This window comes from Alnus glutinosa, chromosome 4 (assembly GCF_958979055.1).
Source record: "Alnus glutinosa chromosome 4, dhAlnGlut1.1, whole genome shotgun sequence".
In the NCBI taxonomy this organism is placed as follows: domain Eukaryota; kingdom Viridiplantae; phylum Streptophyta; class Magnoliopsida; order Fagales; family Betulaceae; genus Alnus; species Alnus glutinosa.
In genome coordinates, this window is record NC_084889.1 from 11743851 (window position 1) to 11815939 (window position 72089).

The following is a 72089-nucleotide window of genomic DNA, read 5'->3' on the forward strand; positions in this document are numbered from 1 at the left end:
TGATTTTCAGCCCTTACCGACGACTGTCGGTAGGAGGTTTTGCTAACCCGCCAACCAACGAAGGGGGTCGGCCTCCGAGCTGAATCGACCCCCTTCACTCCGATTTCTCAGTCATTTAGTAGGCAACCAGCCGGATGAATAGATTGCGGAGGGCAAAGGCGTGGCGGCAAGGGCAGGGTAATATTGAGGAGAGGTGTGGCGAGGGCGTGAGATTAGGATCTCTTACTATTTTAAAAAAATTGTATGATTCTCAAAATAAGCAATTGAAGTCATTTTTAGATATCCAAATGCTTGAACAAATAAAAAGATGGCATGTTATTGAGGCAATCAGAAAGAATTTTCTTTCGAAAAAGCTTATTCTTAACTTTTACAGAGACGTTTCTTCTTCGTAAAATCAAAAGATAATTTTTTGTTCAAAACTTTTTTACAACATAGAAAGTAAGAACGTGATGAAAATATATTTAATTCTCAATTATAACATGCAACATTTTTAATATATAGCATTTTTCAAGCGTTTCGATGCCTAAAAATGACCAAAATTATATAATTTGAGAATTTACAATTTATTTAAAATTTTAGAGGATCCTAATCCGAGTGCGTATGATATGGGTAAAAAATTTGACAAAAATTAGCTACAAATTGGTTTGTAGCCAATTCCTACAAACTCTGATAAAGTAACATGTGTTCTTAAAGTATGTGAGAAGCACATGCTTTCTTATTAATGTTATTAAAAAAATATATGTTTCTCACATGCTATGAGACACATATGATTCTCACATGCTATGAGACACATGTCACTTTATCAGACTGATTTGTAAGAATTGGCTACAAACTAGTTTGTAACTAATTTATGTCCATAAAAAAGAGAAAAAAAAGTATAAATTTTTTTAAAAAAAACGTAATATATATTAGGGTGTTGATCTGGTCGGGTATGTCGGGTTTACCAACATCCTAAACCCGACCCCTGACCTAATGCTTTCAGAATTCCAAAATATTTATCGCCCGACCAACGAATGGGTCATTTAGTTTAGGTCAACTCGTTTGTAATACTCTATTCTAAACTAGGATTAATAACGGTATGCCCAGGATGCCACATAAAATAAAGGGGAAACCCTAGCTTTCAAACGATATGGAGACTACTTGATCGGTATGGTAGGAAGCCACATGGGACTAAAGGGAAACACTACCATTCAAATAGTATAAAGTACCCATTCGAACGGCATGGTGGAAAGCCACATAGGATAAGTTGAAAAACCCTAGTGTTCAAAAGGCACAAGGACTGTTCTAACGATAACAGACTGCATGTGATTTAGATAAGTTCAAAACTTGCAGATGCAGAGGGGGACTTATTTATGATCTGTTTGGGAACCGAGTGGAATAATTATTCCACTCGGATTTTTACTAAAACCCGCCCACCCGCCCGAATACCCGAATTTGACCCGGATTTTCGTTTGAATTTTAAGCTGATATTTTGTGTAAGAGCTGGGCCCCACGCGCAGGGGAAATTGTCTCCCAAAAAGCGCGTGGGTCCCACATATAAATAATAAAATAAAAGAAATTAATTAAAAACAATAGGGGTGGCTGCCAAGACCGCGCGGCCACCCCCGACCTCACATATAAATAATAAAATAAAAGAAATTAATTAAAAACAATAGGGGTGGCCGCGCGGCCACCCCCGACCCGGGCGGGGGTGGCCGCGCGGGCCTCCCCCGGCCAGCGGGGGTGGCCCCGCGGTCACCCCCGACCAGCGGGGGTGGCCGCGCGGCCTCCCCCGGTCACCTCCGGGGGTGGCGCGCGGCCACCCCCAAAGGGGTGGCTGCCAACCGGCAGCCACCCCTGCATCAGTTTTTTTTTAAAATATATATATATATATATATATATATATATATATATATATATATATATATATATATATATATATATATATATATATATATTTTAATTAAATAATCAATATATAATAAATTATTATTTTACACAACTTTTCAAAATACCAATCATTATACACAACTTTTTAAACTTCCAATCATTTTTTATCATTAAAATATAATATTTTTCAATCTCAAAATTCAACATCCAAACACAATTTTTTACCTCGATATTTGTAACTAGAATTAGAATTCAATTCTAATTCTCAAAATTCAATACCCAAACGCACCATTAAAGCCCCTTAATTGAACCTTCAAAGCCATTTAGTCATCCAAAGCCACTAGAAAGAGGGAGAGAGGAGTTCTTAGAGCTTTTTTACTTTAGAGCTACAATGAAGTAACTCTCATCCTTTACTTTATTCCATTACATTATAAGCATGCTTTAGTTACGAGTTTGGCAATGTTTATAGTTTATGTGTGTGTGAATGTATTGAGATGAGAAAAAGTGAAGGCCCTTTCAAAGAAAAGCCCTAGCTTTTGGTAGATGATGTTCCACTGGAGTCAAACAAGACCAAAATCAAACCTTAGACTCTATGATGAGTAGATCTAGTCTACCTTGATATACTTTTGGTGAAAGAGAAATTGTAGGAAATGAAAGTTAGGAACTCTTTAGTTTGGTTGTAAAAAGGTTTTGATTTTAGACCTTTAATAATGTTAAGTGGAGAAAATTAAATGCCTTTTAAGGTTTTATAGCCACTGGAGACTCTTTAGGAAGTAAAAATAGAAATTTTCGGAGGTAGGGGATGATGAACAATATACCATTCTAATATTATGCGAGTTGTTAGAACAAGACTGTTCGGACGATGGTCCAATACTATCTAACAATGTTGACCATTCGAACACTAGTCAAGGATTGTCCTAACGGTGTCTACCATTCGAACAATGCTCAAAGACCTTTCTAACAGTGCCTAACATAATGCATAAAAACTAGAGGTTTAGGTATTATACTAGGGTTTACGATTTAGAAACCCAACTAATGATAAAATACACAGTAGACGAGGGAAATAAGTACTTCGATTGAGACCTTGTTGAGGACTACTTCACACAAGGTAAGTAAACTCATGTGAAACCCTAAACAATGATTTTGACCATGCCTATTTTGATGTAAAATTTGCATCTTTGTACTATCATGAAATGCTTTGTATTGTTAAGGGTATATGAGTCTCGTAAGACTTTTGGTATAACCCTACAGCCAAGGGGCGATGCACATAGCTAGCAAACCCCTAATTGCTTGACTATGTCAATACCCCTGGCTAGGCCTGTAATCGCTAACTTCATAATCGCTTTTGAAGGTGGTTATAAATAACCGCTAACCGCCTAAAGCAGAGCGGTTAGTAGTTTTAGGGGTAGGGGTAGGCGTAGGCGGTTAATAACCGCTAACCACCTACCCTTATATATAAAATAATATAGATATTTATATTATATATATATAAAATAACTTCGATACACAAAGTGATGTATTTAATTTTATTTAAAAATAAATAAAATCTTTCATCCGCTCTAAAATTTTTATTCTCTTTGATAACAAGCAAAGATTATACTTGGGATTACAATTTATTATCAATATCTTAAAATCTGCAAAAAGTTCAAATCACTACCTTCGAGCCTTTAAATCTAAGATTCTGGTGCCTTATTCAATTTTTCCCAAGGTCCTTTACTTCATCTTTAAGGTAATAAATTAAGGGGGTTTGATGGAAATCTCATAGGCCAAATGGGTATTTGAATTGGTAAGCTTGTTATGCAACTTATACCATTTTCTTTTTTCAAGTTCATTTATGTATATGGATATATAATTCTTTACAATTTTCTTAGTATATACTATTTAATTTTACAGGGTGTGGAGGATTATAGTACCTTTGTCAATAGATACGACATGGATTTTTTCAATTACTTATTTAATAAGTCCTTTTCTTTTTAAATAATTAATTAATTAATTAAAATAAGCCCAAAAGTCCATATATAAAAAGCGGTTATCAATTGCCGATTATAGAAACTATTAGGATTTGTGTTGGCATATTCATTGTCAAAACTAGGCTGATTGTAATTCTAGGGTTAGTAATTGAGTCGATCTTAAAGTCTTGAGTTGATTATTTGAAAATTTTGAAATAGAGTGCAAGATAGAATAATTCATTCACAACAACCTTCGAAGGACATTCTAATGTGGCAGCTCTACAAACTTCAAAATTCTAGGTAGTATCCTAGCACTGGTTGGATTCTTTTCAAGCATTTCATGAACGACTCAATATTTTCCTTCACTCTCACTCTTTCTCTATCTACGTTCTCGTCGCTATCTGTTGTGAAGCTATAATGTGACACACTACGGCTACCTCATTCACTTACCACGTTGTATGCTTGCCACGTCACCTGACACGTGTCTTTGCCATGTCCATCGTCCTCTTCCTTTAACAGCATTTCCATAAATTGCTTGTTGCTTTGGATGCTGGGAGAGATCTACAAGAACGACGCACTGTTCCTCACAGAGAGGATCCCATTTTATAGGTGCGCGCAAGGTAGTTGCTGGAGCAGACAGTGGTGCGTTTGGATTGATGGAGAAGAAAAGATTCACCGGAAAGCAGGAGGTTCGGCGAACTGGCAAAGGCTGGTTCAGCTAGCTGCATTTGAGGTTTTCTTCTACGAAAGTTAAACTACCATAAATGGGTTTTTGAGAAATGCGTCTATTCTGCCCAGCGCTTGCCATGAGCCTTTTGGCTAGGTGTAAGAAGGATGTGGCAGTGATCCAGTTGCTTGGTTCATAAATTGGCCGGTCTAGTTTGTAAGGTGACTGCGGTCGCTGGAACTGGAAGTGTATATATGTGTACTGTACTGTGTATGTGGGGCTGTGATGGGAGACGTGGGTGCTACATGTGCCATGTGGTGCGCCAGTTGCTAAAGGTTTGGGGGTGAACCCCACGGTTTCTGAGGTCGATGAGAAGGACGAGGCTGCCGTGACCAAGGAATTGTTGAGAATGATCGGTCTCGACGAAGGACATCTCCATGACGGTCGGGTGCAGTTTCCGACAGTTTTCGTTGGCGACAAGTTGTTCGGCGGGTTGGAGAGAGTCATGGGCACCCATATTTCTGGTGAATTGGTCAGAATCATGTGAGGAAGATGATGACACATGAAAGATGGAAGTGGATGGGTTTTTCTTTTCTTGACACGTGTAAGATGAAAGTGGGATGGGTTTTTCTTTACTTTTGGTTTGAATGGGGGAGGGGTAAAATTGGAAAGTTGGGCTTTAAGAGGTCACGTGCAACTCTTTTCCATCACTTTTGACGGACTAAGTAGACGGAATGTCCAAATTGACACAAGTGGTAAACGTGAGGGGAGTCATCTACCAAAAATTGAACATTGGGCGCCAGATCACCAATAGGTGGATATATTAGGGGGGGTAAAGTGTAATTTCCCCCCGAGAAATTTGACAAGAAGAGTGGAAAGTGGAGTATTAAATTTCATGTTTTTGTGTTTGTTGACTCACATTAAGTGAAAAGTTTGGCTCAAAGTTAATGAAGATATGTCTTAAGCATAGTTAAACGTAAAGGGTTGGGAGAACCCAAAATTCGAACCATAAAGAAAAATCAGAAACAGCTAAAATGTGCTTATTCTTCACTGGCTTCATGTTGAAAATTGATGATCCCATGTGATGTACTATGAGAGGTGCGTATATATGTGTGTGTGAAAGTTTGTTTTGGATTTTTTGAGCTATAGACGTGGGAGTAGAGAGGTTGCATGGAAGGTCACAATGAAACATGGCTGTGGGATTGAGCTATAAAGTAAGGTCAAACGGCGCCACGTTTCGTCCATGTACGTAATCCGGTATTTTTTGAACCAATTAATATCATATTCATTTCATCGTATCAAAACGAGTTTAAACAATACATAAGACATCAGTTTGATAAAAAAAGGTCATCAAAGCGAACATAGAGGCAAGGAGAATGCCGGGACTAGGCATAGAGGGGATGCCTGTATTCATCAAAGTACTGGTCGCGAGCAAGTAGATGAAGAACTCAATGCTACAGCAACCGTGGCAAAAACAGACGCCCACGAGAGGGAGGAGGATGGCAAGGAGTATCTTGCAGTGGATTTCGCAGCGAAAGTCGACATTTTCAGTTGGTGCTCGTGATCTAGAATACAGATTCGTAGACCACAGTGGCGAGGGAGCTCTTCACGTAATCCGATATTGAATCTAGAAGAAAGCGATGTTTAGACTAGCGTATGTTTAAAAAATAAAAAATAAAAAAATACTGGCGGTGCAAAGGACCTAATCCGGAATATCTCATGTAAAAATATCTTCCAGTGTAAGCAAACTTTAGACCTTGTAAAGTAGAGTTTCAGGTTGATCTACCATGAAAACTTTAGACCTTAGGGTAATCAAGCTCTAATGTTTATTTTGCTCTTGGGAATACTACCCATGTTCAAAATAATTGGCAACAGAAAACGCTCTGTTATCCTCTGTTTATCGAGCCTAAAATAGAGGAGGATAACAACTCACTCCTCTTCCATGTTTGATGCCAGGATTATGTCATGCTTGGAGTATTTGGAAGCTGTACCACAGTTTGAGGATGAAGAAGAAAACATTAATGAACCTAAGGTCATGGCAAGAATAAAAACCAAACCTCTTTTGCTTTTGAGCAAGACTTTTTTACTAACAGTTTTTCCTCTAATTTCAAAAAACAAGCTCTCTTGATATTTAAAATTTTAAATAAAATACAAAATAATCGTCAAACCGCCATAATCCAACCTATTCACCCAAGAGTTGAAAAAAGAATTTCACGATGCCTCTTCAACGGGCGAACCATACGGCGTCGTTACGAAGGCAAGCACCCACTATTTTCAGTAGTTTATTTTCTTTTCCTTAATCGGCCACCTTTTTACTGAGCTCACAACATCGCCTTTGCAATCAGCGACATCAAGAAACGGAAGCTCACAAGATTTTAAGGAACAAGCTCTTCTAGTTTTAGCTAGCCTAGGACTAAGGTAAAGATTCACTTCCGATCTAGTCTCTCTTGGGTGCTTAGTACTGAAAATTTTGACTTTTTGGTTTGATATTTGTTCAAGTTGATAGCAGGAAGCTTCAAATACAACGAGAGAGAGAGAGAGAGAGAGAGAGAGAGAGAGAGAGAGAGAGAGAGAGAGAGAGAGAGAGGAAGGTTGATGAATATTTTCAGGTAGATTTGACTTTTTCTTAGAAGATGACGATGTGGCCATCGTCAACAAGGAATTTTTTTTTTTTTTAAGAATCGTTTAACAATAGAAGGGCAAAAGTAGAAGAAATAAGTGTTAAACAGCACGTGGTGGTCACGTGATGGGTTGACCGTCACAATTAACCCCTCTGACTGACGGAATGAGGAAAAACCTGTAACTTTAATAGTTGAATGCTCTATTTTGGTCGAGTTGGCAGTTCGTAGGGGCTTCGCGCAAAAGTTGGTAGTTCATGGGGGAAAACATAATTACCCAAAAAAAATAATTATGAGCATCTTTGTCTTTTCGTAAGAAGCAAAAATTACTTAGCAAATCTTGTATAGGATATATAGTTATATCATTTCTCGTTTGGTTGAGATCTCAATTTCGACGAGTTCTTGTTAAGATCTCAGTGGGGGATTTAACTTGTGTACGTAGGTCATAGACTGAACCACATAATTCTTTGTCTATTTCTATTTATAAATTCACTGGTCAAATTTTGCCACAAAACACCAAGGGAAGGTCAGATCTTGCCGTAAAATAGCAAGAGGCAGTGGGCTCTCATTGCAAACACCAAGGGACGGTCGTATCACATTGTAAATACCAAATGACGGTTGAATCTCACCGCAATACACTAAGGGATGATCGAATTTCATCGTAAAATACAAAAGTCGACATAAAAAAATCCACTGGATCGAAATCTGGCATTAGCCTATAAGTCTAATACCATGAAACATAATACAGTTGAAGATTGTGACCTTTCGAACATCACTCAAAGAAATAAGAGAAAAATGGAGACCTTTGGACTTTATCTTGTGATAAAACTCATCGGAAGGCCTCAAGATAAAACTGGCGTTAGCCTATAGCTCTGATACCATATTGAAACTGATAATAAGATAAATAGATAAAGGAAAGAGAGGAAACACGAAAATTAAGGTGGTTCGGCCTATAGCCTACATCCATACATTAAAAGCCTTATAGTTTACATCTTTCCTTAATATTTTATTCGAGTACAAGACTCTATTTATAGAGCTTTGCATGTGATTTGAATAAGTTCAAATACAAACATATCCCTTAGATTAGGGTTAACAAATCCCTTAATATACGGTAATCAAATCATCCAAATCCCTATTTAATATGCCCTCGCAAGATGAACGGTCCATTAGTGATCGTTGATCTTGAACATCGAATGGCTGAAGAATAGTTACTGTGGCCTGAATTGGAACGTCGGTTGCTATGACCGGAACTTTGACTTCGGCAACTTAATTTTAAGTTAAGAAGTGCAATAAAAATATTACACATTCGATATAACTTAAGACCTAGTGGTAGTAACGTTGAAAAGTGGGTGAAGACTCCACCCCTTTTTCGTAAGGTGGGTGAAGGTTCCATATATGGGATTGTAAGTTTTTCATAGAAAATCATCATCAATAATAATAAATAAAAGAAAAGAAAAATCTCATGCATCCCCATCAAGAAAACAAGAAGTTTAAGCTCTACATTAATGCCATAAATTTGAAAGTCTTTCGATGGCAAGGCCAGAACAACCAGGACATAATTTATTTTCCAAGTTAGGCTGCTGCTCCACCTTTCGAATGAACTGATCATGAGGGAGTATTGACATGAGAAGCTCGTTCGCCCCTACTTAGTATTACCTAGGAAGTGGAAATTGCTATGTTGATATTTCAAGGGGGTATATATGTGATGTCTCACATTGCCTGGATATGGGAATGTGTATGTGCTTATATGTATATTCACACCCTTCTTGACACAACGCGTTTTAAAGTCGTGATGGTCATAAACCTATCAGAATTTCACAGTTAAGTGTACTTCTGTTATAGTAGTACCTGGATGGGTGACCTCCTGCGAAGTCTGGTTCAGGAGAGCTAAAAGCGGACAATATTGTGTCGTTAGAGTGGGTCGTTACAATATATGTTTTGTTAATCTATATATTTTTTCCTCCTTGTACTGATTTCTATGGGGTTTGGAGTTTTGGAAAATTTGGGAATTCTGCTTTTGCATTCATAATAATGTTCATTTCTATGCATATATTCATTTATGAGTTAGCTCTTCAGACGTTACTTTTGTGTGTGTGTTTAAAAACTTGTTTTGTTTCCAGCTAATCTCTATGTTGCAATAATAAATTGGATTAACCAGGCTTTAAAAAAAAAAAGGAAAATAGGATGCCATGGATGATTGTGTATCCTTTGGATTCTGACATACTTTATTCTAGATATTGATATATTTTATTCTGTTGTATCGGAATGCCTTCTCAGGCGGGTACGTAGGTCCTAATTAACCTCAATCTTTTGTTTTTCAAATGCAGTTTCATGTATATATCCTAGCAGATAAATTTTGCATTGACTCAATATTCGTGTTTCAAGATGAAAAAAACAAGAAAAGTTTTTGATGGTTTATTTCCCCAAGCCATGAATTGACAACTAAACGCAAAGAGAGATAGAGAGAGCTAGAGGAGTACCGGCTTGGATATACAGACTAAGTGTCATATGACTAGCTAAGCTATCAGCCTATGACTAGCTTTGTCCATATTCAATAGAAAGTTAAAAAAAAAAACAAAAAACTTCAGGATTGGCATTTAGTATAATACCTTTGTTGATTGGTAAGCAGATTTTTATGTTGATGTGACAAACTAGCTCTTGTTAGCTTTACTTAACTAGGTTCATGGGCTTTGAAACCCATATTTGTAAACTTCATGCCAAGTACTGCAGATTTAGATAAGTACTCACACACATAAGCAGAGAGATGCAATGACAATTTAGTGTTAAATTCTGGTCATCTCTATTTTTATTGGCTATTTGTATAGATTTTTATTCAAATATTCGTGCAGCATAATCATTTTAAATTTCCTTCATCCATGTAGTGGAGCCATAACTGCATTGGCCTTCAGTGAATCAGGTCTGATATCTGTATCTAAGGACTGCACCATTTGCATGTGGGATGTAGTCAACTTAGTGATCATCCGAAAATTCAACCATCGAAAAGGTTAGTATAAGTATTTTGTCTTTTATTTCTATTTTTTGGAGAGGGAGCTTGCTCTTCACTTGTGTTTTCAAATTTTGTTTTGTTGAATGAATTATCTCTATCTGTATCTATGCCTTGGCTTTAAGGATTTAATATAAGAGTGAGACGGCTTAGCCTCCCTCTTTTATACCCCAAGATTGGCAATCTATCTTCCTATGGATGGATGTGAGGGCATTCTACTTCTATTAGTTTCAACATGACTATTCTCTTACATCCTATATGGTTCCCTGTAAGACTCTCGGCGCTTATCTTTCTTCTCATTTTACGTCTTCTCATCTACATCTATCTCTTTCCCTCGTCATTTTGTTTTAGTAAGCTTACAAGGCAAGACTCCTCTTACAACTCTAAGATAGATAGATAGATAGGTAAAGTCCCTTCTCCCCTAGAACAAACTAGCTCCAAAGGGAAGAAAGACGGACTCCCAGACAAAAAGGAAAGGACATATATAAAATCAAAAGTAAGAAACTGGGAAGAAATTTGCTTACAGATTGTCTTTTTTTGGCTACGCGAGACAGCTGATCAGGAGATAAATCTTGGCTTGTGATTGATGTGTATTATATAGAAATATCTTTTGTTAATCCAATCCAGCCAAGCCAGCAACACTCTTCAACTCAAAGACTTGCAAACATTCAACCAATTGCAGATAATGATGGAAGAGGATATCAACGGATAGTAGAGAATATCAAGGGCGTTTTGAAAAATTCAGGAAGGTGGGAAGAAAGGTGGGCACGTTTTTCTGTCAATATTTCATGTTCTTCTAACCTCGTTATGCTACAAACACTGGTAAATTTCAAAGCTATATCGGCGTTTACACAACAACTGTGAGGAAAGCTCACAATTATCAGCGGTCAACCCAAAATGTTGCAGCAGAATATCTGTTGCAGTGTTTTAGGTTGTTTGCTGCTATTAAAAACGCTGGAAAATCCTCAGTTTTTTGTAGTGTTTTTTTCTTAGCATCTTTTTCTTTTCTTAAACAAAAATTATTTAGCAAATCTTTGTGCAAACCTAGAAAAAGAAGAAGAAGAAGAAAAAAAACAAATTGACTTCTTGACTTTGTTTTTAACATTCCCTTCACATAATTTATCTTCTTCTTCTTTTTTTCTTTCTTTGAAAAAAAAGAAAAAATTATGAGCATCTTTTTCTTTTTGTTAGAAGTAAAAATTACTTAGCAAATCTTGTGTAGACTATATATTTATATCATTTATCGTTTTGTTGAGATCTCAATTTTGACGAGCTCTTCTTAAGATCTCAGTGGACGTAGGTTATAGACAGAATTATGTAATTCTTTGTGTCTATTTCTATTTATAAATTCACTGGTTAGATTTTGCCGCAAAACAACAAGGGGCTGTCAGATCTTGCCTCAAAATACCAAGGGGCAGTCGGCTCTTGCTGCAAACACCAAGGGACGGTCGGATCACGCAATAAATACCAAAGGAAGGTCGAATCTCGCCGCAAAACACTAAGGGACGGTTGGATTTCACCGTAAAATACAAAAGTCGGAATTTAAAAAAAAAATCACTAGATCAAAAACTGACATTAACCTATTGTTCTGATACCATGAAAGATAATATAGTTAAAAATTTTGACCTAACTACAGTTGAAGACTATCATCTAGTCACAGTTGAAGATTGTGACTTAGCTACAATTGAGGCTTCAACTACAACTAGGTCAAAGTCTTCAACTGTGACTATGTGATAGTTTTCTACTGTAGTTAACAGTCTTCAACTGTGGGTAGGTAATGGTCTTCAACTGTAGCTTGGATTCTTGATCTCCTGATATACTCTAACATCACCTCAAACTCAAGGTGAAAATTTGTAGAATCTTGAGTTTGATTTGTATATATATATATATATATATATATATATATATATATATATATATATATTTAAAAACTTGCCGGAAGACTTCAACGAACGGTTGAATCTCGTTATAAACCATTAGGAGCAGCAGTTAGGGGTATACAAGCAGTGTGATTATTAACCGGAAATAACTGGTAACCGCTAATAACCATCAATAATTGCTAACCGTGAAAACCGGAAAAAAGAAAAAGTGAAAATACTAATTCAACATTAAACGATCATTAAGATCATATTCAAAACCAAGTAAAGAGGTATAACTAGTTAGAGATATGACCTAAACAATAAATAAGTAGAATAACAACTCCGTTAAGAGCAAATTAGGTTTGTGAAGGTTACCTCCTTAAGATGAAAATGGCTTCTTCTTTCTCTAAGAGACCACTCACACACAAAAGGAGTAAACTGAGCCAAAGAGAGTGAAAGTGAGCTGAAGGGGCGTAGGGGTGGGGTATTTATTGGCCTGGGACGTCTGAGCTGGTTATTACACAATTTTGCTAAACATTGAACGTTCAATCACTTTTGTCGAACGTTTTGGTGTATTGTATTACTCAGCGATTTTAGGTTATATCGAACGTTCAGTTTACCTTCTGACACAAAGCTGATGTCTGAACAGTGGCATACAACATATTCCTCGAACATTCGGTGTATTGTGATTTGAACGTTCGATCAGGACAGAAAAAAAAAAAAATGACCTCTTTATCTATTCTTAATCCCTCATTAACAATGATTACGGTTTACACGAACTTAATTAAGGCTCAGGGTATTACATTAAGTGAAGTTTTTCCCCTCCTTTTTTTTTTTAATGAAGGGAAATCTTTCATGGCAATGCCACTTCATGTATTCACCCATAAAGAGTACACTTCGGATTTGTGCAAGTGCCCCATCCCCACATGGATTGGGTACGAAAAGAGAAAATTGCAATCATAATAATAGATTGAGATTAAACATTGCAAAAATTAGAAATATGAAGACATTACAAATATGGCGGTAGTTAGATGAGGATAAATATGATTTCCTCTGCTATATTTGATACTTTCACTCGAAAGGTTATTGCTCTTTTATAGAAAAATGACTCAAGAAAAATAACAAACAAGAAAATATTTAATTTAATTTATTTATTTTTACAAAGCTTTTACGTAGGTAAAATAACTTGAATTATTGTTTGCCAAGACATTAGTGTTGGTTAAAGGCTTTCTAAGTTTGGTTTGTTGTTTTAGTTCAGTAATTGTTTCTCCCTTATTTAGTTTTGTTTGTGCGTACTGTTTCATCCAGATCCGGCTTCCATGCGGTAGTTTAAAACTACCGCATGGGTGCTGTAGTGGAAACGATACCGTTTTCCACTTAAAAAAATTTGCAAAATTTTTAATAAATTTAAAAATTATAAAAATAATAATAATTAAAAACCAAAAATATTAAAACAAAAAAAAACTTAAGGGGTGGCCGGTAACGCCGGCCACCCCATTATTGGCCAAGGAGGTGGCCGGACCACCCCCTTGGCCGATCTGGGGTGGACGAACCACCCCAGTCGGCTTTGGGGGTGGTCCAGCCACCCCCAAAAGGCCAAAAAACAAAACAAAAAAAAGTTAGGGCTTTGGGGTGTCCGGACCACCCAAAGGCCTTGAGCCACCCCCAAATCGGCCGTATGGGGTGGTCGAAACCAAAAACAAAAAAAAAAAGTTTGGGTTTTGGGGGTGGCTGGATCACCCCCAAAGGCCTTGGGAGTGGCTCGGCTACCCCCATATCGGCCGTATGGGGTGGTCGAAACCACCCCCAGGCCCTTGGGGGTGGTCCGGCCACCTCCTTGGCCAATAATAGGGTGGCCGACGTTGCCTAAGGAGGTGGCCGGCCACCCTTTAAGTTTTTTTTTTTTGTTTTAATATTTTTAGTTTTTAATTATTATTATTTTTATAATTTTTAAATTTATTAAAAATTTTGTAAATTTTTTTTAAGTAAAAAACAGTACCGTTTTGTGGAAAGGAGTACCGTTTTCTAATGCAGCACAAGCTACTGCATGAAAGTTGGATCCGTTGGATGATCCGTTTCATCCAAGAAAAATAGCTGATTCATCCAAGAAAAACAGAAAAGCGTACAAAACCGGCTTGTCCTCTTCATCCACCCGATCGCCTTTCCTCCCTTGTCCATAACTGCGGAATAAACTTTTGTACAAAATCAGAACAAAACCATTCTAATCCTGTGAACCTTTTTTTCTTTTTTTTCTTTTCGACGGCCCATAACAACCAATAAAAATCGGATAACTATAGCACCTTAAAAAAAATAAAATAAAAATAAAATAAATAAATAGAATAATGGGACTGCCAATTAAATGGGGTTGCGTGACAAATTTAAACTAAAAAAATAGAACAAAGCATTTAAAAGGTGAAGTCAATTCAACGACAAGTCACAAGCCCCTCGTTGCTCATTATATATAGGCACCGCATTTCTCTTTGATTTTTGCAACATTTCAGCTATTCTTCGCTACCGTCAGGTGCATGCCTAACAATGCACCCTCTTTCCCGAACCCCAATCGATTCAACTGATCATCTGTTTTACTTTAAAAAAACACGTCGTACGATCAAGCTGTGGAGATTAAATGAAGCAACGTGGATTATCCATCCGCTAACGCCTTTTTGACTTCTTTTTTTTTTTTTTTTTTAAAATTTTTTTTATTATTATGGATAAGTTAGAACAAAATACAGAGAATGATATAAAAAAAAAAAAATTAAAAAATTAAAAAAAAAATACAAGATCCAAAATAAATAAGAAAAAAATATGTAGCGCCAGGGGATCTTGGAAGGCGGAGAAAAATGGCTATTTGACTTTGAGTATTATACAGAACTGTGATTTATTTAGTTTTTATTTGCGATATTTTTAGGGGGGGTATACATTATACAGTGCATTGGAGGGAATGGGTGAGCGGTTAATTTAAGTCTTTCAAGTAGTGGTAGCTTGACGAAGAAGGGTGCGCAGGTTAAGCGAATCTGCTCTGTTCATAGTGGGCGTAGGTTAAGCTCAGTACAGACGGAGAGAGAGAGAGAGAGAGGGAGAAAAAAACCTTTATGCTTCTAGAGAGAGAGAGAGAGAGAGAGGGTTGTGCCTTAGATGATCGATGTCGAAAATGAAGCATCTACTCAGAAAGCTTCACATCGGTGGCGGACTCAATGAGCACCACAGATTCGGCGAGGCCCGACCCACAACAAACCCGAGTCCCAGTCCGAGTCCAAGCACGCCCGCTTCGTCTTCTTCGGCCTCTGGCTCCGCCACAATGGGTAGAATCGGGCCCTTCGAGTCGGCGGATGATCGGATGGCTGGGGATGGGTGCGTGGATTTCAATCTCTTGGAGGAGGAGTTTCAGATGCAGATGGCACTAGCAATAAGCGCGTCGGATCCAGACTCGCGCGAGGACCCCGAGACGGCTCAGATCAACGCTGCGAAGCGGATTAGCCTTGGGTGCGCCGCTCCCGTCCCGGACAGCCAAGCTGTCGTCAAGTTTCTGTCGCTTCGGTATTGGGTAGGCCGTGAAATCGATTCCCGAAATTCCACATTTCATCGTTCTTAATGCAATTGTGTGTGTGTGAATTGGAGCGAATTAGGTCTGTTTGTGAATTTGTGAATCTTGTTCTTCTCGTTAGGGGTGCTTTCTATTTAGGTTTGTGGTTGAATCATTTCTCTAATTATATGAAATGTGTAGGTTATATTACATCGTTTTAGGTTTTCTACTTTCGTGCGCTAGTGTTGGAATAGAGGGTTGGTTAATTGCTGATCGATTTGTTATTCTCAATTGGTATGACTTTTCTTTTATTTCATAATTTTGTTTTGCTAAGTGGTATTTGGGTGTATGTCATACGAGTTATCTACTATTTTTTTCATTTTGGATTGGGACTCTGAAGCATTGGTTGTAGAATGATGGTGCCATTCTTTAACTGTAAGTCTCATTTTCATGAGCAAGATTGATTTGCATTTTAAGTTGGATTGCCTCATCAATTTTTAGTACTAGAAGTTCCTCATCGATTGGTTTTCTTCCCCCCTGCCTTGTCGTTGCATATGTCTAGTCTGATGTATAATTCCTTTTTGTGTGGATTGTGGAGGAATTGGGATAAATAATTGAATGGCGAATCCTGTTGTTCTGTTTTTGCAGAATCTTTTATTTGCAGGTCAAGATTTAATGAATGGCGTATTTCCTTCTTTATGCTATGGATATCATTGATTTGCATTGCTGGTTTAAATTGTTTTGCAAGCTACAGTAATTTGGGTTATAATTTTTTTTTTTTTGATAAGTAGTAATTTGAGTTATATATTAATTGCTTGTTTCCTTGTATTTCATATTCAACCATGAAGCTGTTTCTTAATGTTGCTTATGGAAGTAATTATATAATTGATTACATAATGGTTGTTGGTTTTTATTTATTTATTTATTTATTATTATTGCAGTGCTATGATGCAAGAGGTGAAGCATGAGATATTGGTCCAGTTAATTTTATTTAGGTCCTATTAATTAATGGGGTTATTAATATTTAATTTTTGAGAGTCAAGGGTGTTTTTGTAATTCAATAAATAGATTTTTCCCCTTGATTATTTTGGGTAATTCAATAAATGGGCGTTGTCCTAGATTATGTTAGGTAAGTCAATGAATGGGTGTTGTCTTAAGGATTTAGTAGTGAGTCTATTTGAGTATGATTTGTACTTCAATAGAGGCAGATTCAGATGTAATAAAAAAATTTGATTCTTCTCTCCCTTTCTCCCCCCATCTCTCTTCCTCTTCTCTTACCTTCTTCTTTCTTTCTCTTCCCCCTTCCCTTTGCTTCTTCTCCCTCTCTTTGTCCTAATTTCATGGTGTATTTTTGTCATTATTGTTAAACATTGAATCGGCATCTTTTCTCCCCTTTTGTCTTCTTCTTCTTCTTCTATGGCTTCTTTGTCTCCTTCCCCCCTTCTCTTTCCTCTCTCCCCTCTATTTTCTTCTTGATTTCACTGTCTTCGGCATCAATTTTGGTATCGGAGCCTCTACGATTGTCTTCTATCAGCAGTCGCGTGATCTGATACACCCCAAGCTAGCTGCACCCCTGTACCACCTTTTTTTGTCAACCACACAAAGCGACACCATCGAAATCCAGTGTCTCCATCTCATGTTTCTATATTTGATCCATCCCCTCTTCCATCCCTGTTTTCGCCGTCCAAACACCCAACCCAAAACACCCACACAACTCACCACGCTAGAACCCACCACATCACCCCACCGTTGGCATCATCAAGAACAAAAAAAGAAAAGAAAAAGGGAGAACTTCACTTAACCCCTGATCTTTCATCATTTTTGCAACTAGGGTATCCATCTTTAAAAAGTGTCAATTTAGGGTATACTTCTTTCATTTTTTTCAATTTCAACCTTCGGTTAGAATTTTTATCAAAAAAAAAAAAAAAAAAAACCCTTCAGTTAGAATTTTCGGTTAAATTCTATCAAAATTTCCAAAATACCCATGTGTTTTTATTTTTTAAAAAATTTATAAAATTTTTCAAAGATTCAGGAATGGGTATTTTTACTAATTTCGTTAAATTCTGACAAATACCTAAATCCTTGCAATTTTTTTCTTTCTGAAAAAAATGAGGGGCATTTTGGGAGTTTTGGTAGGATTTAATGGAAAATTATAACGAAGGGTTGAAATTGAAAAAATTTGAAATATGGATACCTTAAATTGACACTTTTTAAAGATGGATACCCTAATTGCAAAAGTGATGAAAGATTGAAGTTTTCTCAAGAAATGAAAAGGATTGCCAAAACTCCATCCCCACAACATCTACCCATCAGAGCCAACCCAACCCAACCCAGAGCCACAATCCACCGCCGATAGTTTGCAATCCACCCCATTACCCACCCACCACCACTACCCATCATCTAAATCCACCACAACCCCAACGACCTAGATAGAGTCCTTTTGCACGGCCAAACACCAACATCCCACATGCTAGACCACCGAACCACCGTGCCTCACTTGTCGTTTCTTCTCCATCATCCCACAGCCCGGGTAACAGTGTTTTAGCCGCACCCACTTGTTGTCATGTCGTTACTGGTGCCGTTGATTTGCAGGACACAATGACCACGAGCGTTGTGGCCAGCGCACAACACCTTCTCCAAGCCCCGGTCCTTAATCATGTTGTCGCAGTGCAAGAGAACCAAATGGACGAATGTTGTTTGTGAAGTCTTGGTCTCAACACATAAAGAAGACATTTTCTGACCATATGTTTTCAACCTTTCAGCATTTCAAAACGCGAGTGTCGAGTTTTCTCCAACCAGGGGAGAATGATGCAAGGGGCGAAGCATGAAATATTGGTCCACTTGATTTTATTTAGGTCTTATTAATTAATGGGGTTATTAGTATTTGATTTTCTAGAGTCATGGGTGTTTTTGTAATTCAATAAATAGACGTTGCCCTAGATTATTTTTTGGGTAATTCAATAATTAGGCATTGCCTTGGATTATGTTAGGTAAGTCAATATATGGATGTTGCCCTAGGGTTAAGTTGTAAGTTTATTTAAGTATGATTTGAGGCAGAGTTGGATGGAAAAAAGAAGAAGTTGAAGAATTCATTCTCCTCTCTCTCTCTCTCTCTCTCTCTCTCCCCTCTCTCTTTCTCCCTTCTCTCATTTTGTATTCTCTTAGCTTCTCCTTTTCCCTCCCTTTTAGCTTCTTCTTTCTTTCTCCTCTCCCTTCCCCTAGCTTCTTCCCCTCTTTGTCCTAATTTCACCATGTATTTTTGTGATTATCGTTTGTCCTGCATCATGTTATGGTGTTATGTTTTGGGTTTGCTTTCTTGTATTTGAGGTATTGTTGCGTGGGTTTTGGGGGTATTGTTTGGGGGTTTTCTTCTTTGGGGTTTTTTTTTTGTATGAGGAGGGTTACTTTGTATTTTGGGTTTTATTGTATCATGGGAGGTTCTTTTGTATCTTGGGTGTTTGATGATGGGTTTCTTTTGAATCTTGGGTTTTATTGTTTTATGGGGAATTACTTTGTATCTTGGGGGTTGGATGGGGGGTTCTATTGGGTTTTATTTTATTATGGGGTTACTGTGTATCTTGGGTGTTTGTTGGAGGGTTTCTATTGTATCTTGGGTTTCATGTGGGTTTTGGGTGTTGTGGGTATGTAGTTTCTTATGGGTTTTTCATGTGGGCTAGCTGGGTTGCTCTTATGTATACTTCCTGTGTACTTAGGGGCGCCTTACGCTTTTTTAATGAAATTTTCTTACTTATCAAAAAAAAAATTGACGTTAACTGAAGCTTTTGATGAGATCATTGTTTTATTTTTCTAAATCCTTAACTTGATTGCTGAGAAATTGAGGAAAAGTAAACAAATAAAATTCCAGATTTTATTTTTTATTTTTTATTTTTATTGTTGTGGTTTCTTGCCAAAACTAAGCGAAATATCTTAATTACACCTATTCGAGTGGAGGTTTTGTTTTCTAGGAACGTGAATCATGAAAATCTCAGTTCCAAATTGAAAATGTCTTGAGCTGACTTCCCCATGAGATCAGATGGATCATATTCATTTGTATTTTCATTTCTTTAAGTTTTGTAACTAATTTCCAAGCTCTCCACGTGCAGATCCTTAACATTATTAACTGTGATGAGAGAGACATTTTTAATAAATTTCTATTTCTTTTGCATGCAGAGTTATAATGTTGTAAATTATCATGAAAAAGTGATGGATGGATTTTATGATGTATATGGCATTACCTCAAAGTTGGACACACAAGGGAAGATGCCTTTGTTGGTGGATCTTCAAGCAATATCCATTTCGGATAATGTTGACTATGAAGTTATTTTGGTAAACCGCTTGGCTGATCTTGAACTTCAAAAGCTTGAGAAGAAAGCATGTACCATATCCATGGAATGTCGAGTTTCTGAAGATGGTCTTATTTTAAGTGTCTTGATTCAGAAAATTGCTGATCTTGTTGTTGATAGAATGGGTGGTGTGGTACGTGATGCTGATGAAATGTTGAGAAGGTGGAGCGAGAGGAGTTATGAGTTACGGAATTCTCTGAACACTATTATTCTTCCCCTTGGATGTCTTGATATTGGACTTTCACGCCACAGGGCCTTGCTATTTAAGGTTAAACATTTTTTTACTTACCTTATATAAACTGAATTTTGAAGAAAATTATTTACCTTTTAACTTACCTATAAGGGATCTTTGTTGCTTAACTTTTATCAAAACTGCCATCGCCTTCTTTTTTTGGAAAAATGTTCCCTGTTCTGTTATTGTGATGATCACAAAATGTTTTCATCTTCTGATAAAAAATAAAAATATTGGCAAGAAGTTATTTATTTGATGCTTGTGGTGCTAGGTACTAGCTGATAGGATTAATCTTCCATGTATGCTGGTCAAAGGAAGCTACTACACTGGCACTGATGATGGAGCTGTGAACTTTATCAAAATGGATAATGGAAGGTGATAACCGCTAGCCATGTTTTTCAATGCTTCATTTTGAGGATTATGAAGTCAATTTTGTGATGTGGGCACTTTAGATTGGCATTTTACATATGTTATGCATGTTGGGTTTCTTTTTGTTGAGTTAATCCAATAACAGTGTCAAACTTGATCAAGTCATTTTACATATGTTATGCAGTTGGTTTTTTTTTTTTTTTTTTTGTTGAATTAAACTTGATCAAGTGAGTATTTCAGGATGGAAGTCCACGTTCAAAACAGAAAAAGAAGGGGTTAATGAAGCTGTACATGTATCCCTATACAATGCTAACATCTAGATTCTGGATAGCCTGTGCACCTTTTAGAATGCATCCTTCAAAATTAATATTAGTAACTAATGGGCATTATTTTTCGAGAAATTCCACGTACTGCAGTTCTCTTATATTACAAAGAATGAATAGTTATGTACATGGCATATGTACATTCATATATGAGTTGTATAAATTCACTGGAGTAATTTGTGTTCAGATTCTTAGCTCTTCTTCTGTGGTTGGATTTGAATTTTCCTTCACAGTTAAGGGCACTTGATTTCCAACGTCGTATGCTCTGTATTTTCCACTTTGCTCCTACCATTTCATGCAGATGTGCTGTCTAACTTACGAAAATGCAACAAGCTTCAAAGATTTAGGGAACAATTGACGAAGTTCATTATGTTGATTTGATGCAGTGAATATATTGTTGATCTCATGGGTGCTCCTGGCATCCTAATTCCTGCTGAAGTACCCAACAGTCAGCTCCCAAATTTTGGATTTGATATGAGGAGTTTTGTGGATGTCATTGGAACAACCACACACATGTCTTTTGCAGATGACAAAGGAACCAGAACATTGGCAGTACCACCTGATCTTGATAGAGTTCTTGAATTTGGCCGTTCAAAGTTGGACGAAGCTTCAGCTTTAGGCATCCAAACAGAAGAAAATCAAACTGAGAGATTCGAATATCAGTGGGACAAACTTCTTCCATCACTTCATAAATCTTGTGAAAGCTCATCTGGCACACATGGAAAAGCATCATCTGCACAGAAAAAGAAAGTTAAGGATGTTTCAAAGTATGTAATCAGTGCTGCAAAGAACCCAGAATTTGCTCAGAAACTACATGCTGTTTTGTTAGAGAGTGGTGCATCTCCTCCTCCAGATTTGTTTTCGGACATAAATCCACATGATCTTGGTGAACAGAAATTGCTTGAACCAAATGATATAGTAAATAGTAGAAGTATAGAAAATGAGGTTCAATGTGGTCCTGATAAGTTTTTGTCAAACCATGAGCAATCTCTTGTACCCTATTCTAGAGTAGAGCTTCTGAACAATGTTAATTGTGACAAGACACAACAACTGTCTGCAGAGTGGTTAGCCAAACAACATAAAGAATTGGAGACATGTACCATTACATCTGATGTTTCTTTTCCCTCTGAATGTACAACTCAGGGATTTGTGCTTATTGGTAGTGCAACTAATGAACCATTCCAGACTGATGCTATGGGTATGGTTACATTTAATCACCCTCAAATGGTTGCAAGACCTTTGCATGAGGGACAATTCCATGAATCTCTTTTGGACACTGCAGCTGACTCTTGCCAAAGACAACGTAATATTGCCTCAGTCAGTGATGATAAAGAGTGCTTTCAGGATAAGATTGGAAGAGTTTTTAATGACATTGAATTGAGCAAAGATTCTGCTGTAAAATTACTGGAAACGACCAACAATGGTCTCTGTGTTGTTTCTGATGCTAATAGTGAGGGTAGTAACCCAGTGCTGAGGGAGGTTGCAGAATGGGAAATTCGATGGGAGGATCTACAGATTGGTGAACGTATTGGTATTGGTAAGATTTTGTCTATCTGAATTTTTTCAGTATCATGGAAAGGAAAAAGGGTGAATGGGTAGTTTAGACGATGTATTGTCATGTTAGACCTTAAGTTTGGAAAGTCTGTTTTCTCACTTCTTCCATAAGGCCATATTACTGTTTTGTGTGTGATAAAGGTATATATGGGTTTATATATGTTCTCTTTCATTTTAGTCAGTACTGAAACTGATTGAATGTCTTAATTCTTTATCGGAGTTTTTTCTTCTTGAGTAATTATAACTCATCCTTATTCAAACATTTGATTAGAGGGCCAATTTTAGGAGAAAAGGGCAGACTTCTCTCCCTTGTCTGGATTCAAACTAAGACCATGCATATGGCTTGAGCAGATACCTTTTGCAAATTAGAGGATAGTTAATATCTGTTTAATCTAGTCTGTGATTAATATTGGCACTCATATCAAATTCAACTTTATACAATAGGTTAAGAGCAATGCATAGCTTGGATACAATTGGAACTGCTTGCGAGGGTGTTGCTTAGTTTCATGATCTTTTTCTTCTCCTGGATACTGCTCTTGTTCTGAAAGATCATCTTTTTTTTTTTTAAACCTCTCTAAGAGAATGTTAAGATCCTAGTCCTAAATACATATAGATACCTGTGTATGCTTTACACAACTTGGAATAACATGGTGGAAGTGGGTATCGTAACCTATAAGTTGTGTTAAATCAATTACTTGAGATTTGATGCCCATTTACATTGGGGCTGTGTTCAGATCTGATTGCACTAGTAATTGGTATCACATATATTCTTGTTAGCTGGTAAGTCACACGCACTGGGTGGGTATTGAACTGACAATGAAACCCTCCACCCCATATTTATAGGGGGAGAAGGTGCCATTTGAGTTGGAACTCATTAGCAAACTAAAAAACTGGATGATGATAATATTCTCAACCTTCTATAGCATATATCTCATAGTTCTTTGATAATTATACTGCTATGTTATTTTATGCATAAAAAAATGTTATCAATTTCTAGTTGGTTTAGTCCAGTGCTTCATCTAAAAGACACCAAGGTTTTTTGCAACCTTTCTTGCTGTGAGCTTGATCTCAAATTTGGCCTTGTAAAAGCTTTACAACTTAATTGAGTCTAGTGAAGCTGAGCTCAAGCTTTATTACATTTCATTGAGCCAGCTTGAGCCAGCTTGTTTGAGCCTTGAGTTGAGATTGAACTATGTTTCCATTGTCCAAGCCACATGGGGATAATGGGGACAAAGAGAATAAAAGGAAAGGGGCAAATCAATTAAGAAACTAATATTAATAGTTTCAATTCATGGCCCAACCTTTGAAGTTGAAAAAGAAAGAAAGAAGAAGAAAGTTTGGGAAGCATTTATGCTTTAATGCTACCGACCCTTCGGTGTACTAGTATGTAGCTACCCCCCATTATGAGAGGGTGTCTGATGGAGACTTTTTTTTTCTCCCACTTAAGTAGTTTTTGGGATGGTGTGATCCCCTATGGACTTGGCTTTGGTGTAGTTTACAAGAGAAAAGCATTAGCATTCAAGTATTTTTACTAATGCATAGATTCCATTTTTCTATCATGCTTTCGGGAGGACTTACTCGGACTTCTGTTTGATGTTTTTGGCAGGTTCATATGGTGAGGTTTATCGTGCAGATTGGAATGGCACTGTGAGTTATATTTTTTTAACTCGGTGATTATTTATCTTATCTTTGTCAGTAATTACTTTTAGGCAGTGCAAAGGGAAGGGAAACCTTTTTTTTTTTTTTTTTTTTTTTTTGTGGGGGTGGGGGTGTGGTTCTCTTGGCTTTTTGAATCTCTGTCTTAGAGCATTCCCAACAACTTCCCTATAGCCCATTCTCTTCCCATATATAGAAAATGTCAAAAAATTCACAAATAAACACTCACAGCAGATACTCTATCGATTCCCTAAGCATTAGGAATGCTACAGTTCTATTCAATGTGTAGGGAACCAAAAGAGCTTCCCTACTCATTATTTTAATATAAAACATTTCTCTCTTCTTTCTTATCTCTCATTTCTTTGCCATTCGTTGGGGATTGTGTTGAAATTTTGTGAAAAATGTGAGGCTGGGTAGGAACTTATATTTGTAAAAAAAGAATATTTAATTGATATAGAGAAAGATAAGGGATGCTATTGTGAAGTGTACTTGGATAGGGAAGCAAAAAGTAGTTGTGTAAACTAAATTTAGGGAAAACCGAAGGGAAAATGTTGGGAATGCTCTTAGTAGTCACGGTTTTCACCATTTTAAATTAAATATGTTTATAATTTGTTATTGAAAATATCGATGTTATTTTAATGTATTCCATCGTGATTCATATAGTGTCGTTAATATGGCTTATCTATTCGTAAACTTAAAACTATTATATCAATATGAAATTGATGTAGGACGGATTACAAGAACTGATGTAGCACGGCCCCAGGCGAGACAAAATAGCTCGGTCGCACCCCATTTGAATGGGAGAGCGACCGGAACCCTCAAGGAGAGGGGGCCGAATAGCCTGTTCGCACCCCGTTCGGACGGGAATGTGAACAAGCCTCTTGGAAGTTTAGCCCGAGGCGATCGGTTGCACTCCCATTCAAACAGGGGTGCGATCGAGACTCCTTGGAGACCTTGCCGAATCGACCGGATGCACTCCCGTCCGTTCGAACGGGAGTGCAACCGCGACAATCCTGATAGCGCCGTTTGAACAAATTTTCATTTGGTCTTTGACAATGGAAGTATACAAGGAAAGGATTCTTCAACAGACAAAAATCCTAACTCAATTTACATTTAGACCATCCACCCAAATTTTGTGCTAATTTCAAAATGATTTATTTCCTTAGATTATAGTTAAGGATTTTGGTTTATTTGTTAGCATTGACTTTCCTTATTTCCCTTAGTTTTCCAATTTTAGGAGATTTCCCCATCTTTAGGATGCTAGTATTTTTTAGGCTTTCTATAGTTGAGAAATTGCCATGTTTATATTAATTCTAGCAATTATTTACTATTACAACAAGAGTGCTGAATGTAACGGAAAAGCAGCTTTGAGAATGAATTAATGAAATATTATTGAAATTTTTGGTTTGTTGGTGTTTCTAAGATAAATTATAGCTTGTTAATTTATGGAATTGAAGTAGTCGAACTTCTTTTCCTTTATCAAACGCTTGCGCTACGTTCACTTCTCATATTCATATGTAGTGTTCATCTGTTTCTAACTTATATGACACATACATTAGGGTGGATCAGGTTGTATAGTGTGGCTTTTTACTTGATTATGAGTAATCAATTAGCATTTGTTTTGTCAATATACAGCCGTGCCTCTCTCCCAACTAAAATTTTTTCCCGTTTGGCCACTGCTTTTAGGACATATAGAAATGCTTAAAATTTAATCTTCTAATGGACTTACTTGATGACTGCAAAATGGTAATATATGCAACAGTTCCTGAAATTCTGTTAATGCTTAATATTTCATACATTTTTTCAATAGTGGTAAGCAGTTCAACAAGTCTATCAAAATCTTGTGACTGCTTCAGCATCGTTGTAAAGACATGCTTTTAATAATTTAGTATTATTAAAACTATTGTTCTGTCAATTGGTCATGGTAAAGGACTTTTTGTGGTGATTCTGGTGTATGAATTTAGTTGATCCATTTTAAGACTGTTTATTTGTCTTTGTTGATGTTATGCGAATGGTTTTCAGGAAGTTGCTGTCAAGAAGTTTCTAGACCAAGATTTATCTGGTGATGCGTTGGCTCAGGTTAAATGTGAAGTAAGTAGGAGACGTTTAACTTTAAATCACGTAGTGTTGTCTTACAATGATCCAAATATTTAATCTATTTTATTTTCTCTATATTACTGAAGAAATTCCTGCTTGTTGCCTTATGCAGGTTGAAATCATGCTAAGGCTGAGACATCCTAATGTTGTCCTTTTCATGGGAGCAGTTACTCACCCCCCACATTTTTCTATACTCACAGAGTTTCTTCCCAGGTTCATTTCTTTTATATACTCCACATCTGTCAAGTTGTTGTTAAATGGTAAATATATTTAATTGACCTACCCTTGTGATATAAATCCAATTTACCAGTAGACTTGATACAAGTAAATTCCTTGAGGGTGTGCTTCTATTGGGTTCCCTTATTTAGAGGGTTATTTGTGTTTTTTAGAGTTTATCTCAGTTTTCTTCATTTTAAATGGTAAATCACAGAAAATGTTAGTGCATCATACGCAAGTGTGATTGCATATCTATTTATGCGTTTGTGAGTCTGTACATTTTGTTTCATTAACTGAAAGTGCATGCATGTCTGTGTATAGGTGCATGCCAATATATTGCACCAACTGTAAATTAAGTTCAAAGCCCATAGATGACTTTTCCACCATGCATGCCAATTTTAAAGGCAAGATGTGATTGTCGACATGAATTGTGGTCTGCTATATACATTCTGAGCTCACATCATTGTCAGTTTTTGTTCAAGAAAGAATTTGACATAAATAGGGTTTTGTCACAAACCCCATTACTAAGTTTGTTCTACTGTTGTCTTGTCCCTAAACACTCTTTGGTATGTAGGGGGAGTTTGTATAGAATACTGCATCGTCCCAATCCTCCAATTGATGAAAAGAGGCGAATGCGGATGGCGCATGATGTGGTATAAGTTGGATTATCTCTTTTTCTTTTCATTTCCCATATTTGGTTTACTTCTGTTTTCTTGAGCAAAGCTCCCTGATTGTTTGCAGGCCAAGGGAATGAACTACTTGCACACAAGCCATCCTCCCATTGTGCATCGAGATCTGAAGTCTCCAAATCTCCTTGTTGATAAAAACTGGGTTGTTAAGGTCTGCTCAAACCAAGTTCTGGCACTCAAAGAGCAATTCCCTGACTATGCTCATTGTTTCATTCATTAAATAGAGGGACTGTCGCACTGTTTGATGAGAGAAGTCAATTGAATTTTTTGTTTTAATATCTTGTTTCTCTCTGCAGGTCTGTGATTTCGGTTTGTCACGCATGAAGCACCACACTTTTCTGTCTTCTAAGTCTACTGCTGGAACGGTAATACTTGTTAACTGTGGAACCTTCCTGTGATGTCCCTTCTGTAGCACTTTCTTTCATGGTTTTTCCTCAATCACACACCTTGGTGCTTGATAAAATCGTATGATAATAAAAGCTGCTGTCATACTGCAGCCTGAATGGATGGCACCAGAAGTTCTAAGGAATGAACGAGCCAATGAGAAGTAAGTTAATAAGTGTGTGCTAGTAATCTGTTTAATTCATGGTGGCTGGCAGGTGCAATTTTCAATCCTGTATGTATCTAACATAATCAGGGTATCTTGTTTGCAGGTGTGATGTGTATAGCTTTGGTGTGATATTATGGGAGTTATCTACTTTAGGTATCCCATGGAAAGGTTTGAACCCAATGCAGGTTGTTGGAGCTGTTGGGTTCCAGAATAAGCGTCTTGAAATTCCAGATGAGGTTGATCCAGCAGTTGCACAGATAATACATGATTGCTGGCAAACGTAAGTTTTAAACCTGCCTATCCTTATTGATACTTGGTGTGATGTATCAGATGCATCTTTTATAGGCATTGGGCACTGACAGATTCCATTTTAAGCATCCAGATCCATCCTGATCAAGTATTGAATCAAATTCTGAATTAATAATAATTTTTCATCAAAATCCTTTGAATTATTTTTAGTATGGGCTCGAAATGCTTAAATGTGACTAAATTGAAAAGAAAATGTTAAAGTTGTTTATATTCAAACTGAAAATCTTGGACATAAGGTTGATTATAAAAGTTTTACCCTACTCTTGTAATAGCAACAACTATAAATACAAGAATACATCGACCTTTATTTATCCTGCTTATAAACCTTAATCCCTTTAATATGTTTACTATTTTGTAGGGACCCACAACTACGGCCCTCTTTTTCACAGCTTATGTCTCGTCTTCGTCATCTTCAACGTCTAGTTGTTTCTACAAATTAATTGACACAGTGAGCAGATCGGCACCATTGTAATAATAGTTCATCGGCTCAAAGAGCCAGAACAGGAGTTTTTCTGTGCAAAGGAAGTTGCTGGATTGGGAAGTGTTAGTTCATTCAAAGTGGGGGCTCAGCACAACCCAGTAAGAACAATTTGGCGGTCCTCCTAACTGAATAGCTGCAAAAGTGCAGTGGAGGATACCCTTGAATTTAGAAGTGTAAGTAGTATCATTCTAAATGTAAGAAAGTCCCAGGAGAAAAGAAGGGGGAAAAAGAAAGGAAAAAGAAAAAGGAAAATAATATGTTCAAACTATGTATTCGTGGAGATCATGTTTGGTGAATTGTATACATTTGATCTCTGCAGAATATTGTGAAAAAAAAAAAAAAAAAAAAAAAAAAAACACCAAAATAGAAAAAAAAAAAAAAAATTGTTGGCATAAGATGTGTTCTTTATATTCTGCATATTTGAAGCTTGATTTTGGAATAATAAACGCATATCTCAAATGTTTCACGTGGTGTAAGAGTTGTTATGTGGCTAATCTAAGATCACAAACTATCGTTACAGCGTGGAAGAGTCAATCAAACTAATATGGAGCAAGTCAATGGGGATCTATGTGTGGAATGGTTGTCGCATCTAGTTGTGTAAGATCAATACATTGCCGGTTGAGAAATGATTCAACCTCTTTTAGTCTTTTCGGCTTTTCTTTCGTCCTCTCAGTTTTTAAAATTACCATTGATTTGTGGGGTTCATGTATAGGATTCATATGACCTCATAAGCTAATGATGATTTTGAAAAGTAGAAGGATAAGAGGACCAGAGAAAGATATATGTATAACTAATTAACGCATCGTGCAACAAGATAGGCTGGATAGCATTAAATTACCTTTGGAGTTTGTTAAGACTGTTATCTATTGATGTTGTTCTTGTATTAATCCTACAAATTAGAATTGTTAATATAATCTAGTTGTATAAGAATTATAACATGGCTTACCAAAAGGGGGGGGGGGGGGGGGGGGGGTGCACTTGTAGCTCTTATCATCAGCAGTAGAATAGGTAATTCAGATTCAAAACACTTAAAAATATTTATTAGATACAAACGGCTCTAAGAAAAAGAAAACAGGAAAAACCCAGGTTCAAAAGAAGTTGAAAGTCTAGCCGCCCAAAACATTTTCAAATGATTCTAGCCCTTCTTCTGCCTTTTTGACTTGGCGTCCTCTAATAAGAAAATATCAGTGATATTTTTGACATTTTGGCATAGATGGAAACCCATTCAACTTCGGATAGGGATTTACAGCAAATACAATTACTTGTTTTGTTAGTAATTTGAACAAACATTCTATATGAGATTTATTTGTCCAAATAAATCTCATATTTGGACAGATAGGTCTCATATTGAGTCTTTCACATTACTTACTCAAATTACTAACAAAATTCAGACAAATAATTAATGTCGAATCAATCCTTCATCTTCCCACACTTGCATATTCCCACTCTTTCATTACTCGCCTTGAATCTCACCTTCTATCACAATCCTAGAACAATCCACAACTTATGGCACATCAAGGAAAACAGACCTCAGACCCACCATGTGGTAACCTTAATTAAATTAAACAGTAAAAGAATCAATTAAAAAAATCAAACTAAAAAGGAAAGTCTTTCATTTGGATGGAGCAAGTGACCGAGTGAGCAAACAGAAACAAAAAAAACCCAAGGCTATAGGCATGGCCACAGCCCTTCACCCATCACCAAAACCACCCCAACTAGGCCTCTTCTTTCCCTCCACAACCAACTTCCTTTCACCCATCCTTCCAAGTCTCCACCACCGCCACCACCGCAGCTGCAAAAGCTCAATTCCAAAGATACCCCTCTCATCATCCTTCAGAAATGGAAGCAACACCCCATCAGAAACAGGGTGCCCTGTTCCGCAAGACCAACAGCCCATAAACGAGTACCAGAGCCTCTCGACATCCTTCCCCTTCTCATGGGCCGCCGGTGACTTCGTCGAATACGGCTCCAGATTGTTCGTCACTGGCGCTTCTTTTGCGCTCTTTATCGGCCTCCCCGTGGCCTGGTTCGGCGCCCTGGGGCCCGACCAAGAGCCATTTAAGCGGATTATCTGCTCTGTTTCAAGTGGGGTTTTTGTGGTGACTCTTGCCGTTGTGAGGATGTACCTGGGTTGGGCTTATGTGGGGAACCGACTGCTTAGTGCCACAGTTGAATGTAAATGCTCTGGTTTATTATTTGTGCTATGTTATGTTGTTTTAACTTCATTTGATTGGTTGCTACGAAAGTTGAGGAAAAGTGAAGAGCTTGAAATTCTTAATTTTGGATTTCCTTTTTTGTTTTAAACTTTTTAAGACTGACGCTCTTCAAGTTGGGAAGTTTGTTAGTTATGATGTATTGTTGAGGTGTTGAGTTTTACTTAGAATAGTCGCTAAGAGTTACAATTTTAGTTTGTCTTCTTTCTTACATTTCCTCAGTAACCAACAGGAGATTAGTACTTTGTCATTTTTCTGTGTAATTGATGGATTAGTTTTCTCCCTCTCCTTTTGCAGATGAAGAGACAGGCTGGTATGATGGCCAGGTAGGCAGAATTCTAGTTTTCTTTTGGCTTAATTCGATGCAGTTTCTGCCTCTCTTTTTTTTTTTTGGGGGGGGGGGGGGGGGGGTTGGCGGTGAGGGCTGAGAAAGAGATAATTGAAACATGTATCTTGCACATCTTATGACAACATTATTAATTGGCCAGTTTGCTTTATAAGCATGGAGTTTCGATATGGGTAGTACTAATCGAGCATGCAGCAATAATTTGAAATATACAAATTTAAATATTTGAAGTGAATGTCCATTTTTTTTCCTCACTTAATGTTACTGCAAAGAAATTTGGTATCCATTCAGCATAGCACCAACCTGTAATTCAGATATCTATGGAGAAACTATAGTGACTTCATTGTAAGCTTAGTTATTATGACCGAATTTATGAAGAAATTGGTAATAATGTGGATAATTTTCACAAATGAACATTCAGTTGAGGGAAATCCAAAGCTTGTCAAGCATCAGGTTTCATTTCAAAACCTTTCATTATTTACTGAGAATCTGATGGATATTGGCAATATATTTCAATTGATGAAATTATGCAATAAAGTTTGGTCACCTATGCAGCTATGTTCTTTGTTAGCGTTACATCCAACATGGGAGTTTGTTACAGTAAGAGTGGCAGAAAGTTGTATGGTTCATAATGCAAATCTAGTGAATATTTACTGTGTCATTTGTTTCAGATAATATTCATTGATGCCGACTTTAGGACATTTTTTATATTCTCCTAGGGCTAGGAATGAAAGTTATTTGTGTCAAGTTAACACGTTGCTTATGCATTGTGAAGCCTGAATTGACTTTCCTCAACAGATATGGGTGAAAACTGCTGAAGTTTTGGCACGCGACAGGCTCCTTGGTTCATTTTCTGTAAGTTAATCATTTCATTGAAGTTGTTTTGATATAGTAAGATGACTTCTAGTGAGCACTACATTTGTGTCTAATGGCTGAAATCAATGTATTTCTATTGGGAAATTTAAGGGAGTGACTGTTGGCGCTCTGCCAACTAGCTAATGGTGCTTGCCTTCTTAGGAGTTATAGAAGTTTCTAAACTAAAAGTGAGAGAACTTACGTTCAATGGTGAACAAATTTGTTTTGAGGTTTTCTAGTTGAAACCTTATTGGTTGATACTTTAGACTGATGGAGCACATTGGTTCATTCCAATCTTGGGTTATGTCTATGGCATGTAAAACTGTGGTGTGTTGCTCACCTTAGACATGTTGAGTTATTCTCATGAGTGAAAAGCCATCTTAAAGTTCTTGATGGAGATGGAACGTCCATGTACCATGTCAGGATTTATGTTTTCCACAAAAGAGAGAGGCTCAGGATCTGTATATTTTTGGCCTTCAAAATCCATTGATATAAGTAGGAACAAGTACAATATTTTGCAATATGGAAACCTCATTGTAAGACAACTCATAGGGACATCTCACCACCTTTTAGAATAGGGATACCTCATCCATATTCTAGAATAGGGGAGCTCATCACTCCAACACTCCTCTAACTTCTTTGAGCATATATATCATATAAGTTCAGCTTAAGACAAATGAACTCTAATTGATTACAATACAAAGCAAGTTGGTCTTCAGGATGAAAAATCACCAAACTGACCGACAAACAAACAGAACTGACTGAAATACCATGAAACCAGCTGAAAAACGAATTGAATTGGCTGAAACACCATTGAACTAGCCAAAAATGGATTGAACCAACCACAAACGTACTGAATTGGCCGAAAAACCACAAAATTGGCCGGGCCAATTGGATTGAATGCCTCTCTTTATGAGGGTTCTTCTCTTATATAGAAAATAACATGAGAATTACAATGCTGAATATCAGCAATTACATGATTCTAGGAAACTAAATAAGGCAAGTATAATAAACCTATAATTACAGAATATCTACAGCTATAATTAAGGCTAAATATGTGCTGAATCTAATCAAATATATGCCTAACTAACAGGCCGAAAGGCCGTTTGAACTAGCCACAACAATACTAAACCGGCCGAAAACACGACAAAACTGGCCGAAACTGCAATGTACCGGTTGAAAACCCATCTGAACCAGCTGAAATCAGCCTGTATTAGCGAAAACACCACTGAAACAGACTGAAAAAGAATAGAACCAGTCGAAACTGATCAAAACTCTTCAGTTGACACCGAAACCGGCCGGAATCGCGTCGGCAAACACCAAAACTAGCCGAATTCTTCACTGGAAAACACCATACCGGCCAATACTTGCCGGAATTTTTCTGGGTAACATCGACATGGACAGATCTTCACCAGAGAACATCACACTTGGTTGGAACATGTCGGAAAACTCCAACACCGGCTAAAACTCGCTAGAAAGCACCAACATGGGCGACAACTCACTGAAAAACGCCAAGATCAGCTGAGACACACCAGAAAGAGAAATGTTAAAGGTACTAAATTTTTTACCAAGAGATGAATACTAAAATGATGTGGAGCTTATTCATTAGTACCCGTAGCAATTCTTTTTAATAATTGTTTCGATCATCTCCAATGAATAAGCTCCACATCATTTTAGTATCCATCTCTTAGTAAAAGATTTAGTACTTCTAGCATTTCTACACTAAAAAACACCTACACCAACCGAAACACGATCCGGGTTGAGTCAGATTCTGATTGATCTAGTTAGAATTTGGGTTGACCTAATTTTATGAACAAACCTGGTTATGGACCAAGTCCGAGTTGATGTGATTGGATTGTGCTGGACTTAAGCCGGATCCGTTATGATGGATCGGGCCTTGCACTTAGGCAAGGCTCGAACTTGGGCTAGACATGAACTTGAGCTGGATCTGGGTTGGTCTAGACTCGACCCAAGATAAAACTGGAATAACGTTATGTTGGATAAGGGATTAAACCAAACTGGGATATTTTTATCCTAGATAGGGACAATGTTCACTCACAACCAAAAGTCAATTTCTTTTTCGACGCTAGCCAGAGATTCGCCGGTTACAACCAGACTTTGCTAATGACCAACACAAAAACGAGAACAATGACAATCAAGGACTAAAATGACGTCAACAAACCACCACCACAACAACGACCACCATCACAGACGCATTAATAGACGCTCACCTTCAGCACCACTACAGATTGGTTTGCCGCCTCTCACACTACTGCTAACCACAACCAAACAACACAACATACGCTGGCAACCAAAATGCACAACCACTAACTACTACAACCATCGAAGAAACTACTAACCATCTCTTCTTTGACATCCCAAAAAGTTAGTTCCACATTAGGATGATGAATTGCCAACATGGAGTGGGTGGATTATAAAGGTATTCATGGGTATTAAGTCCCATATCGATTCCATATTAGGTGAAATTAAGGTTTATAAGCAATTCTAGGGAGCTTCAATTATAACTTAAACTAGTCATTTTAAAGTGATTGCGTAGATGTGGCTAGCGCTTTCTCTGTATAGTTACAAATGGTATTAGAGTAAAACCTAGTAACACCATGTGGCAATAAGGCACTGCATAGCGTGGGCTTTGGCGAGGACGTTAGGGATTTGAGTGAGAGAGATTGTGACACCCCTGAATATTAGTCTCACATTGGGAAGATGAATTGTCCACATGGAGTGGGTGGATTATAAGTGCTCCTGGATGCTAAGTTTCATATTGGCTCTTTTTTAGGAGAGATTGGGTTTTATATGCGATTCTAAGGAGCTTCAATTGTAAATTCAACTAGTATTTTTGGAGTAATAGTACAGATGTAGCTAACAATTTCCTTGAATCGTTACATCTACGAACGTTGTCGACTACCACAAACAACAGTATAGACAACAAAAACAATTGAAAATTTCCGCACACAACACATGTCTACAAAGATAACTATAAGTTACCACCACAAATGCCAAAAAAAATCAACAAATCCATGATGACGCTGGACAGACATGACCACCTCGCTTATGAGGTCGATGGTGAGGGCATCTCATCTTTTACAATGATGCCGGATTGTCGCAAAATGGGAGAAAAACAAAGAAGTTAAAGCCCAAAACAGGATGGACTAAACAGTAATTTACACCTTAGAACCTTGCTCTTATACCTTGTCAAGATTAGTGTTTTTCACAAAAGAGAGAGGCTCATGATCTATGTATTTTTGGTCCTCATAATCTATTGATATATCTAGGAACAAATAGAAATATTTTAGAATATAGACACATCACTATATGATAACTCATAAGGACACCTCATCCATCTTCTAGAATAGGGGTACCTTGTACCTCATTACTCTTAACATATCCGAATTTTGCTGACTCTTTTCATCTAGTGTAGCTAATAGGCAGTGCTAAATGGAAGAGCCATTGCCATGCCCTGAAGATTTTTTGAAGTCTGCAAATGTGATTTCATATTCAAAAGTTTTTTCTTTATTTACTTTTTCAACTGTTGGTATTTTGGTATGGACTTGGTGGTGTTAGAGGATTTAGGACCTATTTTTGGGATAGGTTAGGGTAAGCAACGCAGTAAAGAGTGGTTACTCTGAGGGAGTCGTGGCCCCCTAATTTTCATACGAGATGATAATATATTTTTTGAATGAAATATTGTCTGATGATATTATTCAAGAAACCTAGGATTTTATAGAGAAACCCTTACAAAATGGTAAATGCTTACATGGAAAGTATCCCTACAAATCACCTTGCCGAAAAGGAAATAATTGAAATACTATTACTCTAAATATCTTGTAAGAGATATTATTTTATTTGTGCCTAATATAGGTTGATAACACATTTAACTCTATAAAGCTACTCAGAGGCATTAAAAAATGTCCGACCTTCAAGATGGTGGCATAAAACTTGCAAGTGTTGAAAGTTATTTTTCCTTGAAGTTGCTTCCTTTGGCACCTGAGATCTTTTTGGACGATTTAATAGGCAAAAAATTTTGGAGATATATATCAAACACAAAGCTTCATCTTTGGGTAAACTCAAACTCAGGTTTCTTATGTTCTCCAACAGGTCAAGCCTGTGCTGAGCAGATTAAAGGTTACTCTTGTGATTCTTGCTGCGTCATTATATGCATGTGTTCTTCTCCTCACTAACGTTGATGGAGGCCAAAAGGTGTCCAATTTCACATCAGAAAATGGAGTAATACCTGGAGTTTACAATGATGAGTCTGCAAGAGCATTCGAGCCAGACGCATTCTGTGGTGAACCTGGTCTTCCCTAAAAGTCAGCCATGAAGCTGTTTTCAATTACTATATAATAAATATATTATTTAGTGTATAGGCAGAAGCATGCCTTCAAATCCCATACTGTACAGTTCTTCATATTGCTATATATATATATATATATATATATATATATATATATATATATATATATATATATGCGTTCTCTTGTAATTACTGTGAAAGCAAAACTGAATAGATTATGCGTCGCCTGGAGCTATATCCAGTATAACATTTTGAGAGATTGCGATTTTAAAAGAGACATTTTGCTAGCTACATGAACCATAAAGTTCAAACAATTCAGTTTTACTCTTTAATCTCCTTTTTAGTTAGAAACGGTCCTAACTAATTGCTTTTCCGGACTTTTGTCTTGTTTTCTTTTCTAAAAAGCTTAGGGTTAAACTCTTTTTTTTTTTTTTGTTTTTTTGGAAAAAAAAGATTTTATTTTATTTAAAATTTTGTTTTACAAAAACGTCTTTTGTTTCCCTTAATTTATTTTAAAACCTCTTTTTGGACAAAAATCACTTTGGGTTTGGAAAAGAATAAATATTCTTTTCGGATTTTTTCAAAAAACCCGCCCACCCACAAAAAACCCGGATTTTGACCTGAATTCTATTCCAATTCAAAGCTGACAATCTGATTAATGACTGGGACCCACGCGCAGGACAAGTTGTCTCAAAAAAACGCATGGGTTCCACATTTAAATAATAAAATAATTCAAATTTCAATCAACAAAAAAAAATTTAAAAAAAAAACAATTGGTGGCTGCCGGTTGGCAGCCACCCCTTGGGGGTGGCCGCGCGGCCTCCCCACCCCCATTTCCAAGGGGTGGCTACCAACCAGCAGCCACCCCTTTCATCCATTTTTTTTTTCTTTTAAATTTAAATTTTAAATTTTTTTTTTAAAAAAAGTTATTTATTTATTTTTTAATTAAACAACCAATATATAATAAATTATTATTATTTAAATTATTATTTCACACAACTTTTCACAATACTAATCATTATACACAATTTTTTAAACTTCCAATCATTTCTTACCATTAAAAAATAATATTTTTCAATCTTAAAATTCAACATCCAAACACATTTTTTTACCTCAAAATTTGTAAATAGAATTAGAATTCAATTCTAATTCTAAAAATTCAATACCCAAACAAACCATTATGTTCTATTTTTTGCTTTAGGAAAATTCTAAAAATTTCTAATTAACTTCTGAATTTTTTATTTCTTGGGGAATGGTCCAGAATAGTCCAATGGGACCTTTTCTAACTAATACACTAGTGCTAAGGACCAAAAATACTTTAAATGGACCAAAAACATTAAAAGACATTCTAACTAATTTTGGGCTTAATTACCTAAAACAATTCTTAAGCCCAAGACTTAATTAAAATGGATTAAATGCACTTTTAAGCATCTTTTACACATTTTTCTAAGAATCTATCATGCCATCAAATCCTTTGAAATTCTTGTAAAAACAATGGAATTCTTTAACTAGTTTAATTGAAATTTGCATAGTTAACATAGAATATAATTTTTATAATTAAATGAGATTGTTTTCATGGAAATTTGAGCCATGTAAGGTTTTGGCTTGGCTCAATTTTCATGTTCATAACTCCCATTTTAAAATATTTTTACATAAAATCTTGTTTCTTAAAACATAGGTTATGATTAATGAACAATATTGTGAAATCTTTAATCACATGGACACACTATGGTTCGTGTCACGCCCCCGTTTTGGGATATAAGGGGATACGTGATCTTGAGAAAAATAAAATCATCCACAAAATTCTATTAATTTTATAATAAAAGAGAATAACACAAATATCACAAGATGTAGATTAATACTCATAATTTCACATATATATAATAAGTCTTAGTAACATTTCAGCTAATACAAATAGTCAGGGATCACAAAATAAAACACTGTTCATATACAAAAAAATAATCCAGTCATCGTACTATTTCTTGGAGGGAAACTACTACTATCTCCATGCTGGTCCGAACTAGCAGTGTCATTAACTATACATAAACAAAAAATAAATCCCTGACTAAACGTGATGATCACGGGCTATCAAAACAAACATAAACCCACTGATCGGCATCAATGGGCCAGAACTGTGGATCATCATAGGTAGCGACCCCTATGGGTACGCCCGCTCTGAGGATGATGATGTGAAGCGCCATCTGTAAAGAATTGTAAGGGTAAGGGGGTGAGTTCAACAACTCAGTAAGTAACACAACAAAACATAAGATATAATATAAAATTAATTTACACATTTAAAAATTTTCACATAAATAAAAATTTAGTAACAATAAGAAATGTGCATTCATAATCATCATTCATAATGTGTAAATTTTGTCTACCACTGGACCAATTCCGCATTTTTACCATGAGCGGTGCACGTTGGGCTCGTCCATAGGACCGATCCCGAAGGACCCATGGCTCATCCTGTCGTTACAGGGGAGAGCTGCCGGGTTAGGAAGCTCCCTAGGTGAGAACCCCCCGGCCGATAGCCCCACACTTTTGGTGTGGTTGCCCCGCTACCCGTCATCATAATCATTATAAGATCCGGATCACAGCATTATGGTACCGTGTGACAAAACTTTGTGTGGTGCACATAAAACAAGTATTCAATCATAATTTCATCATCATGTTCATATAGTGCGCATGTAGCACATATATCATCATCCTCATTCTCATGGTGCACATATAGCATATAATCACCAGCTTCATTCATTCATGTGATTACAAATAACATATTCATTATTTCATACTTGAGATAATAGAACAAATAATGTTAAAGTGAAAGTCTTTCAAAAATTCCCGACATTTTTCCTTTGAATAGATTTTATTTAAAAACTTGCCGGGGTTTTTAGGGTTGTGTTTCCTTACCTTGGTGGTCCTGAGTGAGGTTTTGGATACTTCTACCTAATTAGGATCACACAAAAAAAAAAGATTTCAAGGATTTATATATATATATATATATATTAGAAATAATTAAATTGGGTGCATATGACACTAAAGATTTAAAATAAAGACATGTTTCTGCAATAAAATTTTAAAATTTCTATAATCACATGGGTCATCACTTATTCAAGTAGTGATAAATAAGAATTCTAGCAACTACAATATTTCAAAGAAACTCATGTGGTTTTAAAAGGAAATTTCCTAGTTTCCATTATTGCCTCTTTGCATGACCTGAATCTTTCCAGGATGTTCCAGTTTTCATAGTGCAATACATCCATGAAAATTGTGCATATAAATCTAGCTTAGATTGTGGTAACCAAAGGATTAGTTCATGTTCCAGGGATAACAATTCAGTGTTTATATCCCAAGTTAGTAGCCAAATAAAAATTCCCTAAAACAGAAATAATGGTTCTGTACCGAATTACTCTAAAGAATTTAAAAGGATGCAATTTGGATATAAGCCTAATTCTATCAGTAATTTATTCACAGGGACTTTCAAGAAGAATTTCAATTAACACAAATACTGAAACTCAGCAAGAAATAATCTCAATTCACACACCAATAAAAATACTTTGTTTAATAACAACTCAATTTTCATATAAAAGAGGTTCAACCTATCTGATATACCAAATAAGAGATTTAGTGTAGAGTCTCAATATTTTAGCAAAAATTCCAGATTACAAATCATATATTAAATTATATAATCCATACTCATATGGCCACAACAAGAAATCAGCCCAATAATCACAGCATTCCTTTAGCATTCAGCAACACTATTTCTAAATAGTTCAACCCAATCCAAAGTGTACCTGTTTAGTTAATCAGAAGAAATACAAGAATGCCCAAAATAAATACACCAACTGGCTATCACCAAACAGCCCCCAAAATCACTCCAAACTAACTAGATAATTCATCACATCAAAACATTCCAACAACACAATCAAAACTACAATATCCCAAAACAAAACTCAGAAATTCTCAATCCAATTCGGTTCCTCTACCTGAAAAAAAACAACCCAACAATTTCATCTTCAAACTAACCCAGATTTTTTTTTTTTTTTTTTTTTTTTTTTTTCCATTACCCGAAACCCATTCTGCTCTAAGAACCAAAAAAATTTCCCACAAACAAAACTGAAATCTGAACAAAGGAACCAACAAAACCCATCAGAAAACTGAAAATCAGACCCCCCCCTGCAGCCTTGCCGACGCCGAGCCGTGGCCTACCGGCCCACCGCTCCCGTCCGCCCCAACCGGTGGCTCACCCACCGGTTCTCTCTTTCTTCTCCCTCTTTCAATCTCTCCCTCATCTCTTCCTCTCAGTTGTGCTTAAAAAGAAAGGAAATCAAGGAACTAGAAAGGAGAAGCCAAGACTCTCATAACAAGCAACCCAAACTGAAACAAGATCAAAACTCAAAAAATTTTCAAGACCCATTCAACCCATAATCTGGAAATCAAAAACCCAGAAGTTTACACTCACAGGGAGCCAGAAATCGCCGAAAAAACGCCCTCCGGTGGCGTCGCCGGCGCGGGGCCGCGATCTGCCGGCCCTGCAGTAACGTCCGCCTAGTCCGGTGGCTAGCCCACCGGCTGGGTCTTCTCCCTTCCCCACATCCCCCCTTCGGCCGGTTCCCCCCTTTCCCTACTCTGTTTCTCAAATTCTCCCCTCATCCCAACTCTCTCTCAGAAACAAGAAAAGAAAAAGAAGGGAGAAGAAAGAAACAGGGGAAGGAAAAGAAATGCTAAGGGGGGCGTCCAACCAACGAAAAAGAAAGGAAGAAGAAAGAAAAGAAAAAAAAAAAAAAAACTTCCAGCAACATAGTACTCAAAAGCCAAATAATCGCAACCCATTATCAAAAAATTAAAGCTTCAACTCAACACAGATCATTTGATTTAAAAGCAGAGAGTTCACAGAACTAAAATACTCTGAATCACCATAATTTAATCACCAAAAGCTTTACGAAAGAACAAAGAGGAAAAGAATACCTGCTGGGTTAAGTTTTGAAAATGGCCAAGGACTGAATTTTCTGCCGATGCCTTGATGCATGGCTAGGGGAGTGATTAAATAGGAGAAGAATGCAGCTATCGTGGCTTAAAGGGGCATTGCATGGGCTCAACGTGGTTTTCTTTGGACTGAAAAATGGCAAGAAGTGGCTGAAATTTTGCAAGGTGTCCATGGTTTCTGTTTTAAAGATGGGAAAGGTGGCAAGGCTCTTCTGCAATCGTGTGAGTGGTCTGCGAGAGAGAGCTGTGGGTATTTATTTATTTATTTATTTTTATTTTTTTATGGCCTTAACCAAATTGGTTTTAAAAAAAAATAAATAAAGAAAATAAATAAATAAAGACCATTATAAATTATGGGCTACACTAAATAGAGTAAAAGAGAACCCATAGAATAATTTTGTATAATAAATTGAAAGAGACAAAATTTCCTTCTTCTTTTATGAATATATATATATATATATATATATATTTATTTTTAGGTCAAAAAAAAAAAAATTATATAAAAAATTTTGGGGCGTTATAGTTCGGCTAGGTATTCTCACTCCTTGGCTAATTCATATATTCCAAAACCATGATATAGAGATACTAACATAAAATAATTAATACTTTTTAGATTTAATAAAATAAATCAAATTTTGTTATTAAATGTTCGGATGTGGGCAAGCGGCCCAAATGCCCAATTTCACTCATAAACTTCTTGAGCCGAAGGCCTGTTATGATCGAGACTCAATGTCAAGCCTTGGCCAATTGAGCTGCGGTTGCCCCACTTAGCAGATCAGTGATCGCAAGGCACAACAAACCAAGAATCAGATCTTTGTCCGATCTCCCATCTCAATCGCCAAATTATTTATCCCTATCAATTATATATCAGCAATTGGAGTCCAGTTTGAGCCCCAAAACTTCAGGAAAAGTATATGTCACATCAGCCTGAGTCAACCTTGAGCCCCCCCTATCGACATGTGGTGCCTAGTCATGTCCAAGCCCATCTAAAAAAGCTCATAAAAAGTTATTATTATTACTATTAGTTTGTAATTGGCTGCATTCTGTTGGACAAAATCACTTCTATGTAATGTTGCTTTTTAATCAAGGATGTTGTTTATATTCAGAATCTACATGTCGGTTTTGTGCTTCAAGAAGATTATGTGCGGATTTTAAGATAGTGAAGTCAGATCCCTTGCATCCGTCCTGATGTCCCTGTCAACCGTCCGGACGCTCATCAGTCAAGCAATATACGTCTGGACGACGTGGTTATTCCGTCCGGACTCCCATAAGTGTCTAGAAGCTTCGAACTATTTAAGGTTACATCCATTCGGACGTCTCAGCAACAAATCCAGACGTCATTCAGTGTTCGACAAGTAAAATGATTTCCTTCGCAGACATAGATATGAGAAAACAACTGCAGCCGTCTGAACGACAAGTCTACACCGTCCGGACACTATCCTTGATAAGGCAAGACTTAGAGAAGATTTGAAACAGTTCGAACGACTGGTCTACATCGTCCGGACACTAGTCCTTATTATGGAAATTGCGTGGAGCTAAAGTGCAACCATTCGGACGCTAGGGCAACACCGTCTGGACGCGGCCCTATTTAGGAAAGAATATTAGCGATTTTGGAAAGCCGGTTGCACAGTTAGTCATCCGGACGCTCTCAGCTATCATCCGGACGCCGCCTAGAGAAAATCGTTACTGACTCGATTTAGGTCTTCTGTAGCCTATAAATAGAGGTATCTAGACAATTAATTTGTAAGAATTCGGTATTAAATTCTTTAGAGCTTAGAGAGTATAATTTAAGAGTTATTGTGCTGATCAATTTGTTCTCAAGCTATTGCCGAAGTGTTGTTGTTGTGCTCGTGTTGAAGTCTATCTTAGGGAGGAGTTCAAAGGTAAAGGATTCTATTAAAGACCCCTTCAAGTAAGTGACTTGGTTGGGAGGTGTTTTCGTTGGATTACTCGTCAAAATTCAAGGTACAACCACTGCATTAGGGGTATGTGAGTGCTACTACTTTGTAACTAGCTTTGTCTTCTAAATAATGGAAATCTTGTGTTTGGCTGCCCCCGGAGTGATTTTTCTCTTAATTGAGTTTTCACTTCGTTAACAAAATATCTGTCTCATTTATATTCCTCATTTTGAGATTTTGTTACACGTTTCACACACACAGTTAAATTATAAGTCTTTTTTTTTTTTTTTTTCAATTGGTATCAGAGCGAGTACACTCTGTTTAAAGGATTTATTTCCTGAGTGTGATCCTTATCTTCTTGTGACTTCTATTTTTTGTTAACACATTTTGTCATGAATTTTTCTCAGTTATTTGAAGAGAATTCTGATATTGAGCTCTATAAAGTTTTTGATAAATTAAGTAAAACTTCTAAAAACTCCAATAAAGAGCTCAAAAAGGTGAAGCAAGAAAAAGAGTCTTTGATTGTTCAGTTTTCTGAATCACATGTTTTGATTAACTCTTTGAAATCTGAGAATACCATGTTGCTTAATGCTATTGATGCATTTGACAATAAATTGAAAAAAATTCTCTAGTGATAATTTGAAAAGCATGCTTTGTATTCATTCAGATATTTCTAACAAGCCTGCTTTAATTGTTAATCATTTGAGTACTTCTACTTCACATGCTTTTGATTCTGAATTAGATTCTATTGATATTAAGTATGTGATAGTAGATACAGCTTGTTTAGATAATTCTTGCTTAAATAATCATGTGATGCCAAAATCCAAGAAATTAGGAACACAACGTAAGTTTGTTCCTACTTGTCATAATTGTGGGAAGATTGGTCATATTATACCAAAATATTATTTGTTAAAATCTCACAGGTCTTGGATTAAGTAGAATGCTCTGAGGAAAGGTAAAATTGAAGAATCTTCCTCATCTAAATACGTCCCTCCCCATAGGAGACATATAAAAGGTAAAAACAATATTATTTGTAAAAATGCTAACCATAATTCTGCAGAGAAAGTCAAGAAGTATTCCACAAATGGAAACATGCCTACTTGTCATCATTGCGGCATCACTGGTCACATCCAACCCAAATGTCCTCAGCTCTAGGCTCAGAAGTTGAAGGTTCAAAGGAAGTTGCCAACAAGAGCTACATGATGCACTTTACCTTCGACGGCACTTCAAGCTCCACGGCATCAGTAGCGACAGCAGAAGTTTGTTCCTGTCAATCAGAGTGACAAACTATAGAATAACAAATTAAGGCACTACAAGAGAAAGCTGCAGAAGCCCATTACCAACCATGGCTATGAAGGATTGCTGAGCCTAACACAAGGTATGCTAAGGAGAATGGTCAACATGGACATGAGCCGCAAACCACCTCCACGGGTCAAGCAGATATGGGTCAAGAATGATGAGACTATTCACCCCTTGAGGGGGAGTGGACTCACCTAGTAGAAGTGCAGTTTCACCATGCCTACGATTTTGGTTCCTAAATCTTAGTGCATGTCAAGTATGTTTGCATTGTATTGTTTATCATGTCGTATCTTATTCATGCATTTCATTATGTTTGAGGAACCATTTATTCTATCCCCTATATTTTCTCTTGTTGTCTTGAGAAACTTCTGCAGGTACTATTTGGGGATGAAAGAAAAAGCACATTAGGATGTTGCTTTTCTGTCTTGGTAATTCTGAACCTTTCGTGTGAACATGTTTGATTTTACCACACATGCTAGGAGATGTTTGTGCATTTCTTTTCATCTAGCATGTTTTTATTGTTTTTCATAAAAATAAAATTAAAAATAATAATAAAACAACAACAACAATAACAAAAATTTTGGGGGAGAAGATGCATAAATTTTATTTTTTCTTTTCTTAGCGTTTCAGTTATTGCATGTTTTTTTGCCTGATATTTTAGTTCATTGTACATTAATTGACTATGCTTATATATGATTGAGAGTTTATGCCTAATATCTGCCAAAATTTTCTATGCATCTTAATGCTATATAGTTACTTTTCTCATGAGATGATTTTTGTGCACTATCCAAAGCTTCCCTAAGGTATATATATATATATATATATATATATATATATATATATATATATATATATATATATATATATATATATATATATATATATATATATATATATATATATATTTTCTCTTTGAATTTTTGCTTTTGAAAATTTTGATGAGAGATTTTTTTGTAAGATGGTCAAATTGACCAACTCGCTAGTTGAAACTAGAACCTAAAAATTATAGCATTCTCTCTAGGCTGCATCACCAAGTGATAAAAAACATTCAAAAATTCAGTAAATATGGATAAATAAAAAGAGTCACTGCTTATTGTGCTATAAATCTGTTCTTGAACTTGTCCCTAAAGAAACAACCAGTGACCAAATCATTGCAGAAATAGATGGTCACTAAAGGACTAAGTAAAAGAAAAGTTCTGCATCTTAAGGGGAGTGTATCATATGAGGGTTGTTAGGCCCTAGTAAAATAAGGTTTGACTTTTGACTGATCTGTTATTAATTTTCTCTCTTGTTTAGAAAATTCAGTTACTTTAAGTCATATTAGTGAACTTCATGCATTATTGAGAAAGTTTTCACATACACACGCATTGCATGAGTTGAGTAATCTATTTAAAATTTCTATCTACAGGGAATTTTGTGCTAATTGAATTCTTAACTCTCAATTATATATCTGCATATTTTTGAAATGCTATCTAACTGTTATATCAGTTGATTATACATGCATGTTTTGAAGCTAACTTTAGGGAAAATAATTTTTCTGCAAATTTTCTTTCAGTTTCTGTTTTTCAGTGTGAAGCGTCCAGACGGTCTCCTCTTGAGTCCGGATGGGTGTTGCTCAGACGGCCGGACGGTCAGGTGACACGTTCGGACGTGCGCGGTTCTGTTGAAAGCTTATGTGGCATCCCACGTCCGGACGGGTTAATGATGTGTCCGGACAGTTATCCTACAGGTTTAAGAATCGCTTTCTTTCCCTAGCCGCCGCACCTCACTTCTATTTCTCTCAATTTTTTCTGACCTTTTTGTCTTTTTGGTGCGTTTTTCTTGTGGTTTCTCACGAGTTCATGGCTTATTTTGTCATCTTGTGCATTTTATCTCATTTCCAGGTATTTTGCTTCATCTTTTGCATTATTTTCAGTTTTATTTAACTATTAATATTTTTAATATTTTGGAATGTATTTTGAGATAAATGTTGGATATTCTTGAGTAGTTTCTCTGTTGTTGTGATTGAAATATTTGCTATATCATCTATTTGGACTGTGTTGGAATATTATTGCATATCTATTTTTTTTTTTTAAAGTCTATTTTACTGCCGTTATAATGCCAAATTTTTTTGGGGACTAACAGCAACTAACTTCTTTGGTGTTATTTTTCTTGGCAAAATGGTTGAATTTACTTTTGCAGAATCATGTCTGCCGGCAGTTCACAGCACAGAGTTTGCCAGAGGACAGAGGAAGGCATTGCAGCTTTCAGAGCCAGAATAGCAAGCATGCCAGTTATTCCAAAGAGGAATATAGTTAGGACTGATGTTATGGTGGCACCCCTTGATGTTATTAATGACATCATTCAGATATATAACTGGGACTACCTCTGCAGTTGTGCCTGTATCGTGCTCACTAGGCTGGTCAGAGAGTTCAATACGCACCTGGAGGCTATGCAGGATGAGGACAATGGCATTGTCCTTCAGTCTACTGTAGAGGGGCATGTGATTCAAATTGATCCATAGGTCATTAGCAAGATTATAGGTGTACCTGTGCTTCATATTTCTGCCAGCCCATTTAATGAGGTTGTTGAGGTTCCCACTTCGGAGGATCTTAGGGAGTTCTTTCAGGCTGTTCCACAGGGCGAGAAGCAAGCTACAAATATCAGGATTGGTGCCTTTTCTCCCCCGCATCGCTTGCTAGCGAAGATTGTCCAACATAATCTCTGGCCTACTGTTCGTAGGAGTAATTTGATTCAGAAGAGGGCTCAATTCTTTTATGCTATCATCATGAGGTTGCCTTTTTGCCTGTGTAAGCATATCCTCAATATTATGCTGGAGGCCCGAGATGAGAATACTACAAGACTTCCATTCGGCTGCTTGATCACGCAAATTATTCTGCAGTCTGGGATAGACGTCTCTAGAGAGCCCAAGATGATTTTCAGGACCCCTTCGGCAATCAGACCCTAATGAAGTCCAATGCCCAACTGAGGCATGAAGGCCAAGATGAAGCTCCTCAGCCTCCTCCTATTCATGTTGAGATGCCTGTTGCTGCATCATCTTCACAAACTGCTCCTCTGCCTCCACAGTCAGATGCAGTTTTGACTCGGATTCTAGCTTCTCTCGAGTCACTTCATAGAGGTATGAATTCGATGCAGCGGGTGGTTCACTCTATTAACCTTCATGTGGAGCAATGCCAGCTGGATATCCAAGAGTGTCTCCAAGCACCATCATTTGGCTCGTGATGACGAGGATCGTCCTACCCTTGTTGAGGAGGATTGATTTTTTTTATTTTTTATTTTGGTGTTTTGTTTGACTTATTTTGAGACATTTTTTATTATTATGTTTTGGATTGTTGTAATATTTTTGCAACTATGGATTAATTTACTCTGTTTACCTTTGTCTTGTTGAGACATTAAGGGAGAGTAATTTTATTTACTAGTTTTTTTAATGCTCTATTTTACCCTTTGCCCTTTTGAAACAAAAATGATGAGTATTTTTTGATTTGGACTGGGAATGTATTTTTAAAACCGGTCAAGTGATTTTTGTCCTATAATGGAAAAATGGGGAGTTTGTTAGTTTGTAATTGGCTGCATTCTGTTGGACAAAAAATCACTTCTATATAATGTTGCTTTTTAATTAGGGATGCTATTTATATTCAGAATCTACATGTCGGTTTTGTGCTTCAAGAAGATTCTGTGCGGATTTCAAGACAGTGAAGTCAAATCCCTTGCATCCGTTCGGACGTCCCTGTCAACCTTCTGGACGCTCATCAGTTAAGCAACATCCGTCCCGACGACGTGGTTATTTCGTCCGAACTCCCGTCAGCGTCCAGAAGCTTCGAATTGTTCAAGGTTGCATCCGTTCAGACGTCTCAGCAACACGTCCGGACGCTATTCAGTGTTCGACAAGTAAAATGATTTCATTCGCAGACACAGATATGGGAAGACAGTTGCAACCGTTTGGACGCTATCATTGATAAGGCAAGATGTAGTGAAGATTTGCAACTATTCGGACGATTGGTCTACATCGTCTGGACACCGGTCCTTATTATAGAAATTGCAAGCAGCTGAAGTGCAATCGTTCGGATGCTAGGGTAACACCATCCTGACGCAGCCCTAGTTAGGAAAGAATATCAGGGATTTTGGAAAGCAAGTTGCACAGTTGGCCGTCCGGACGCTCTCAGCTACCATCCGGACGCCACCTAGAGAAAATCGTTTTAGAATCGATTTAGGTCTTCTATAGCCTATAAATAGAGGCCGCATGTAATTTGTAAGAATTTGGTATTAAATTCCTTAGAACTTAGAGAGTATAATTTAGGAGTTATTGTGCTGATCAGTTTACTCTCAAGCAGTTGCCGAAGTACTGTTGTTATGCTCATGTTGAAGTCTATCTTAAGGAGAAGCCCTAAGGTAAAGGATTCCATTGAAGACCCCTTCAAGTAGGTGACTTGGTTGGGAGGCATTCGCGTTGGGTTATGTGTCAGAGTTCAAGGTACGACCACTGCATCAGGGGTATGTGAGTGCTACTGCTTTGTAACTAGTTTTGCCTTCTGAATAGTGAAAATCTTGGGTTTGGCTGCCATGTAGTAGTTTTTCTCTTAATTGAGTTTTCACTTCGTTAACAAAATATGTCTTATTTATATTTCGTATTTTGATATTTTGTTACACGTTGCACACACACGGTTAAATTAGAAATATCTTTATTTTTTTTTTTTTTAAGTCCATATAAATTTAGTTCATATTTATAAAAAAAAAAAAAAAAAAAAAAAAAAAATCCAAAATGCAAAGTGGAGGTCACAGACGGTTAGTACAAAAATATCATCCTCATGTGTGCATTATAGGCGGATTCTACAAAGTAGAGATATGGATGCGGTCACTAAAATTTGTCTTCCGCAAAGTGCGAGTGTGAATGAGGAATAAAAGTATTATCCGCCTATATAGTGCGGTTTACAACCCTAATTTGACTAGGTTCATGATTATGAAATTAAAATTTGATTCCAACTTAGACTTGTCTTGGAGATAATTTTGGGAACAAATCAAAACACAATATGCACATATAAGACTATATACGAGGCGTCCTCAAGGGGTAGTTCAATCGGCTAGAGACCATGCCTTATGAAGTAGATGTTACTAGTTCGAATCATCCCTCTTGTGTAGACATGTAAAAAGAAAAAAGAAAAAAGACTATATACAAGGTGGTGGGTATTAATAAAAAATCATACTAAAATTTAAATTTTGCTATTATAAAGATTCGAACTCATGCCTTTTTTCTTAAAATCATACCATATTAAACATTAAACTATACATATCAATTGAAATGATATTTTAAACTGAAAAGTCTCATTTCTGCTTAATGGGCTTTATGATTCCTTTAATTTTTTATTTCTTTTTTCCAATCCAATTTTTACAGGGTTACATAGAAACAAAAAATCAAGAGGGAGTGGACTCCCCAACAACATACGCAAACGAAAATACAATGTCGAAATTAAGAACAATAACTAGAAAATGGGCTAAAAAGTCGAAGAGAATGAACGAACTCTAGTTACAAAAGTCTCTACAACAAGATAAAATCACATAAGGACAATGAGACTATAACCCACAAAATACAGCTGAAAATAAAAACAAATATCATAACATAAACTAAAATCGAGCATCGAAAGTAAGGAGTGATAGTGAAGTGACACGTGAGGCCCACTTGTAGTGGCAAAAGGATGAGTGGAGCAGCAGTGAGATCGATGAAGACAAGAATGTGGCACGATGGAGCCTTGTGGGACAGATGTAGCTAAATCCAGGTCAAATCTAGGAAGATTCGAGCCAAATCTGAGTAGATCGGGACAAGTCTAGATAGATTTGGGATAGAACGAAGGGTGTGACAGCTCCGATGGAGACTGTGTGATAGCGAGAGGCACGGTAGAGTGGGTGGAGATGGGAAAATCCATCCCTCTTCCTAAGGGTGGGCACGGGTCGAGGCAGGTCGGGTATTGGCCATTTTGGCACCTGAACTTGCACATGCAGGTTTTAAAAACCCTACCCGTGGCCCGCTACAGTGAATAGTATTGGCCGGGTCGCAGGTCGGGTCAAGTATTTTAAGCATGAATAGTGAAGAAACTTACAAACAAATTATCCTGTTTATAAGAATGGTTAGAGCAGTTAAAGAAACTTCATCTTTTTCAACTTGGCCTCCTATAGCTTTTAAGATAACAAATTGAGCTACTGCTTTCTCTATAAGCTCTCCTTCTCCTCAATCCAAAAATGACAAGGGAATCGAAGCCATGCAAACTGTTGTTCAGTAGAAGAGTAGACAATTCTTGGCAACTTCAGGCGGTGCCGGCCACTGAGGTTAGAGTTCTAGAAGAACATTGCCCCATTGCCTTCGTTTTGGAGACTATGGTTCTTCGATCTCAGCCGCTCTTCGTCAACACACATCAACGAAGATCTGGCGCAATTCTTTAGGAGGGCGTGACTTGTGAGGCTAAGTGGCGCAAAACCCAGGAGGGAGGGAATGAGGGATTTAGGAGTTTAGGGTTTTTTTTAGGAGGGGGTAGTTTAGGAATTTTTTAGGTATTTTTGTTTTAGATGGGGCGGGGTAGGTCACGTATCCAGGATTTTAAAAAAGTTATACAAGCGACCCGCCCCACCCCGCACGGATAGTCTAATTTGAAATCCAAATCCACAATTTTACACATGAAATTCGATCTCCACATGTAGGCCTGCAGGTCAATTTTTGCAGGTTTGGTAGGATTTGCCCATTCCTAACTCCTCTTTTGGAGCACTCGTTAGAAGTAGTGAATAGGCTCACAAAATTAATAATAATAATAATAAAAAGTCTAGAGAGAGAAAGAGGAGAGGTTCCACAAGAGAGAAGCGGTGTACTAACATACATGCATTTAACCGGCTCTTCGGCGACTTCACGCAGTTCACAGGCTCACAGCCACGAGGTGTATAATGTGAGTTTACACTTCACATCAACAAAAGAAAAAAAAAATAGTGTGGAGATAGGTCCCACCAGAGAAGCGAAAATCGGGAGTGTTCATGCACCTCCCCCTCTTTTCTCCTCATTCACCTCAAAATCTCACAAATTTATAATTAATATTAAAAGAAAGATTTCCTTGATATCTTGTCACAATAAATCGTTCTTGCTCTTCCACAATGAACAACAACAAGGACAATTACTGCTACAACAACGACACAGCTTCTACTTCTTCTTTACCGACCTCGAGATCTTCGTCTCTGTCTTCCCCTGCTTCCTTCACTGGAGGCATTTTCAGACTCAGCTTCTGCATCACTGCCGTCTACAGGTCAGTATTGCAGTATTTATGGTATACCCTTTTAGTCTTTAATGATTCAAATGCGTTAATATGTGGGTTCGGACCATGTTCTTCTTCAATTTGTTCCTGGATTTTCGGAAGAACCATCTGGGTTTCGTTTGGTTGCCGAGAAAATCGTGGGAAAGTCATGGTAAAATGGAATTGAAGCGTCCCATTTTGTCTTTACACATGGTTTGTTTTGCTAGCATTTTCCGTGGACAAATCGGTCCCCCCCCCCCCCCCCCCGCCCCCTTTTTTTTTTGTTTCGTTCTCTCTTAAAGCCTTTCAGATAGTTCTTTGAATTGTTGCTTAATGTTTTTTTATTACTGAAAGCCTCTAATTATTGTCTGCATAGTAGCATAAAGAAGTCTTCCTTTAGCTGTGAAACGTTCAAGTTTTATCTTAGTTTAGGTTTCTTTCTTAGTTTACTTTTTTTTTTTAATAAATAAATATATGGCAGTTTTGATGACCATTTTACTTCCCCAAAAAAAAAAAAACCAATTTTGAAAAGGAAAAAAGATCTTATCGAATTGAAATGTAGACATATCATAATTTCCTCAAACTACGCTGTAAAACAGCTATTCAGCTAAATGGAGCAATTTTTGTTATTTTGTTGAGAACTTCTAGATCAAAAAATAATGCTCAAATTCTAGGATGCGGGCAACTGTTTCAATGTTTTGTAAATGGAAAACCTTAACCCAAGGAAACCTAGATATGAGAATTTTGCAATATTATCGAGTATAGATTTTCAGCATCGTTGCTCATGATCAAATCCCATGATCCTAACTTTTTATATTAATGAGAGAGAGGATACAGAGAAGTACAATAAATCAATTTACTCCTTCTCCCTCTCTTGGGCTTCCTGTGCTATCCTTGGTGTTGATGGTCAATTGCAAGGAAAGCATAATGGCGTAATGGTTTCTCAATATATTTGGTGGAAGTTGAGGCCAAGCAGAGTGGAGGTTGTGTAAGATTAGTGAAATTTGAGTCTGTTCAATGACAAACGAGAACCATAAAGAATTTGAATCGAGGCCTTAAGTGAGATGAAGGGTGCTACATTTACAAAAGCATCGCCTTAAATATAGTTTGATGCAAGAAATGGATTCTAATGATAGAGTCATAGTGTTGGGATTAGGGTAGGTTTACATAGACATGGGATTTTGAAAGAATGACATCTTGTGCCCAAATTGAAGTGAAGTTTATCCACAATTTTTTCTCAACTAAAAGTATGATTTGGCTTGAGATTTATTTATTTTAAGGTGGGCGAGGTAGGAAGAGTGGGTTTTGGCATGCAAAACCAATTCCATCACCAATACAGGAAATGTTGGCGTTTAACCAAGTACTGCATGCTCGTTGGCATGGTAAATGGTGTGTTATTTGTTGTTCAATCTTATTTATTTTTTGGTGAGATGTCATAAAATTTTGTACACAATGGCTTACTTGGATTACTCACCTTGGTTGGTGTTTTACCCCATTGTTTTCTTTGAAACGAGTGTAATTATCAATAAAGAGAGGTATGGCAGTGTCATCAGAACAGATAATGAGTGTTGGAGTAAAAGGCAGTTTATTTTTAGCTTTTGCCCGCTTATTATAGTTAGAATAGTATTCTGGGTGCAGCAATGTGTTGAAATTGTCTAATAGATTTTGATAACATGTATACATCTTTTTGGAGCTCATGTGATGTGTAATAGATGTATTTGGAGAATTTATGCTGTGACAATTGCTTAATGAGTCCAATGAGGAGATGCTTTTCCATTTTTTATTTTTTATTTTTTATTTTTACTCTGATAGTCAATAGTTGTATATGTGTTGTTGTACCCTGAGATTTGGCAGTTTTAGTTTGCACAATATCCTGTTTAAATCCTTTTTGCCAAATACCTTCCAATTGTTGTTGTTTATTCCTGAAAGAATAACTGATTCACTAGGTCTACTTATTCAGTTTGGACAATAATACGCTTGTGGACGTCATTTGACGGATTGATGGTTCTCGATTGGAAATTGAACAAAAACCATATGTCACTCGGAAGAATTCCGAATATGGAGTTAACAATAGCTTATGATGTTGAGCATTCGAGTTCTACACAGAGGATTCGGCATGAGCTGTGGCCACTGGAGGAAATTGATCCAAAGAAGGCAAAGTTCCCATGTTGTTTAGTTTGGACTCCACTCCCAGTAGTCTCGTGGTTGGCGCCTTTCATTGGGCATGTTGGCATATGCCGGGAGGATGGAGCTATTTTAGATTTTTCAGGATCCAATTTCGTAAATGTTGATGATTTTGCATTTGGTGCTGTAGCAAGATATCTTCAGCTTGATAGAGAACAGGTACAGTCGATATTCTGCCCCATTGTGTACTATTTTGGTGCCTGCACTCACACACAGTTTAATCATCATCAACCAGATGGTTAATGTTTGAGTGCACTTTTGTGGCAAATCTTCAGCTTGATAGAGAACAGGTACAGTCCATATTCTGCTCCATTGTGTACTATTTTGGTGCCTGCACCCACACACGCTTTAATCCTCATCCACCAGATGGTTAATGTTTGAGTGCACTTTTGTGGCAAATCGGAGACGGAAAATAATTTCCATTTCCTTGTCCTTCCCATCTCTGAAATTGTGATGCCACTTTGTTGGTATGACTAAATGAAGTGATTAGAATTATGATGTCTCTCATTTATCTTATGTAAAGAGTTAATGTTGACTGTGTAGACTTTAGCCTATCTATCGACCCATTGACAATTTTGTTGTGGAATTTGAATGTTATTGTAGTGCTGCTTTCCCCCAAACCTATCTGGGCACACCTGCAAGAATGGCTACAGGCATGCAGAGTATGGAACATCAATCACATGGGATGATGCCCTACGGTCAAGTATGCACAACTTTGAGCATAAATACTACAACCTCTTTACATGCAACTGCCACTCATTTATTGCCAACTGTCTTAATCGGCTCTGTTATGGCGGGTCAATGAGTTGGAATATGATAAATGTGGCAGCTCTTATACTACACAAGGGGCATTGGGTTGATAGCATGTCAATCTTAAGATCATTCCTCCCTTTTATATTGGTGCTATGCCTCTGTGTTTTCATGGCCGGGTGGCCGTTCTTGATCGGGCTCCTATCCTTCTCTGTCCTCCTTATTGGGTGGTTTCTTATGGGTACTTATTGTGTCAAAAGCTTGTTAGAATGCTAGTTCATTTGTCATTGAGGTTGAAGAGTTGTTCAAAGGAAACTAGATATGTAGTATGGGTGTCCCTTCTTATGTTGTGTTTGTGAAACAGTTGAGGAGTTGCTGTAAGTTTTCTGGTAGTATTTGTTATCAAACAAGTCTTGCCAGCATCAAGAAATTGTTTCAAGTGTAGATTATCAATTTAAGAAAGGAAAATTGAATATTCAGCATCATTATCGGCTAAGCTTGGCCGCCAAAATTTTGAACGTGGTAGATTTGATTATTGTATTTGGACACTCGTAATGGAGTGACTTAAATTCTTTATGGGGCAGGATGCTTGCACCTGTGAGAAGATTTAGGCATGGAGATAGAAGCATGGACAAACTAATTGACATCTGAAAAAATGTTGAGTAGCTGCCTTCCAAAAATATGGCTATCGTCGTGATAATTTGGAAAGAAGTCTTTACAATTACACAAAAAAAAAATAATAATAAATAAATAAAGGCACCTCAAGGAATTGGTTAGCTACTCCAAGGGGTATGCACCTTTGGAGTGAGGGGTTGGTTAGCTACACCTTGAACTATTGGAAGTGGTGGCACGACCCATGAGGTAGCTCCTTGAACCATCGAAAGTGGTGGCACCAGCCGCCTCACCCTTGAGTACCCCTAAATTTCTTATGGTGCGTTTGGATGCAAAAATAATCGAAATTCTATTTGCTATAGCCTCGGAATTTTTTAGGCGGGCCTGGTATTTGAATAAAATCTTAATTTGTCCTGAATGAAACCCCTTTTTACTACAAATTTCAAACTTCAATTCAAATTTTAAGGATTTGCAAAACCAACGGATGATTTTTCGTCGACCAAAGAAAAGCGTCAGACAGCTTTATATTCGCATTGTACCAGGCACGTCTCATCCCCTTTTGCTTGGACCAGGGCAACAGATGCATTAACTTTTGCGTGGACTAAAGCAACAGAAGCATTTCACGCATTAACTTTGGCATTATTTTCATTTTCATTGGTTCACGCATGAGTCATTTTACGTGTGAACCATTAATAAAGGAAAAGTGGTGTACAACTTCCACACCACTTTTCCAATCCACACCGTCCATTTGAATTTAATTAGTTCATGCGATAACCAAAGTTTCATTTACGCTGTTGATTTGAAAAATCAGGTTACAAGTGCCTATACCTAACAAATTTTGGAAAATGGTGGATCATGGTTGCATGTACATAATGTATACGTCAAAGTGGCAATGACAACCATTGAATGAAACTTTTCTCTCATCCAACAGTTGTAAATGGACAAAATTATTCAAAAAACTGATCTTATGGTGAGCTTGCGTGCACAGGATAATTTCCATTCAAATTTTTTTTCTCCTTATTTCAACAGGTTCGTCGCCCAGGTAAAAACCACCCCCTTTTTTAATTTATTTATTTTTTTCCTTTCCCACCGCTACCCACATAAAACCCAAAAACAATATAATATAATAAAAAATCTTAAAAAAAAAAAAAGGCCCAAAAAGTCAGAAAATAATCGGAAAAGAAACAAACAATGGCTCAACTGCATAAAAAATAAATAATAAAAAAAAAATTATGACCAAAAAAGAAAATCCATATTTATCTTAGATTTTAAGAAACAAATTAATTTATATTAAACATTAAATTAAATATTAATAAATTAGTCATATTTGTAATTATTAAACAATTATTATTTCAATTATTATTTCACACTAATTTTCATAACTCCAATAATTTTACACAACTTTTCATAGCTCCAATTATTTCCTACCATAGTTTTTCGTAAAAAAATAATCTCATACAACTCTCCCTCAAACATGATTTCAAATACAATTTAAATTCTATCAATCAACCAAACATCTTTTATTTGCTTCGAAATTCACACATCAAATAATAATTGAATTCAAATTTCAAAAATCAAATACCTAAACTCACCATTAAACTTTTTTTTTTTTGGGGGGGGGGAGGGTGGGGGGGGCGACCACCAACTTGAGGAGTGACTGATCACCTCAAGGGAAAGTCCGGCCGCCCCTTTACTTAGCATGTTATTTTATTTTTGACTTTCTCCCAAAGTTTCTGTGGCAGGATTCAGACAGTTCATTTGAGAATTACAGAATTACAGGTTCTGAAATTCTAAGAAATTGCATGGGGCCTCGATCGAATAGCATGTCCCAATATCAAGTCTATCAAGGTCACAAGCAAAACGGTTGTATTATAAGCAGTGCCTGATTTAACAAAAAACCAAAAAAAGATTTAACAGTATTTGAGGATCAAGACAGGACAGCTGTATCATTCGGATTTATCTTAGGTGCTTATGTTTAAAATATAAGCATTGTCCCACATTACACAGTTGATAAATATATCTCATGCACCATACTTGGGGGCCTTCCAAAGCTTAAAGGCAACCTCATGCAGAAACCTATCTGCTGGTATCGCAAGAACTCCACCATGCTGCACAAAGAAAAAGAGGAGAAAATTATTTATTATACACATGGTCAAGCATTAAGCAACTATACAAAAGATTTGTTAACCGATAAAAGCCTAGACAAATTAAGCAACTATACATACATATTCATATTAATATACACAAGCAATTATGCAGAACCTGCAGGAGTGCATCCTAGGAAAAGGTTTGAAATGATCTTCCAAACTAAATGAATTTTAAGGCATAAAATCAAAAGCTAGTGCACTTGTGGGCACAGATTATTAGTCATTAGTCAATACAATAAATTTCTCAACAATTCCAGCTGGTTCCATGTCATGATGGTGACAAAATTCACTAGGCTGATAATGTACAAGGCCATTTATTAGAAGTACATTTTATTCCATAGCACATCTCCACTATGTAAAGAACATGCAAGAGAGCACATGTTTGGAATTAAAATACCATATAATATGCCCAAAAATCTATTTGATTTAGGTCTTACTGCTGATTAACTTCAAGTAATACTAACATCAAATATTTAGTAACTCATACAAGTGAAGAAATTACAATTACAATATACTATAAAACATTTACTTCTAGATGTGAAGAAATTACGTGTCTGATAACTTTAACTTGTACCTCCTTAAAATCTTTAAAGGAAAATGCCTCTACCATATCCTTGCGGGTCACACCATACTGCCATTGAGCAATCAACATTGGGCAATGGTGCCTGTTCAACATAAATTAGCTGGAGCTGTAACAAATGTTTAAAAGTGCTTGAAACCACCAATTTTTTACTCACCTAACATCTTTCCGTGGTTTCTCTCCTCTCAGTGTGTAACTTTGACGAGGGAAGAGCACCGAAAGATCAGAGTTCTTCTCATCTTTAGCAATCAAAACTGACAAGTTGGGATCATCGTCCTCTGGGACATTGCCATAACTCATCACAAGGGACAAATGCAGACGAGAACTGATTTCGGATCCAGGTTGGGCTATCTGCATTACACCACCAACCAAGGTATTGACATACACAGTGTCATCGGCAACAGCTTTGTTTCTCTCACCATTTACCTTTTCGCCATCCCCAATGTGCACAAAAACTAAATCATACTCACTTATCTCCAGTGTGTTCCCTTCTTTAAATCCAAGCAAATTTAGCAACTTAGAGGCCACAACATTGGCCGGTAGTTCCGCAAGGCAACATACATTTTTCATTAAATCATCAAATTTCAACACATTACAGCCAATTTTGGCACCAAAAGATTTCAAACTTGGGCTGTTTGTGATTATAGCAGCTTTCATACCCATGAACCTGAAGTTCGAAAGCATGTTGGTTGATATTGTCTAATTACATTTCAGCATATAAGACAGCAACTACAGAGAACAGAAGAGAAAAATAATACCTCTCATCAATGGTTGGCATTTTAGCTGTATTGCCACTCTGAAAAACCAAGACATCATATTTTTTTTATTACACTTCATCATAAAACCACTCTCTGATGCTAAAAGTATGGGGATCTCACCTTGTTGAGATGAGCTTCACAAGCATCCAGCAATACTGCAAACTCCCTAACTACTCTCTCATCCTCAATTTCTGCAATCTAAATTCAAGTCAATCTCAATGAACATAGATTGAACAACTTCAAGAGCAAATTGAGGAGGAAAAGAATGCTGAATAACCATGAAACAGAACCAGCATAAGGTGATTCAAATTGGACCATCTGCAAGGCGCATATATGGGGTTTTTAAACCTATGACAATAATGCATATTTAGTAAAACTTATCCCCCTCAAGAGCTCTATGCTAGATCTTGGGCACCAATTGAACTTCTGCATCTAATAGGTTGCATAAATTAATAGCCTCTCGGGGAAGATGGCAAACTCACCTCACAAAATAAGCTCAGAAGCATTGCTAAGCAATTTATCAGCTTTAGAGTTGGTAATGGCAATAACATTTTTCTTTGGCATGATGTTTGGCATCCTACAGGTGGTTTATTGGACACATATGGTAGCAGGGTTGTCTATGATGCAGGCCCTTCCATTGGTCCGAAACTTTCCTCTATCATTCGTTGTGGGGAATGGTACTGGCCTCAGGCTAGGTCTGATGACTTAGTTGTTATTCAGAGTTTGCTGCCAGATGTTGAGATTGGTGAAGTTGATCACCCGGTCTGGGCTTCTAAGAGTGGTGAGTTCTCAAGTGCTGAAACTTGGGAAAGGCTTAGAGAGAGGAAGCCGGTTGTAGATTGGTTTAAGACTGTTTGGTTCCCAGCTGCTATTCCTCGTCAAGCGTTCTTCCTTTGGCTGGCTTTTTATGATGCTCTTATCACTAGGGAGCATATGTGACGATGGGGTTATAAAGGGGATTCTTTGTGTCTCTTCTGTCACTCTAAACAAGAGAATAGAAACCATCTCTTCTTTGAGTGTTCTCTGAGTAAGAGAATTTGGACTGCTTTAATGGCTGAGTGTGGTGTAGCAGATCCTCCGGTGGTTTGGGAGGATGTTTCTCGGTGGAGTAAACGACATATGAGAGGGAAGAGCTTGCGTGTGGCAGCTCTGAAGCTTTGCCTTGCAGCTAGTGTTTACAATCTCTGGATTCAGAGAAACTTGTTGCTGCATAGTGGTACCCCTCGGTCTGAGGATGCTCTTCTTTCCAAGATCAGATGGGAAGTGAAAGTTAGATTGATTTCAAAGTTTGTTTCAAAGTAGTCTTGTCTTTGGAATTTGCTTTGTTTAATCTCCTTGGTGTTTAGAGCTGTGTGTGTTGGCTATTTGTTTTGTTTGTTGTTTCCTCCGTTTGAGGTAGCTTTTGTGATTTGTGTTTGGTTCTTAATTTGAACCGTGTTTCCAGGCCTCTGGAGAGTTGTATTGTTGTGTTTGTGCAATAAAGCTTTTATTCACCCAAAAATAATAATAAAAAAAAAAGCTTCCTATGATTGGGGTGCGCATATGGACTAAAATTTGCCCATTTTTTTTTTTTTTTTGTATGAATGTGTGAATTTATATCAAACAAACAAAACAACTACAAAACTCTCTTTAGTGAAAACTAAAGAAACACTGACACTATACAAGTATCAACCCCCACCAATCCTCTCCGTATATCTACCAGGCCAACACAGCCCTACACAAGAACAACAACCAGCAAAACAAAAAACCAATTACACTAGAATATTCGAATCTATACCCCAACTGCATGGAGTGTCAGTGTTTAATCTACCCGCCTCAATTGCATGGAGTTCATCAAAACTGAAGGCTTTAAAGGCAGACAAAATACAGAGGAAACATCAATTTAACTTTATTTTTTTATTTTTCACGCATCCAATTAGTATTTTTTTTTTTTTTTTGTTTCGAGGAATTTGATAATAAAATCCCAATCTATTTTTCATTTATTATTATTATTATTATTATTTTTTATGCATGACTAATAAAACGAAATTAAGTTGTAAATTGAAGAGTGTGATTGATATATCAATTTAAACCACAGTAGAGGGAAAAAGGAAGGAGAGAGTAGAACCAGAGGGAGGGGCATTGGGTAGGGTCAAGAAGCCACAGGAAGCTTTGGACGCGAGAGAGTGGAGATTATTGTGCGATGGGTCGATGAAACGAGCCAACCCGTCCCCGTACAACACCAGTGCTCGGCTTGGCTTGTCCGCCATTTCCCTCTTCTTTCTTCTTCTTCTTCTTCTTCTTCTTTGTTCTGAAGCAGCTGAAAAGAGAGATGGTTCTCTTTGTAAGCGTGGGGTTCGATACACCCGAATATTGCATACGTGGCACTTGATCTGAGTAGACAAAATAGGGTATTTTTTCTGATCAAATGAATTTCATTTAAAACAAAAAACAAAAAAAAAACTAAACTACTCATAAGTCATAACAAATAGTGGTAAAGTGTATGGAAAAATGCTGAACTTATAATTTTTTTACAACTTATTAATATGTGTCAAAATGTGAAGGAAGGATACTAAAAAAAAAAAAATTAGATGGTTAGCAAAGATACATCAAGGTCAGAACTCAGAAGTTCATTACCCGAACTAGATCTAGGTGCAAGAGCCATTAAGACCGGGGGGAAGAAGGGAACAAAAATGGTGTCTTGGAGGTGAGGTGTCATGTTACTCGTGAGAGAAGGAGGCTTGCTTGCTGAAAAAGCCTATAGAGTATGATTTAAGAATCAATATGAACTCAATACAAAATTAGCGAATTAATGTTTAGTAAATATAATTTGGGTCAAACTAGGTTTTTGATTAATAAACGGATCATTTCGGGTAAACTTGCTTAACCTACAGGTGACCCGCGCAACCCGTATAAATTATTTAAAAATATATATATTCACCATTTAAAAATTAAAACCCTAAAGTATAGACCCAATTACACATGTAATCTTATTTTCTTTTATTACTTTGCATTTGTTTATGTAGATAAACTTTATTGGATTGAAATATTATTATGATTGGATATTACATCGAAAAGTTGGGTTATGTTTACTAATTATAGTTAATTTGATATTGATTGTCATGAATCTAGTTTGAAAAAATGTGTACAATTGATATAATTTATACTTATAAGATATGAAATTGTGTTAATCAGGTTATACTAAGTATTTGGGTTAATTTAACCCATTTATATTAAACCCGTTGACATGAGTTGTGTTTGAGTCAACCCAACATGATCTGTTATTAAATGGGTTACGCGGCTCTTGTTACCCATTTATTTAAACGAGTCGTATCAAGATTAAGAAGTTTAATCTGTTTAATTAAATAGGTTGGATTCAAATTGACACATTTAGTAATATACATATGTTTTGACGCGACACGAACCCGACCCATTAACCAAAATTTCCACCCTACCCTAGAGTCAAAACGACATACACTTGAAAAAAACAGGCAACAAAACCAATAATAAAATACGATGGAACAAAACAAAATAAAAGGAAGGGGAAAAAAAAATGGAGTGAGAGGTTACAAGAGTGGGGTTTATATATAGGGACATTTTTATAATTTCACATGACTCCTTTTCGGTTCCTCTCAATTGGAGAGGATCCGGGTCCACACTACCAGTGGCGGGGCGTTTGCTTCCATTCGACCATCAAAACGTCCACACTTTAGAAGCCAAGTTGAAGAGATATAATGAAAATCCAACTAAAGTATTGTGAAGATTTGGGAAGCAATGCATATTCAGGCCAGAAGTTTCTGAAAATAATATGATGATTTTATTTACAATAAATATTTAGAAATAACTTGCAAACAACTCATACATGACCCTATTGTCATTATCATTATCTTTTGGCATACATTCATCCAAAAACTTATGGTGCCTGAAATCAGGAACACATCTTTTCTTCAAGCTATAATTTACATTGCATGTGACAATTATTCTTTTTGCATTCAGAAAACTATATACAGAATAAGCAACAATTTGATCACCAGGAAAAATAGTATACACATAACACACGGTGATCAAAGGAGAACTGTTGAGGCAATGATAGTGTAGTTCTCTGCTCGCTTGAAAATACAGGCTTCAAAACAGATCATAAAAATCGGGGGCTACATCCCTAGCTGGTGAGGTGTAATCATGGATCTCCTGGTACCGCCATCCTGGCCTTTCTTGCAGTGAGTGCCTTCGCCTGTTTTAGCAAAGATGAATCATCTAGGATCACAATTTACATTACCAAAAGTCATAAGGGCTTTTGAGAAAAGTAATAATGAGTCATCTTTTATTACTATGAAAAACCACTAAATATGTAACTGAAGCAAAGAATACCGTTTTTTTAAGTACTCCCTTGGTAGAAGACACTTCATTCTGAGTCTTCCAATTTTGTGTTAAAAACAAAACTTGGAAATACTGTTGTCACGTCCCTGGAAAATGTTACAAGTATTAACAAGCTGGGCTTGTAGATTCAAAGGGGGGCAATTTGAAGATGGATTTAATTGGGAACGGAATAGCATATAAAGATATAGGGCCAGTAACATACTTCAAATAAGGAAGAGTCATGTTCTTCAAGAGGTTTGGGTGTCGAATCACAAAATCCTTCCACTCTTCTTTACTGATTCTACCATCCTTGTCCCAATCAGCATCTGCAAATGTCTACAAGAGTGACGATCTTATGAGTACCGATATGCTCTAAAAATAAAGAAATTCAAATTTGTATAGATGCTTACCTTGTCAATGATTGCCTCAAGAAGATCATCTGAAAGTGTAATGTCAGATTCCATCAAAATGGCAATTACCATTTGCCTAACCTGAAATAAACCAAAGGCTGCTTAGCTAAAAAAGTTTGCACATGCACCCAAGTTTTCAACCATCAGAACGTTCCAGGAACATAAAATGGCTTTCACTGATACTCACTTCTTCTCGCTCGATAAACCCAGTTTGCCTCAGATCATACAGCCTAAATGCAACTGCAAGAACTCAACAAGAAATACTGAGTGGATGGATCCATGAACCTCATTGATTGCAAAAAAACAGAAGTATCTTGAACACTTACAATCAATTTTTTCATCCATGGGAGCATAGGGATGGAAGACATTGAGTGCATGGACAAATTCCTCAAATTCAATAACGCCATTTTGCTTTTCATCAAAAAGATCAAAAACCTAGAAAAGCATAGGCAATAATTCAATAAACACAATAATTTAAACAATGAAGCAACTGCTTGTCAAGTAAGAATATAGATTCAGATCATGAGAAATCAAAGAATTTTTCTCTAGTTTTATTAAAGATGTTGGCATACATCCAATATAACCTCAGTAACTAGCAAGCAAATAAATGGATCAAGCTATAGGAGTCCACCATGCGTTTAAAATTTAACTAGTAACTGTACGAAGAATAGCCACAAGTATCAAATGAACTGAGGTTACAGTTTCCAATTCATTGATCAGAGAGTATGAGTCCGCCAAACATTTAAAATTAATGACTAGAAACTGCGCAAGGAACAGATGAGGAATGAAGTGAGTTTTCTATTTGCAATCCATTGATTAAAGAGTTTGCAGAATGGTTTTTTCTTTCTTAACAAAACTTCCGCTATAAGACACATAGCAACCGTTAATTTGTTGAGTCAGGGATGCTTGGAGTTCTACAGATTTAAAGAAAAAAAAAATCCTAACAAATCTGCAGAAACACAAGCATATTTCCATTATTTAGCCCCCAAACATTTAAATCTAATATTGGACTGTAAATCATTCATCTGGAGGCTGGAGCTCACAGCTAGGCATTAGACAAACTCTTTTTCTTTACCTGTACTACAGGAAACTCGATTTCATCATGGAAGTTATTTTTTATCTTAATGTGGGTTTTGATTCACTACAAAATATCACAATGGTTCAATTGCGAAATATCCATGTCACCATAGTTTAATATCACCAATCAATTAGTTTGAAGCAATGCCCAAAATACTGATGTCATAAGAAGAAAAGACTGTTCCAGCCATTTACCCGGTCTACAAAAAGACTCTCGCCAGATGGAGTTTTGAATAGTGCAAATTGAAGCTCTTCCTACGAGATAACAAACATTAATCATAAATATACAAGCACAGATTAAAATAAAACTTCATGAATGTGTTATAACTGTGACTTTGTACATAAATGATCGTCAACACCACTGCATGCTCAAATTGTAAGACAAGGTAGTATATAAGTATTAAGCTGCCGATTGAGTATAAAGTATTCCCATTCTGTCTTTTTCTTCTTTTCATTTGTCATTCAATAAAAGAAAATAATTAACATCATCAGCCAAACCTACTTTGTGAGGACAGGTTTTCAAAGATACACTACTGCAACATTTGCCACACTAGCTCAAAATCAATTTAACCATTCCTGCACTCAGCTCAGCTATGCCCTAACTGCTAATGGCCCAATAAAAAAGGATATAAGAGAACCCATATTGGTGCAAATCAACCAATGTATTAATTTCACTTTTCATATTTTACGGTCTTACTAATAATGCTGACAACCAATGAACTTGTCAGCTAATAAATCATAAGTCAGGCAAAAACATAAAGTTTTCATTTAAAAACACACACATGGACACACAAAAGTTAAAATTAAAAGGGTAAATAACACCTTTGGTAGGGGATGAGTTCCATTAGCCAATCTGTGTTTTCTAAAGTGATACTTTACCCACCAGAGGTTCACTCCATTAACATTCCTCATACGTTGTCGATTAACATTATTATGTAATCAACATTTACAAACACCACCGGTGGCTGATTTATTTCAATCACAGGCTGAATATTTTGAAGAAAAAAAAAATGCAAAATCCTGCAAAGGATAGCAATCAAAGCATTCAAATTCCCTCAACATACAATTTATTTACCTTGTGAATCAACCCATCATCAATAATTGAACTACTCAACTTCTTATACAACTCGAACAACGCCTCCACTTCATTCTGAGTAACTGTATCATTACCAATAAAACAAACAACCATTCAAATTTACATTGGCCATTCCATTAATCTCTTCAAAACACACAACACACACGTACACACACACTCACAAATTTTTTCAAGATATTATTTTCACAGTCCTCATTTTCCACAAACCAAATTGAAGAATCAATTGGTTGCACACCAAATCCTAAATCAAGAGAACTTACAAAAGAGGAAGGTGAAGCATGAAGCATCCTGTCGAGGTCTTAAGTTAGTATTGGTTGGAGAAGGTAAAGAGCTTAAGGAATTTGCAAAGAAAGATTGTTTGGCCAAAATAGTGCGTACCTCGTGGGTGATCTCCTTCCCTTCTCTTTATGGATTGTTTTCCCCTGCTTGGTTGGCTAGGAAGGGGGGGAGCTCCCAAAAAATAACTAATTTGATTCCGTGGCCCCCACATTGTTTTGCGAACGTCCCTTAGCCCCAAGAATAAAAGAGCATTAGGGGTCTAGGTGGAATAGGTCAAGATAACCTACACACAATGCCTTTCTAGTGCTTGTGCATCTGTCCATTTGATCTTGGCAGGGTTTACTCGATCCATAGGACTCATTCAGAATGGGTCTGTTGGGGCTAACTTTGGGTTGGGGAGGCCCATTTCTTGGGATTTATTCTTGGGTACTCCAGTGGCCCTCCATTCACACATCGGACTAAGTTACATAGTTAGGCATTGGGAATTTTGTTGGACGCCTCATCATTTCATTCTCAAATTTTAAAGCTTCTTGCTTGGGAGTCATAGCGGCTCATTAATATTGTATGTGCTTGTCGATCTGTTTGGGTGGCCAACAATCAGATTCATGTCCAATAGGGATGATCTCCTGTTAGCTTTTTATGGTTCCAGCTATTTTCACCATTCACATACATTTGTAGTTGTCCCTTCATTTCAATCCATAGGGCTCCTTTCCCTTTCATCTTAGGGGAATGTTGCTGGGGGCTCTAGCAATTCCAAGGAAATTGTTGTGGAAGCGACTCATGAGGCTATAATACATGCGGCCGCCGTCAACAACGGTGGGGTGCCAATGGATAGCATCAAGTGGTGCAGCGTTTTAACAGAAAATAATTTGGATGATCTTCGCCGAAAGGGCCAAATACCAAATTTGGTGCGCTTTCGGATTTCTTTTGTTGAGGATAGGGCATCAGCTTCAGCTGACCAGACGGCAATGGGTATGCAAGAGAAGACAGTGAAGTCGGGCTTGCTTCCCACTCCCTTCAGAGGCGTGGGAAGCGTTATGGTATCTTCACTTGGCACCCACCCAATTGACGCCTAATGGGTGCAAAATTGTGATAAGTTACGCCATTATTTGGCAATATGCTCTAAGGGAAGGCAATCACATGTCTGCTAGAGAATTCATATATTGATACCGCCCCATTGCAAAGGGGTTAGGAATTTGGGCGTTCCGTTGTTGGAAAGATAGGGATTCGTTGTCCAAGCGCCCAAACAACAAGAAGCAATGGAAGGACAGATTTTGTATACGGAGACGGTCGGGAATTTGATGCCCAATAGGATGGGGACGGCCTTGGCCAACTGGGGCCAATATTTGTTAACAGGAGATGGGGTCGTCTCCCTGAAAAGCTTCAATTCGCTCCAGCTTTAAATACCCAAGAGAAAAGGCGAGTTGATGAAGTTATTCCTTGGGCGGGCAACAATCAACCAAATATAGATTGTCGTTGAGTGCTCACTGAGCACAATTTGAGACAATATTTAAAGTACTAGAGGCCTTCTAAAAGTAAGCTCGCCAAAAACACTCACGATGCTATCAAAATGATGAAATCTCTAGCAAAGACTTTGGAGGCTGAGGGGAAGGAAGCTAACTGAAAGAGACCAAGGCGACCAATGACTTAGGCCCGACTCACACTAAAAGTGCTTTGGATCCGTCTCTAAGTAAGGAGGAGGAACTGGCCAGCCATGAAGATGCTATGGCTTCTGATGTGGAAACGGTTCATGTGAGTCACGTCATCTAGCAAGGGGGCTTGGTGGGAACCCAACTAATGATATCGTCACCCAGCCATTACAGGTCATTGTGGCTGCTGACAACTTGCCGGCTGAGGAGTTGGTGGGGGTTCAAGCTTCCAAAGGGGACGTGGTGGCCCTCACGCCTATACTCATCAAACGTCTCAGGGGAAGACATTGTCATGAGGTTGCCCAACGATCATGCCCCTCCTGAAGGGGCTTAGGCACAAGGGGATATTCTCCTGCCTTCCTCACCCAATGTTCCTACTAGACCATCATTGGGGTTAGTTGATGAGTCTTCTTCCAAGGGGAGGTCGGAGTGGAAGTCGAACAGGGGCCATCACAGGATGCCTATAGACGATCTTCGTCTAAAGTGGCTACAATATTGTCGTTTCATCAAATTAGTTGTGCTGATAGGCCGTCGGATCTCCCTCAATGATGAGTAGAGACAACATCAGTTGTCCCAATGTCAATGATCCATGGATTATGATCATGAGAATGGCTAGATGCAACTTGAAAGGATTGAAAATGAACAACCGAGAAAACAGAATGCAAGAAAACAGAACGGTTTGATAAAAGATTATAAATACCTGACATAGTTGAGAAAATGTGATCTTGATTGACAGAATTACTACCTACTGGAAGAGCAGATGCATGATTGTCAGGATTGGATGGCTTCAACAATGCCAGAAGCTCTTCACATTGTGTCTAAGTGAAGGATAATGAAGGAGCTTGAAGAGTTTGGATACTTTGAGAGTTTTGAGTTTCATAATCAAATTGATTCTCTTGAACTTGACATGCAAGGATAACCATGTAATTTGTAACACTTGTCTACAGTATGCCCCAAAAAACCACAATGTGTACAGAGAGGTCTTTCCTTGCGAAAAGATTGTTGACCATTCTGTTGAAAAGGCTGTTGAACATTCTGTTTTCCAAATCGATAATGCTGCTATTGTTGTGGCTGTGAATTGGTTCTTGCTAACATTGCAACAGTTTCATGCATGGCTAGGAGGATTGATAGAAATGCCACGTTGCCTCTCTTCTTGAAGAACAAGAGAGAAGACTTTGTTGATAGCTGGTAGAGGATCAATAAGCAGAATTTGTCCCCTTACATGTGCAAAAGAGTCAATGAGACCAACAAGAAACTGAATAACATAATCTTGATGATTATGTTCCTGAATAGCCTTAGATGAACCACAAGAACACTCTGGAACTTATCTATAATTGAGTAATTCATCTCTTAAACCTTTGAGTTTTGTGTAATAAGCACTTACAGACATGCTTCCTTGAGAATGTGCAGAAATCGCCTTCTACAGTTGAAAGATGTGAGGATTATTCTTCTGTGAGAATCGATCCTTAAGATCAAGCCACATTTCTTCTCCTGTGTTGATGTAAATCACACTTTCAGCAATATCCTTGGAAATTGAATTTGAAATCCAAGAAATCACCATATTGTTGCTCCTCATCCACGCATGAAGAATAGCTTCGGAAGCTGCAACTGGTTTGACAAGAGATCCATTGATAAAGCCGACTTTGTTCTTAGCCGTGAGCACTAGAATCATCGATCTGTTCCAGGTATGATAATTATCGCCATTGAGGAGTTGAGAAACTAAGATCGAGCCAGGGCTATCTCCATGTGTAGAATTTCAGAGAATATTGGCTTTCTAAGCTTGCTCATTTAGTGAGCGTGTATTGAATTATATATAGAACATACAAGGTAGTATAGTTTACATGATAAGCCTTAGCTTATAGTATTCTAATCTAACACAAACTCTTAGATAGAAATCTAATTACAAGTAAATCTCCTCTAGATAATCTTATCCTTATCAACCGGTTGTGTTATCAATACTCACTAGGAGGTTTGATCAACTGGGAGTCTATCAGCATACTCACTAGGATTCTTAAGAGGAATCACACTAGGAGTATGCTGTGCACTAATATCCTCCCTCAAGTTCAGCGGGAGTGAACAAACGTTGAGCTTGAAGCAAAGGAGTTGAAAACGCTTGGAAACAAGAGGCTTGGTGAGCACATCCGCAATCTGATCAGAACTTGGAACAAAGTGAATTTCTAAGAACTTGGAAGCAACCAGCTCCCGAACAAAATGAAAATCAATGGCCACATGTTTCGTCCTTGCATGGAACAAGGGATTGACTGATAAGTAAGTGGCTCCAATGTTGTCACACCAAAGTTTTGGTGAATTAGGCCATGGAACACCAAGTTCGTGGAGAAGAGAACAAAGCCAAAGTAATTCTGCGGCAGTATTGGCAACAGACTTGTATTCAGCCTCTGTAGAAGACCTAGACACAGTTGGTTGTTTCTGTTGGGGAGGATTCTAAATTGGTTTTGGCATGAGAGAAAGGAAACACTTCCTCATGAAAAATCACATCCCGAGAAATAAAAATTCGACCAGTTTCAGGATGAAAACATTTATAGCCTTTATGGTGAGAGCTATAACCCAAGAACACGCACGGTTTAGACCGAAGAGAGAATTTGTGAGAGTTATACGGTCTAAGATTAGAAAAACAAGCACAACCAAACACCTTTAGAAATTGATAATCAGGAGTTTGAGAGAAAAGTTTTTGAAAGGGAGAAATATTTCCAAGCAAGGGGGTTGGTAACCGATTTATTAAGTAGCAGGAAGTTAAACAAGCTTCATCCCAATATTTCTTTGGAAGAGAGCTATCTACAAGAAGGGCCAGGGTTGTATCAATTAGATGGCGATGTTTCTGCTCAACACACCCTTGTTGTTGATGAGTGTGAGGGCAGGACACGCGATGATTAATACCAATTGTTTGGAAATATTTGTTGAGATTACGATATTCACCACCCCAATCAGATTGGACACTTTTAATTTTGGTGTTGAGGAGGCGTTCAACCATAGTTTGAAACTTTAGGAAGACAGATTTAGAGGAGATAGGATACACCCAAGTAAATCTACTAAAAGCATCCACAAATGAAACATAAAAACGATTTCCATTTATTGAAAGATGTGAGGCAGGGCCCCAAATATCGGAATAAACCAAGTCTAAGGGATTACAAATAGTAGTAGTAGAACGGGAAAAGGGCAATTGATGACCCTTGGTCTGTGGACAAGCAGTGCAGGGTGCATGTGCCTTATTTGTTGAAACTGGAAGCTGAAATTTGGAAAGAACAAGTTTAACAACCCGAAGGGCCGGATGACCCAAACGTTTGTGCCAACAATGTGATGTAGTCCTCTCACCAACGAATGCTTGGGATGGAGATGTGGGCACTTTCGAGGGGAAGAGTTGATAGAGACCATTGTTAAGTTGACCTCGATGGATTGGACGTTTGGTCTTGCAGTCCTTGATAAGAAAATGAGAAAAGTGAAATTCAAAGAGAACCGAATTTGCAAGAGCAAATTGGTGAACTGAAAGGAGATTTTTGCACATAGTAGGGACATGAAGTAAGTTTTGTAATAGGAATGGACGATTAGAGAGAGGTAAGGAGGCAGAACCAGAATGTAAAATAGGCAAACCTGTACCATTCCCTATGTGGATCTGATCTTGGCCAGTGTACTCATCTGCTGAGAGATTCAGATTCTGAAAATTATTTGTCATGTGATGTGTGGCAGCAGTATCCGGGTACCAGTTTTCTTCAGGAGGCAGGGAAGGCAAGGAGTAATAAGCCTGAGCATTTGAGTATGCTGGAGGAGAAGGTGCAGCCAGAGCAGGGTCCGAGCATTGATAACATCTTGGAGCAGTGTGACCAATTTTGCCACAGAATTGGCAGATTGGCCGAGAAGGAGCAGCAGGGTCTTGTGAGAAATAATTACCTCTGCCTCAGCCACCAGAAGACGGTCCTCTGCCTCTATACATGGTGCGACCTCGACCACAATATCCTCTCCCACGATTCATGGGAGCCCAAGTAGAAATATTAGCCATTGGAGGGGAAACCTTAGTAGGTGAAAGATTGTGCTCTATCCTCATCTCGTGAGCAAGTAGATGACCATAAATATCATTTAAGGAGAGAGGATCCAACCGAGTGGTGATGGATGTGACAAAGGAATCATACTCAGATCCGAGACCAACAAGAAGGTAGGAGGTGCTTTCAAAGTCATTGAGTTGCTGTTTGGCAACAGCAAGATTATCACACATGGCTTTAAAGGATTGAAAGTACTCTGTGATTGAAGAGCTACCTTTCTTGGTTGTGGCAAGGCGATAGTGAATCTGCATAACCCGTGAACATGCTTGGGAAGCAAACGTGGAGACAAGGGTCGTCCAAAGTTGATGAGCAGTGGCTGAGCCGACGGCATGAACTACTACCGGTTCAGTGAGCGTGGAGATCAACACGCTGAGCAGCATCTGGTCACGTTGACACCAGAGAAGGAAGTCGGGATTAGCAATGGTGGCAGGGGCACCGGGAGTGGTGCTAGTATTCGGGATGGTCTGGGCTGGAGGTGGAGTTGTACCATCCAGGAAGCCATACGCATCATTGGCTTTAACAAAGGCCAAAATCTGAGTTCGCTAGCTAGGAAAGTTGCTATTAGACAGCTTGATATTCAAGGTGTGGTTTATATTTGGGACGGTGAAGAGGACGTTGGATGAAGTAGACTTGGAGGAGGAATCCGGGGTGGCAGACATAATGATGATTGGAAAAAATTTC

General features: G+C 37.4%; 4 protein-coding genes across 5 annotated transcripts; 3 read left to right on the forward strand and 1 right to left on the reverse strand.

Moving 5' to 3' along the window:
* The first annotated feature begins 14824 nt into the window (after positions 1-14824).
* LOC133866877 (probable serine/threonine-protein kinase SIS8) lies at positions 14825-28646 on the forward strand. The gene is made up of 13 exons (XM_062303533.1): positions 14825-15510; positions 19660-20100; positions 20336-20439; positions 21143-22293; positions 23917-23957; positions 25989-26057; positions 26176-26276; positions 26854-26932; positions 27021-27119; positions 27265-27333; positions 27466-27515; positions 27622-27798; positions 28186-28646. Exons 1-13 carry the CDS (start codon positions 15109-15111, stop codon positions 28265-28267), a joined length of 2865 nt encoding a protein of 954 aa, XP_062159517.1. The 5' UTR covers positions 14825-15108; the 3' UTR covers positions 28268-28646.
* A 1262-nt stretch (positions 28647-29908) lies between these two features.
* On the forward strand, positions 29909-36180 carry LOC133866878 (uncharacterized protein ycf36). The gene is made up of 4 exons (XM_062303534.1): positions 29909-30483; positions 30819-30847; positions 31666-31722; positions 35836-36180. Exons 1-4 carry the CDS (start codon positions 29985-29987, stop codon positions 36043-36045), a joined length of 795 nt encoding a protein of 264 aa, XP_062159518.1. The 5' UTR covers positions 29909-29984; the 3' UTR covers positions 36046-36180.
* Positions 36181-51165: 14985 nt separating this feature from the next.
* LOC133866448 (protein REVERSION-TO-ETHYLENE SENSITIVITY1) lies at positions 51166-54898 on the forward strand. Of its 2 annotated transcripts, none has more exons than XM_062302979.1 (3): positions 51166-51491; positions 53426-53822; positions 54267-54898. In XM_062302979.1, the coding sequence occupies exons 1-3, from the start codon at positions 51343-51345 to the stop codon at positions 54687-54689; spliced, it is 969 nt and encodes a 322-aa protein (XP_062158963.1). In that variant the 5' UTR covers positions 51166-51342; the 3' UTR covers positions 54690-54898. The 2 variants fall into 2 exon arrangements, with proteins under 2 accessions (XP_062158963.1, XP_062158964.1); XM_062302980.1 differs by having other exon boundaries at positions 51358-51491; positions 53440-53822.
* A 1976-nt stretch (positions 54899-56874) lies between these two features.
* Positions 56875-60831, reverse strand: LOC133867322 (uncharacterized). Its single transcript, XM_062304047.1, has 6 exons — positions 60618-60831; positions 58631-58701; positions 58511-58548; positions 57910-58419; positions 57747-57837; positions 56875-57133 (listed from the first exon to the last, which is right to left on the reverse strand). The coding sequence occupies exons 1-6, from the start codon at positions 60757-60759 to the stop codon at positions 57047-57049; spliced, it is 939 nt and encodes a 312-aa protein (XP_062160031.1). The 5' UTR covers positions 60760-60831; the 3' UTR covers positions 56875-57046.
* Between the last annotated feature and the right edge of the window lie 11258 nt (positions 60832-72089).

Coding starts and splice junctions, on each gene's coding strand:
- LOC133867322 (XM_062304047.1), bottom strand. CDS start 60,759: ATGGCGGACAAGCCAAGCCGAGCACTGGTGTTGTACGGGGACGGGTTG. Junction 58,702..60,617: donor ACCCAATGCCCCTCCCTCTG/GTTCTACTCTCT, acceptor TTTAGATTGCAG/AAATTGAGGATGAGAGAGTA. Junction 58,420..58,510: donor ATGCCAACCATTGATGAGAG/GTATTATTTTTC, acceptor TTCGAACTTCAG/GTTCATGGGTATGAAAGCTG.
- LOC133866878 (XM_062303534.1), top strand. CDS start 29,985: ATGGCCACAGCCCTTCACCCATCACCAAAACCACCCCAACTAGGCCTC. Junction 30,848..31,665: donor CAGGCTGGTATGATGGCCAG/GTAGGCAGAATT, acceptor TTTCCTCAACAG/ATATGGGTGAAAACTGCTGA. Junction 31,723..35,835: donor GGCTCCTTGGTTCATTTTCT/GTAAGTTAATCA, acceptor GTTCTCCAACAG/GTCAAGCCTGTGCTGAGCAG.
- LOC133866877 (XM_062303533.1), top strand. CDS start 15,109: ATGTCGAAAATGAAGCATCTACTCAGAAAGCTTCACATCGGTGGCGGA. Junction 26,933..27,020: donor TGCGGATGGCGCATGATGTG/GTATAAGTTGGA, acceptor GATTGTTTGCAG/GCCAAGGGAATGAACTACTT. Junction 27,516..27,621: donor AATGAACGAGCCAATGAGAA/GTAAGTTAATAA, acceptor TCTTGTTTGCAG/GTGTGATGTGTATAGCTTTG.
- LOC133866448 (XM_062302979.1), top strand. CDS start 51,343: ATGAACAACAACAAGGACAATTACTGCTACAACAACGACACAGCTTCT. Junction 51,492..53,425: donor TGCATCACTGCCGTCTACAG/GTCAGTATTGCA, acceptor CTGATTCACTAG/GTCTACTTATTCAGTTTGGA. Junction 53,823..54,266: donor TTCAGCTTGATAGAGAACAG/GTACAGTCGATA, acceptor ATGTTATTGTAG/TGCTGCTTTCCCCCAAACCT.